Source organism: Oryza sativa, chromosome 10 (genome assembly GCF_034140825.1).
Source record: "Oryza sativa Japonica Group chromosome 10, ASM3414082v1".
In the NCBI taxonomy this organism is placed as follows: Eukaryota; Viridiplantae; Streptophyta; class Magnoliopsida; order Poales; family Poaceae; genus Oryza; species Oryza sativa.
In genome coordinates, this window is record NC_089044.1 from 12,576,673 (window position 1) to 12,637,620 (window position 60,948).

Sequence of the window (60,948 nt, forward strand, 5' to 3'; positions counted from 1 at the left end):
TAGACCAAGGTTGTACTGTAAAAATAATATTACCAATTCTTGCGTGTTCATCGATGAGCCCAGCGGCCGTCTGAGGGTGGCCGAGCAGTGAATCAATCTGCCACTGGATGACAGGATTGAATTTTATTTAGTCCGCAGTTTCCTTTGCTTCTAGATAACAAAAGGGATAATGAAAGATTCTCTTAAAAGAAGATAATAGAAGATGAATTTCCAGCCTCTGCATCTTAGACAGTTTTGTTTGCTAAGCTCGTCAAGAACCTACACTGTAGATGCCTTTGCAAGTTGAAGAATTTGTTCCAAGCCACCACCAAAGCTCATCGTAGAAATTTGACCACCCCATGCTCAACAATGACCAGGCACTACATACCTGATGAAAACTCCAGTTCAAGATGGTATTATTCTTGAATTGACAACCTAATTAAGCTAAGCTATTCTATGGCTTAATTTCCAAGCTATTAAACTATTCCAATTACCTAATTTACCTAAGACCACAGATGTGTGGTTCAGGACTAAGAACGGGGGCCCACCCACATGAGATGTTGAGTTGGCATCTCATTCCCCATGTTAGTGGGAGAAGATTGAAGAACCAAAACTCCTGAAGTACAATCTGTGGCTATATGCATGCCATATTGCTAATTGCCAACCCCCCAATCAGCTGGCAATGGCACTTGATTCCTTCTCTCTTTTGGCTTGTGCCTCCAGATATTGATATGAGCTTTAGGCAGTGAATCTTAATAAAGGGCAGCTTTTTTTTGGGACAATGAACCCTATTTTATTTCTCTACACGTGTTGCATATCTGGAACAAATGTTAGGTTTAATGGAGGCATAGTACAGTTTTATTAATTAATTATCTGTTGATTTATTTTTGCATATATATATATAATATATATATATATATTGTACCTCCTTTTTACACATGGTAGATCCAACAATTAATGTATGTGTTTAGTTATATACAAGTGGTACCATTAGAATTGCATTTCACTGTACTTTCATATTCTTATGGTTTTGTTTACATTGACAACTTGTTGCAGAAAAAACTAACTATAAAAGTCTAATACTGGTGATCACCAAGCCAAGTCAACTACAATTTATAAAACTGGGAAAGGGAGTAGTTAATTGCTATAGGGAAGCTTCAATTCACCCTATATGTCAAAAAAAACATGTGTGGAAATGGTTAAATTACTCTTATAATCATTCAAGCAACTAAAGAAAATCATTAGAATCGAACCTAATTGATCATGGAGGCATATATGATTCAAATTAAATCCTATTACAATTTAATTTGGGGTGTGTATTCGGTGGACTTTTTTAGCATGCATGAGCTTGCAATGTCATGTAATAAGGTTCGTGTGGTTTAGACTTTATAACATGCATGATTATAATACTACGACATATATAGCTCTAGCAGATACCATTTTATAAATTATTGTCGGAGATATATGATTTACACATGCATGTGACATTAGGTATTGTTAGGAGCTAATTAAGAAAACAAATGGCATTGCATTGTGTATCGGCATGCTTTTATTTTAATTTGCAATGGTTTTTTAGTTCGGGCATCATGCTTATGTGTGGAGGTATGTACCATGTTGCTCTATAGTACTTCTAGTGATTGTACGAATTGATCAAAGAGTTCTTCCATTCCTGCATGCATGCAAAGAATTGTTTCAAAATACAATATACAAGTCGTATTTTTTTTATTCAACGGGCCAATGAGTAGCAGCGGTCACAAAATCGATCACGAAAACCGACCGGTATTAGCCGGTTTTTGTACAGTCTTTACTGAAAATCATCGGTTTTTAGTAAATCTGTGGGGAGCGGTTTTCACTTCAAAAACGAAAAAGTGAACCCCGGTGAGTAGTACATATAATCCTCTCACATTCTACGTGTAGACCTCTCGTGCCCGTAACTCTAGTCTTAGATATCTCTCATCCTACGATTACATAGTGCCAACCAATTTCTTTTAATCAAGAGATCAAGATCTGGTTTATATGCTACTCTGTCAACCCCATTTCACCATCATCACACCGTGCTTTCGTTTTTGTCGAAACCAAGTTTGTTTTTCAGGAGGCTGCACATGTAGATCATCAATTCATCAATGACTTAAACCACTGACGGTAAAATGTCCCATCTTCATTATCTACTACCATATTCTCAATTAAAATAACTTTAAGCTGTAAATAAGTTATTATATTATAAGACGAAGAGTACTCGATAAAGGTTCTTATTTCTAGATATGACATACATCTAGACACCAAGTTTTGAATCCAAACCAAGCCCCTATACTCGTCTTCATTCGGTTCCACCATATCCCCAACACATCTCCCTAAATGTTCCTAGTACATTTTTATCAGCGACAATCTCATTAGAGCAATTCGTGTCACCTTATCGTCAAAAATAGATTGGCAACAATTTTTTAAGCGGTTTACAAATATTATGATATCTTACTACTCCAGTATATATTAATAGCTACTAAAAATACTTGAAGTAAAAAATTAATTAACCTCTACTAGCTACAAGTAAAAAAAAAAGCTATCCAGCATAAAAACCACTGAAATAGTCCAGATCGATCCACACAAACTAGCCAAATCTAGAGCCGTTATGTGCATTCATAAAGAACATATTAAACTTTAGGGGAAGAAACGAAGGAAAAATGAAATGTATGTAAAATAAACGCTAATATGTCACACTCCGATTGAATCGTGATATTGTTTACAACTCTCAACTAACTAAACCAAACGGTTAAGGCCTTTGGGCCTGTTCGGTTGGCGGATGTTGCGGCTACGTGTGCGCGCGGCACTATTGGTGCCAGCGGCGGCGCAGCCGTAGACTTAGCAGCCGAACGTATCAAGTTTGTAAAAGTATTTTTTTTAGAAAAAATACATATAGCAAAACGAAACCCAAAATTCTCAAACAGATGAAAATAATATATTAGAAGTGGAAAAAAAAACAAGATGACATAAAGGCGGCAGTATTCTACTAGTCTTGTGCATCGCTCGCTAGTGGTAGTAGTGGGAGGAGTGACGTCCGAATAATCCTCCCTCCTACCGTGTGCCCACCGCGTGCCTTTGCTTTCCCTCCAGCATCCTTCCTTCCTTCCTCTATTTCTACCTCTCCTCTTCTCCTTCTCCTTCTCCATCTCCTCCTCAGGACACTCCTCTCCTCTGCTTCTCTTCATCCCATTCGCATCAGTGCTCAGCGACCTAATCAAGATCTTTACTCGAACAGAAGAGTATAAGTCCAGCACCGGAGAAGCATCTGATTCTGAATTCGGTTTGCTGCTGCCTGGGGAGAGGAAGGTTAGGTTCCTGGCTCCTCCTGACTGACTTAATTTCCTTTCGCTGTCTTTCTCCACCAGGTGTGGTGCTTGTCTTTTGTGTTCATGTGTGATTCAAGTGATTCTTGTTTGGTCGGTCTCTGCCTTTTTGTTCTAGAGAGATCTCCTGGTGCTCTTGGGGCACTCTCTGCTCCTGTTATACTGGTGATGGCCTTCTCTGTTCTTGTGCTGAAATCCTGCTTGAATCAACAGAGTTTCTTTAGGTTTTTTTTTTTTGATTCTTGATTCATGTGTTGTTCTTGAGGAAGAGGTCAGGAGAGTTCAGTTGGGTTGGAGCCATTGGTTGTTGCCATGCATCTTTCTCTTCTTGATTTTTATGTGTGTGTGTGCAGTCTCTTTCTGGATGATTCTGTACTGGCAGTTTGTGGTACAAACAGGGGAAGAAACCAAGATCGGCTTCTTAATGTGTAGTAAACAAATTTCCAGTCTTGCTGGAAGTTGACATGGTTAATTAGAGAAAGGAAACAAATTAGAGTTAGTTTTAGTAAATCCCAATGATTCCTTCAGGGCTTGTACTGCATGAAGCCAAGAATCTGATAGCTTTCACCACATTAGATTTAACCCAGATATCCAATAAGGAGAAAGAGCATGCAAAATCACTGTTCTTTACTTCTTGTTTTCTACAGCAGCAATAATTTTGCCATGAAATCGCATAGCTGTCATGGCGATTCTCTTCTCACCAACCAAATTTAGAACAGAAACCCAGCTGTGTTTTCCCCCCTTTTAATTTTAACTCTTCTGTGAATTCACCGCATGATACACGCCAAGAAAGTGTTTTAAATCGCTAGCTAAAAAACATTTAGCGATCGGTCTTCTCAAACAGCTAATAGCCGATTGAATGGGGCTGTAGCGGCTAAATTCTACATGAGGCGAGAAATAGCTAGAGACACCCTCCTCGAACAGCTATATCTGAAGATAGCGGTAGCTATAGCCGGAGATTTAAGACCTCGCAAGAAACAGGGATGGTGTCACATGGCATAGGCAAGAAGAGTCTTTCTTCTTCCTCCTACTCGCCGCCGTCTTCGTCGTCGTCGCCGCCTCGGTCTTCATAGCTCGGCTGCAATGTCTGATCGTCGTGCGTGTGCGTAGGATTCAGCTGAGTTTGGTTCTTAGTGGATTCGTTTGAAATTGGTGCAGGGTAAGGTTTGCCAAGACGGCTCCGCGGCGGCGTCTCCGGCTAATCTCCGGTCACTCTGGCCTTCCCCGTGGCGCCGCCGCCGCCTCGCGCCGTGAGTGAGGTGTGTGGTGCTGTGGGGCATGCGATCTCCTCCGCCGTCTTCCTCCTCGTCTCGCCGTCGCTGCTCCGGAGAGTCTCTCCCGTAGACAACGGCTAAAAGGTCTCAGAAACTTACTGAAATTTGGAACGAATTCGTCTGAACAGAAGAAAATTCGAAGGGATTTGCGAGTTTTGAGTAGGTCAAGATGACCAGGATGAGGTGCATCCCGGGTCTGCTCGCCGGCAGGAGGAAGAAACGAGTGGTAAATGTTTGATCGAATTTTGCCTTTCTGTTTTTGTGAGATTTTGGTTTTGAGTTTGTAATGGTTGGTGAGTGTTCGACAGGTTGCTGATGCCAAGAAGGCTAGTGGGGATTGTCCCAAGGTGAAGCCGGTGGAGTTCATCGACTCGCCGGCCGCCGAATGCGGCGACAGAAAGGTCGCGCCGTGCGATGTCAAGGTCGTCGTCGACGACACGGTTGTCACCGCCTTGGCGGCGACCAAAGGAGGCGGCGGCGGCGACGATCATGGCGGCGACATGGCGTTGGCGAAGAGGGGCAGCATGTCGTCTGACTTCGAGTTCGAGTTCCACGCACACGAGAAGCCCGACGGACATGGCGTCCCCGCCGGCGCCTCGCCGGACGCGGTGATCGCGAGCGGGAAGGAGGTGGTGGTGGCCGACGCGTCGCCGAAGCTGAAGCGGTCGTGCTCCAACATCGAGACGAAGCGGCCGGGCACGCACGACGCGGCGGCGGAGGCGGCGCCGGCGCGGTCAAGATCCTACGGCGACCTCGGGAACCTGCCCGGCGGCGGAGGCGGCGGCATCTCCCTGGAGACAACCCCGCGCGGCGCGGCGCCGCAGGCGGAGGCGAGCCCGGCGTCGGTGAGGACGTCGCGCACCGCCGACCGCGTGATGCTGAAGAAGCGTTCGTCGAGCCAGGTGCTCCCGTCGCGGAGCCGCAAGCTGTGGTGGCGGCTCTTCCTCTGGAGCCACCGCAACCTGCACCGCCCGTCGCCGGCGGCGCGCCCCGCGGCCGCCGCGTGCACACCCGCGGGCCACCACGGCGGCGGCGGCGGCTACACCTCCGACACGCTGGAGGAAGGCCCGGCCACCGCCGCCGCCGACCGCAAGAACAAGAAGGTGATGGTCGACGACTCGCCGCCGATCCCCAACCAGTGGGTCGCCTTCTCCGCCGACAACTCCCTCCACGACCGCATCAGCGCGTGGGTGAACAGCATCGACAACGACACGTTCCGCATCGCCGAGGAAGACGACGACGACCACCACCACCACCACCATTACCACGGCGACGCCGACGACGACGACGGCGAGCACGCCATGGAGCACGGTGACTGCGTGGCGCGGGCGCCGCGCGCCCTGGAGATCGGCGAGTCGTCCGGGAAGGGGCACGGCAAGTCGAAGCGTTCCACGGCCGCCGACGAGGTCGCCCAGGCCAACACCATCATCCAGTCGCTCAACGCATTCTCGTCGGTGGCGCACATCTCCGGCATGGGCCTCAAGGTGGTGCCGATGATCGCGCCGTTCTCCAGCCTCCGCGCCATCAACCTCTCTGGCAACTTCATCGGTGAGCACAACTGACAACAGTAGTAACATTTTTTGTCGCTGTAGCATTTCAAGCAAAGTAACTAGATACTGCACAGTAGTTACTTACTACTACCTTCAGTTACCGAAAAATTTGACTGAATTTGGGTTCTACCACAGTTCATATCTCGCCGGGATCGCTGCCCAAGGGCCTTCACTCGCTCGATCTGTCGCGGAACAAGATCGCCAACATCGAGGGGCTCCGGGAGCTGACCAAGCTGCGCGTTCTCAACCTCAGCTACAACCGGATCTCGCGCATCGGCCACGGTAACCGCACATCTTGCCTCACCAATGTCACAATCTTCAGAGTATCCTGCATGTCCAAACCCTCCAAATTTTACCCTCTCACTAGTAGAATTACAATTTTCAGACTATACCAAGTACTGAGTAGAGTTCCTTTTTCCCTGTGGAGTGATGAGTGATAGGGACAAAGATTAGAGTTTTTAATCTGTAGCATCTAGTAGCTGACAAAGCCAGTCTGGACCAGAACAAAATGAGCATTCCAGGACATGTCACGTTGGTTCTAGCATGAATCTGCTTCATGTATTGGCTGTCACTGCCTCGTCTGTCCACAGTTTCCGTGATCCAGGAACATTATTAATACAGTTGGAAATGGGGCCTTATCATCATCATCATGATCAAATCCCTGTCCCTGACTTCTGTCCATCCATACCCTGGATGTAAAAGTGCACTCCTCCATAATTCCAACCTGGTCCATGCATCCACTGAATCCACTGCTCCCTAATGATCTCAACTTAATTCTCTGAAAAAAAAATCAATTCAGAGCATGACTCTGTTTTCACTTGAGAAGAATCTTGCTGAAAACCTGCCACTTTGGAAATGAAAAATAAAAAAAAAAGAAAATCTCTGCACTGCAAGTCTGCAACTGCATCTACATGACTCTGCATTTCTTCAGATTTTGCAATCTTGAGAAGAATCAAGTTCTAACCATGCAACTTCGGAAAGAAAAAGAAAAAGAAGAAAAAATCTCTACACTTCAACTACTTCATCTACATATGACTCTTGAGAAGAATCAAGCTCAAACCCTGCAACTTCGGAAATGAAAAGAAAAAGAAAAAGAAAGAAAATATTTACACTGCAACTACTTCATCTACATGACTCTGAATTTCTTTAGATTTTGCAATCTTGCCCAGAATTGTTCAAAACCTGCAACTTTGGAAACCATAAAAAAAAATAATCTCTGCACTGAAAGTCTGCAATTGCATCTAGATGACTCTGAATTTCATCAGGTTTTGCGAAATCTTTCAGAGATGAGATGATCATTCATGGCGGCTGACTTTGTGAATCTGAACCTGGCAGGGCTGTCGGGGTGCACGGCGCTGAGGGAGCTGTACCTGGCGGGGAACAAGATCAGCGACGTGGAGGGGCTGCACCGGCTGCTGAAGCTGGCGGTGCTGGACCTGGGGTTCAACAAGGTCACCACGGCGAGGGCGCTGGGCCAGCTGGTGGCCAACTACCACTCCCTCCGCGCCCTCAACCTCGTCGGCAACCCCGTCCAGGCCAACGTCGGTGACGACGCCCTCCGCAGGGCCGTCACGGGCCTCCTCCCCCACCTCGCCTACCTCAACAAGCAGCCCGTCAAGCCCCGCGGCGCCGCCCCCGCCGACGGCGCCGTGTCGCGCGCCGCGCTCGAGGCCGGCGGCGCCGGGGGAGGCTCCCGTAGCGCGCGGAAGCGGTCGTCCGCTGCGGCGGCGTCGCGGAGGCTGGGGCAGCGCGGCGAGGGGAGCGGGAGCGGGAGGAGCAGGTCCAAGGGGAGGCAGCCGTCGAGCAGCTTGCCGGCGAGGAGGTGAAGACGGCGGCGGCGGCGGCGAGTGCGAGGTCCATTTTGTGTTGTTGCGATACATTCGAATTTAGAATTTGAAGATCTTTTGAATTTGGAATTTGGATTGGAGAGAGAGAGCGTATGTATTGCTGCGGGTGTGAAGTTTGACTGAATATTGTTGTTCAGTTTGCAAATTATTACAGTGCATCATTGCAGCTAATAGTAGGTGTGTGTGATGATGAGTGGAAAATGATGCCAAAATCCTGTTCTTGGTCGATCTTATAAATCCAGTCTTCGTTTAAACTCAACCTTTTTTGTTTCCTGTTGAGATGAGAAAATCTTAGTTGAAACATTTCGCAGACTTACGAATGAAAATTACTTCAAGGTTTCATATCTACTACTACTTTAAAAATAAAACTCGTTTCCGTCGTCCGTTTGGAAAAAAAAAAGCGAGAAAAACAAAAAGAGGAAAAAAACATCAATCGGCAAAAAAAAAGTCCGACTCCTCTGTTAGAAAAAAAAAAGAGAGAAAAAACGAAGAGAAAAAAAAAGGACGTCCGACTCCCCGGTGGAGAAAAAAAGTGAGAAAAAAAAAGAATTTTTCCGGTCGTTATCTCATAGGTGCGGTGTTTTTTTCATCCCCCTCGCCTCCCCCCAAATCCCAGTCGGAATTGCATCACCCCCACCCAAAAAAATTCCCAATCGGAATTCAATCAATCTTCACAATGGGAATTCAATGAAACCCCCCGAATCCCAATTGCACTAAGAATCAGATAAGGGAAATATCTTCCAAAATCGGCACAACCAAATCGGATGAACACACCGCAAGAAAAATTCAACCAATCTTTGTCCCCAAAAAATCATCCCACATACATACATCACAAAACTACACACCCTCGGCCGTCGCCGCCGCCGGCGGATCCATCCGCGGCCACCGCCACCGCCACCGCCACCGCCGACGGATCCATCGTCGCCGGATCTAGGGCGGGAGGGAGGTGACAGGGGAGGAGGGAGCCGCCGCCGCCACCGCCGACGGACCCACGCGCCGACGCCGCCGACACCACCATTGCCGCCGGATCTGGGGCAGGAGGGAGGCGAGAGGGGAGAAGGGAGCCGCCGCCGCCGCCGTATCCGCCCGCAGCCGCCGCCACCATCGCCGGATCCACCCGCGGCTACCGCCGCCACCGCCACCACCGGCGGATCTGCCGCGGGAGGGAGGCTAGAGGGGGTGGAGGGAGCCGCCGCCGACACCGCCCCCACCCTCGGATCCACTGCGGCCGCCACCAACCCGCGGCCGCCGACCCGAGAGGGAGAGGAGGAGGGGGGGCGCCGCTCGCCAGTCGCTGCTCCACGCCGCCGCAGCCGCTCGGGGGAAGAATGGGGGGCGGCGGCTCTGCCATCGTCGCTCGGCGAGAGGGGGGAGGGGCGGGGGAGGGGGGAAAATGAATCCTAGGGTTAGGGTTTGGGTATGTTTATTTAGGTTAGGATTAATCTGGACCGTCCATTCGATCGGACGGCTCCAGCTGCTCCCACGTCGGGCCGCCGGCCTATTGGGCCACCGAATGGAGGATGCAAAATAGACATCAATGGAGAAAGGAAAAAGGCCAAACACATAGAATAGACAAAAGGGAGGGAATATAAACTTTGCTATATTCAGCCCAAACATAGAAAGGAGGATTTTGATTTTTTTTTTCCAATTAAATAATTATTAAATTATTTTTGTATTATTCAAAATTAGCAATTAAGCTCTGATAATTCCAATAAAATTCTAAAAAGCGTAACTAATCATGGATAATTTAATAAAATTAAATTTAACCATGTAATTTTATTTTTCACACTTGCTTTACTTGTAAATTGATTTAATTATACACCTACGTACTTAAAAATACCAAATATTTTAATTAATTACATAATGTAAATTTTTCTTTAACTTTTTCTCAATTTTTTGTTCCGTACACTTCCCGTTGCAACGCACGGGCACATTTGCTAGTGGTACGAAAAATTCCAAAAAAAAAGAATAATAAAATACTTCAAGGTTTCATAGTACGAAAAATACAAAAAAAAACTAAGAATAAAAATTACTTCGAGGTTTCATAGTACGAAAAATCAAAAAAAACAAAAAGGTCAGATCCGACCTGCCGGATTCGAACCAGCGACCTAAGGATTGATCTGCAACGACTACAGTCCTCCGCTCTACCAACTGAGCTAAGGTCGGACACTGCTTCGTACTACGAGATAAATTTTAATACTTTAATTTTCAAATTTATACAGAAATTAGCTAGTTCCTTCTGTCGCTAAATGGTGACTGTTATTTTGTTTGCTTACTATATAATAACCACGATAATTCTGTGTCCCAGAAAAAAATATCTCTTCTCAAAATTTTTTTTATCTAAGTTCTGATTCTAATTAATTGCTGCATGGTATCACGTCAAGTATGGCCCATCATTGGCCCTTGGGCTACACATGATAGAAATTTTCCGTTTGGACCCAAATTATGATTGTTGTCTGCAGCAGTGTCAGTGGAAAACTGCCGTATGTACGGTGTCGGTAGCAAAACTGAGGATATGTAATATATATCCTACGAATCTCTCTAGGGGAACAAGCTCCCTACGGTTTAATGTCCTTTCCCTAGTATAATTCTCCCTAGGGAACCTGGGGATTTCCAGTAGATTGTTAGGTCTCCTTTGATTCAAAGGTAATTCATAGGAATTTTATAGAATACCATTTATATAGGAATTTTTTCTATATAGCCCTTTGAATCAAAGGAATGAATCCTACAAAATCCTATGAAATTCCTATGGAATGCCTAAAGACATGTAAGTTTTAGAGGAAATTTAGCATGAGGTTCTACCTCATGGAAACTTTCCTATGAGTCTTCATCTCTCATCTAATTCCTGCATTTTTCCTGTGGTCCAATCAAACGGCCATCCCTGTGTTTTTCCTATGCTTTGCAATCATTTGTTTTACACTTGCACTCGTATCAAAATTCTACGTTTTTCCTATTCCTACGTTTTCTCAATCATGTGATTCAAAGTGGCCCTAATGTGATATGGTCTACATTTTGTTGTTTGTGAACATCAATTCACCGATATTTGCGACTAATTGACCATTCTTCGTTTAATCGTCCGCATGATGTAGTTGATGATGATCTAAAGTAGTTTTTTAAGACATTGTTTAGTATTTGTTTGTGTTTCTTACATACATTTTATGTTTTATTACTTATTCAATATAACCAAACTTGTCAATGAGGTGTATAAATACGGCGTTAGAAGCCACATAGTTAATGGTAAGTTATGGATGTCTATTGAAAAACCAATAACATATTCAAGTTTTATAGGCGTACACATTTAAATCCCCAAAGGAGTATGTAATATTATAAAACATGTTTGTATATTTACGAACATTAAATTAATTTTCATCTTCGAGAATCAAAGGAACACCAAAAGCTAACCCAACGCATACGCACCACGCGAAGCAAAGAACCGATGCAGCTTTCTGCGCTAACTTAGCTGAATTCATCTGCAGGTTTATCTCATAAAAAACAAGCAAAATCTGCAGGTAATTAACAAGATTCAAGCAAACTAACCCCCAACCGAAACGCCACGTACTCACGTGCATCCATTCCCATGTGCAGCCATGGCACGCAAGAACACACAAGCCCGCATTTCGTCGAACACCCACGCCACGTAACGCACATATGCCTCCCTACTTAACCCGCGTCGCGCTCTCCGTGCATCGATCGTGTAAGCTAGCTAAGCTTGGCGAATTAAACGGAGGCGATGCCGCGATCTCATCATCTCCTCGCGGCGGCGGTGGCGGCGGTGGTTGTGGTGGTGATGGGATGGTCGGCGCGGCCGTGCGAGGCGTCGCTGTACCAGCCGCCGCCGCCGGCGATGGCGTACCACGACGGCGCGGTGCTGGAGGGCGCCGTGCCGGTGTCGGTGCTCTACTACGGCGCGTTCCCGCCGCACCACAGGGCCGTCGTCGCCGACTTCCTCATGTCGCTGTCGCCGCGGGGGCGGGACCACCAGCCGCACACGTTCGGCGCGCCGGGGCCGGCGCCGCCGCCGACGGTGGCGCGGTGGTGGGGCACCGTGGAGAGGTACGTCCGTAAGGCCGGCCGCGGCGGCGGCGCCGGGGTGGCGCGCGTGGTGCTCGCCAGCCAGGTGGACGACGAGGGGTGCTCCCTCGGGAGGCGCCTGTCGCGCGCCCAGGTCGAGCGGCTGGCGGCGCGGCTCGGCGTCGCGCCGGGCGGCGTGGCCGTCGTGCTGACCGCCGCCGACGTCGCCGTCGAGGGGTTCTGCTCCAGCGCCTGCGGCGCGCACGGCTCGTCGGCGCCCGGCGGCGGCGCTGTGCACGTGTGGGTGGGCGACGCGTCGGCGCAGTGCCCCGGCCGGTGCGCGTGGCCGTTCCACGCCGCGGACTACGGCGACGCCGACGCCGGCCGCCACCGCCGCGCGCACGGCCACGACGTGGCGCTCCGCGCGCCGAACGGCGACGCCGGGGTGGACGGCGTGGTGATCAACCTGGCGGCGCTGATGGCCGGCGCGGTGACGAACCCGTACGGGCGCGGCTACTTCCAGGGCGACGCGGCGGCGCCGGTGGAGGTGGCCGGAGCGTGCCCGGGGGTGTACGGCCGCGGCGCGTACCCGGGATACCCGGGCGCCGTGAGGGTGGACGCGGCCACCGGCGCCGGGTACAACGTCGTCGGCCGGAACGGCCGGCGATACCTCGTGCCGGCGCTCGTCGACCCGGACAACTACTCCTGCCTCATCATGACCTAATCGAAATGGGTTTTGATTAATTACTTTGCTTCGTCTTCAGATGCTAATTTCTTGTAATTAAGCATCGATCCATGGCGCATGTAGCACCTGCTGATCTGTTGTACACAGAGTATATATATACATATCCGTACAAAGATACCTTGTAAGATACATGTATAAATGTATGAATGCATGCTTACACCAAATTACTGTATCTTGAATGGGGCAACTGACCAAAGTTTACTCAGATTTCATTAGCACAAATTTTCATCATTTGTGAAAGTTGGCCATTTTTGTTTATCCAACCGCAAGAATCATGTGGCCTAGGAAAGTTAAGTGAATGTGATGGAGCTATTTGGACGTGAATGTGTAAGGCCTTGTTTACATGGGCCTAAAATCATGGACCATCCACGCGTTGAAGTACAATCCGGCCCACACTGCACATCCAAGAAGAAGAGCACACAATGTGTATACTGGCACATGCTTTGCACCATCCTAAATCAACCAATTCTGTGGTTTACCCTAGCCTAAGCATGTTTAAACATAACTGAAATATCTATTGAGAAGAAAGAGGAGAAAACAGACCAATGATGTGGTTTACCCTAGCATAAAGTAAGGTTCTAAGAACAACAATTAAACCGTAATACGATGATTCAATTTCTTTTACTAAGCAAGCAAGAAAATGGATTTTCTTTTTTGGTCCCTAAAGCACACATTCGCATTATCATCGCAAGCTACAATTTGCAGTTTAGGGTAACAACGAATTCCCTTTGGAGATAATTTCCCAGATTTAATAAAGGTTTATTTATTTCGTGATTTCATATTATTTTCCACCGAATTATCTTGTTTTATACTGTCAAAACTCAAAGAGATTCTTTTCTACACGAATCTCCCCTCTTATCTCGATTGGCAAATTTGCGGCCCCAAAAGGCATATTTACAAACGAAAAGTAATTTATAAATAAAACTTTTATATACGTTTTCTTAGCGATCTAAAAGCAAAAACTGAAAAGTAAACTTCGACGAAAAAAAATGTTTCATCTATTTTAGGAGATGAATAAAATTTTAGGAGAAGATGATTGTGTTCATACATGTTTCATCATTCTAGCATGTGCTAATTTTTTTAGTTCCACAATGATGGTATGTTGTTCACCTTGAGCTCCATTTTTCCTTTAGTGATGAAAACAGAATATGATATAATATAGGACTAGATGAGTTTCAGGTGTTCAGTTTGTAAATTCTTCCCTTGAAAAATGTACACATGTACTGTCTATTGTCTTATGTAGATTTTCAGAACTAATCTTGACATTTCTCCGGCTACCACTATTGCATTATTTCCTATATTAGTCCTTGTGGTTGCAGTTGAACCCAATGCAGGCAAGTTTTTGTGATATCAGGATTGAGCACCAGATGATGATGACAAGAATATGACTATCTGCCTTTTAAGGTAAGTAATTGTAATTCTTGATGCCTGTTGCATATCCAGAATAGACTTCTGAAATATAGTGATACATACAAATGAAATGGCATTAGAGAGGTTTGGCCTGCCAAAGAGTTATATTTGAATCACTCTCTGTGTCTAAGACACTGAACAAATCTGTTTTTGAGCCAATTGTGGAACACTATTACTATGTCTATGCCATTTCCCCAGCTGTGCTCCACTGATTTTTATGACCTATTTTCATGCATGGTTTCTGCCAATTTGAAGCAATAAAATTCGTTGCATGTGTTTTTTTTTCCAACAGGTTATATAGACTTGTGATTGAATTTCACAGACACTTCTTGACTGTGCGTATATATTGTAGTTGTTGCCTACTCTCTCTATCCCATAAAAATTAACTTCTGGCTACGAAACTAGATGTAGCCAGAAGTTGGTGTTTTATGGGATGGAGAGGGTACTTTCTTGATAAGAGTGCGCAGTGAACAGATAGTCCTATAAATTGTTTGGCACATTAATAGCAGTGTCCTGGTGGTGGTTTGTGATTCATCTTATATCATATTAATGAAACAAAACATGGATGGGAGTAGTCATTTTCTTTCTTAGTTTGCTCTTTCTATGCATAACTGATAACATCAACGTTGTGGAAATATTGTACATAACAAGTTTGTTATGGAAGTGCATTAGTGCAATATAATTTAAGGACCTAAAAGAGGTTTTGCACACAATTGTTTTCTCTATATACACAAAATACAAGTAAGCTCTTGCCATGTACATTCAGCTTGATGTCCTAGTGTTACTTCAAGAGTGTTAGCAATGCATTGCAGCGACATGAGTTACTTGAGTTGTGCTGTTCGTACTCTGTAGCTTGTGATGTTTGTTCTGCAGAACGGGGGATTATGAATTTAGCAATACGCATGCTTTCTTTTCACGAGGATGTGATATAACATTTAGTTTCTTTTGGTTCAGAATGTGCATGGTTTTTAATGGCCTTACGCTCTCCTCATATCAATTTTGGAAGTCTTTCAGGAGAAAAAATAGGGTGCAATTTAGTTTGTGCACAACCACTGGAATTGATTTTCTGATATCTTGAAGATAAGTTCTTCAGATGGACATAAGCTGACTTTAGCATGAGCTTGATTTTGATAGTAGTCAACAGTGAGGATGCTAGAAGAGATACAATTATGCAACATCATAAACTTGAAAAGCATTTAGACAAGATGATATTGGTTGGCTCCAAAATCGATAAGATAGTACTCCTATCTCCATATAGGAATCCCAGTGTGCCACATAATATCACAGTCAACACCCATGTACACACACATAAACATACTTCCCCAAACATATCACAGAATATATAGACAAATGTATAGCCCCAAGGAATTGCACAGTCAAGAAGCTGACTTTAGACATGATTATGATGGTTAAAGGTTAAAAAAGAGGTGGATCTACAAGAATCCTCAAAACACAATTGTGTTAATCTGTTCCACTACCTCAATCTGAGGTTGTAGATTTCATTCTTCACAGCCATCTTAGATCAGTATTATCAAGATTAACTTGTTTATGCTTCCATCTGTACACTTATACTCTCCGCTCTCATTTTTACCATGAATTTTTCATCTGAGTTCAGTTTCAGTTCGATACCTAAGCAATGTTAGTACACCAATAATTGTGTATCTTTGACTAAATGATTGCTCAAATCCTAGTGATTTAGATATGCATCTCATAGTTCCCTCCATGAACAGTATTATTGCTTTCTTGTACATAAACCTTATTTGCTCTCGTGCAAGGTAAAACAAGTGGTTTAAATTAAGTTCGCATCATCTGTTCATTTCAGTTATCTCCACGGTGCAACTGGATGGTTCTGCTGCTTCCTGCGAGAAACTGTGTAAGTCTGCCTTGCCTTCACATGCCCTTGCCTTTTGTCAGATTGGTAAGCATTGGGGCATGTCTTCCTTTGATTTTCTGTATCATCATCTTGCTCAATCTTAGTTATGTTGATATTGCATTGCCCATCCAAGTTTATCCTGATATTTATCTCAGAAAGAACTTCAGTTGTTGTATGGTACAAAGGCATCTGGTAACTAGTAGCTGAGCCAGTAAGTTGTCTCAAATCCCTTTGTTGATATAGCCTCTGCAGATGCCGAGTGAGACGGCACATGTCGTCGATGATCTCCCGTTCTAAATCCTCCTCGATGTCGGCCTCCAACTCATCTTGAATCTGTAGCTCTTCGGGAGAATTTGTGTTGTTCTCTGATGCATCACCCTGTTTTACAGTAACAGTTTCTGAGAAAGTTCATGTTATGACTGATCCTAATTTTGTTATTTGTCACTTAATTGTGGGTAAATAAAGTCAAATTCATGTTGCAGTGGTTGGAATTATACTAGGAAAATGAACTGTGCATCACATATTAGGCTACCTACCCTACACCTAAACAATACTTAATTTTTTTTGAAGGAGTAAGCAATACTTAATTAGTGTAAATAACATGGCACATTAGATTATATAGGCAAATTGGACACTGCATAAACAACCAGGAAGGAAAGGAAAACAGTTAAACTACTGAGTAAGCAGTACAGAAGAAATTACTAGATGGTAACCTGACTGTGGCTGCCCATGAGAAAAATATTGAAGGTTCTTCAGATTCTCATGTCTTGCCTGATGTTCTTCTTGTGACAAATGTTTCCTCTTTTTTGGTATGTGAAGTTCTCCATCGGTCTTCAGAGCATTTATACATTGCACATTGTGCCCTTTGTTGTTGTTACAGTTGAAGCCCTGAACTGAAATATTAGTAAGTCAAAAGATTCAGACAAAATTCCATGCTCTGCCTCTGATGCATGTTCTTGTTTGGTCATGAAAGCTTTTTATCACTGCATTTTTGCTGGTAATTACAGCATCAATCAGTATTCTGCAAGCTGGGTCTGCATTTGAGTTGGCTGTGAGTTCTTTTACTGGAAGGTGCCAGCCACTCTCTGTCTGCACTTGGAAGCAAAGAAGCTCTTGTACACATCCGCAAGCAAATTCCTACAACCCTGCATCGGATTGAAGGAAACAACACAGCACAGGATTTCAGCAATGTTTAGCAAGGCATTCTGGGTTTTTTCAGAGAGAGATTAAAGATAAAGATGAAATGACATATGTACCCCTGAAAGGATGACAGATAAAGGCAGGTTTCCCAAAATATGAGATGAGTTAAGGTGTGGAGTTCACTCAGAATCCATTATATTATGGATAAATTTTGAATCCTTGAACCATTATATTTGTGGACAAAGGAACAGACTTATATTTTTGCTTTTATCACCCAAAATTTGAATTTTTCAACCTTAAATTTGGAGTTGATTTGGGTTTTTTTTATCGAAGTTTATTTTTCAGTATTTGCTTTTAGATCACCAAGAACACCAATATAAAAAATTTAATTCACAAATTATTTTTCGTTTGTAAATATGCCGTTTATCTTATTCGCTGAATAAACCAAATGGTGGGCCTAGAAGTATATATCTTGAACACAAATGTCTTCTTTGGTGATGGACTGATGGTGAAACAAGATTTTTTTTTATTATTTTTGGTATTGAGCAGACTGATTCACAAGCCATATGCACCAGGGGGGAAGAGAATATATGTGTTGTACTTTTCTGTGAACCGGCAGAATGATCGACATGGATGTATCCATGGACGACGACTGCTGAAAGCGTCCATTCTATATGTGCAGTGTACGAGCAGGTTTTAGTAGGTGCAGAGCATCAGGTAAAGTAATAGGTCCATGGCCGGCAGCCGCCTGCAAAGACAAAAGTCACTTTTATTTTTATTTTCTTTTCTTCCAGACCTGGAGGGAGAGGCTCATGCCGACACAAGTGCACACACGTACTATTTTCAGGAATTCATGGCCCGGTATTCACATTTACAAATAGATAATCATTTCGCATATAACGTAAATTAAAAACAATGCGTGTTAAATTGTAACTGTACTATAAAACCACTAGAAATAGTTCATAAACAGTTCATAGTGCAGAATTCTCAAGAATCTTGGCACATTACAAAATAAGTAAAGAAAATAATCCGTTTGGCCATGCTTTGGAAGCGACAGATAATGTCATATTATCCATTCCCCAAAAAAGGTCACGTTCAAGAAATGTAACCATCCAAGTAATCATTCAGGTACTGCTCTTTCATCCTATTTCTTAGCATATTCTTCAAATAATTCATTGATGAAAAAGACTCTCAACTGTAGTAGTTGTGACAGGAATAATTAGCACCGATTTGAGAACTCCATAAACAAGCCTATATGTGTATAGGGATGTGCTAAAGCACACCCTTGTTACGCGATAACTAAAACGCACTCCTCACATACACCCACTCACCCACCCACAGATGATTGGGTGTTGAGTTTGCACTCATCACAGATGAGATACCTCACCTCAAATGTGTGTTCGATTCTTATACCCATAAGTGATAACATATAAAAGAAAAGAAAAATCCTCCCAAGCCGGCCCATCCCTTCTCCTCCCCTCCTCTGCCCTGACTCCCTCCCCATCTCCTCCCCTCCTCCACTCTCTCTTCACCCATCCTCCCTCTCTTCCCCTTTGACCGCCTGCCGCCAACCGCCACCCATCCCCTCGACTGCCATCCGCCATCCCCCTTCCTAACCGTTGGTCTCCATGGCCTCCTTCCCATAGCTGCCAGCCACCGAATCCAGCCTCCACGAGTGTCGCTGTCTTCTTCACTTGCCACCACTCGTCTGCTCGTTTCGTCTATCCCCGAGCTTCAGCCACCGCCCAAGGTCACCACGCGGCCGCACCGAGCCCTTTGGCGCCAGATCCGGTCTCTAGGTGGTTGGGAACCATCGGATCTGGACGCCCCATGCTCCGGCTGCCGCCTCCTTTGCTCTCCACCCCAAGGTCACTGCTTGTCGCCTCTCCGCTGCCCCGAACTCCTGGGCACTATATCCGGTCTTTAGGTGGCTGGGGACCACCGGATCTAGACACCCCCATGCTCCGCCCACCGCCTCCTTCGCCCTCTGTCCTAAGGTCGCCATCTGTCGCCTCCTCCAGATCCGCTCGAGCTTCACTTGTGCCGCGACTCCACTTCCTCTACCGCAGACTACCAAGCGCCAACGACTGCCTCAGCACCATCGGCGTTGACTCCCTCCTCCGGCGTCGAGTTTGGCGATGGCGACAAACCTCTACTTCGACAAGTTCTTTTATTGTGGCTTTAGGATTTCATCGTCAACATCAAGTCTCTGTCCTTTGCCATGTGTGCTATTCTCGTTGATTTCGTGATGCCCAGATGTGTGATTGTGATTATTTTTGTGTTTTGTAAATTTGTGAGATGAATGCAACTGCAATGAGCAACATAATGGACTATAATTTTTTAACTGGTAATCTGCACCATTGACAGAATGACGGGCCGCATTGTGTTTCCCGTCACAGGTGCTTCACCTGTGATAGGTTGCGATGCCACCGGTAAAAGGGGTTAACATAACCTCTGATGGGTAACCATTTGCAGCCAGCTAAAGGGGTTAACACTACCTCTGATGGGTAACCATTTGCAGCCCGTTAGAGGTGTCCAACCTTCACCCATTAGAGATGAGTTTGGTCATCACTGACCAGCGCCCTACCCGTTAGAGGTGATGGTCTGAGCCCATCACTGATGACCTAAACCAGCATAGTGTATGACCATGGTATAGACATGAGTATATACCTATATAAAAAATCCAAAAAAAAATTGGGTGTTCCTAGGAATACCCAGGAGGTCCTAGGTGGTCCGCCCATGACCTCCATGCTATGTTGATGTATTTAAGTAGTTTAGCATGGGGGAGCAATAAACTTGTTACTAGTAATGGATAAATATAGAGTCCAATTAATTGTAGCTTCATTTTTTAGCATGAAATTACTTGCAAACCTTTGTGACGGTTCTTGGAATTGGAAAGCTTTACTGCCTTTAGGGCACCCGCAATGGTTATCTATAGGCTATCTATAAGAGATCTATATCAACATATTTTCCTACTTGTAAGAGATTAAATGAAAAGAGAGAGCAAAACTATCTACTAACCTAGAGATAGTTTATAGAGAAAAACGAGGCAATAGATTAGAGAGCTATAGATACCCATGTAGACATACTATTGAAGTGGTTTACTATTAATCTAGTCTATTGCTGAGATGTACATGTTTTATAGAGATCACCTTACTTTACCATTGTGGGTGCCCTTAGGATCTACTTCCCTGTGTTGGTTGCTGTAGTTTTCAAAGTATCCTGGAAGGACGAGCTGCAGCCAATGGAGAGCTGGCATATCCTGGCAATCCCAAGCATGTTGACCTATTTTCTCACTACTAGTTTTTAACTTTTTTCTGGTGTTTTTTAAAGTTTTTAGGACCTCTGCTCTTGTTGGCTTTCTCTCTCTCAAAAAAAAAGGGTAATGAAATTTGTCGCCCTTCCCTCCCTCTCTCTCAAAAAATAAGGAGTATGGGTATAATTTTTCACCATAAAATTTAATATTGCAATGAACTCCAATATGGGTATCTTTTTCACCATAAGATTAAAAAAGAAATGTTATTTTCCATCCGAAACTTACAAATAAGATAGATACCTAATGCATAGATCCTATTCAATACACAGTGGTATTTATTGTTGCAGGTTTGCTATTTGGTGCAACCTATATTCCCAGTACACACCATTTCATACGAAAGTTAATTTTTTTATAAAAGTTCTTCGATGAAAGTTTTAAGATAAAAGAGCTTTGGACAAAAAGGTTTCGGATGAAAGTTTTAAGAAAAAAGTGTGCGCTGGAAACATTCATGCGCCAAATAGCAGCTCCCTTATTGATGTGCCAGTATATTTTGCTCATGCAAGCTTTTTACAATAGTACATGTTTATTATTGATATATACACGTCACTTTGCTATGGATCCATGCATGAAAAAAAATCTAATACTTTCTCCACCCACAAATATAAGCATTAATACTAGCAGTTCAAATTTCTACATTTCTAAAGCACCACTTTGCCAATCTAGCCAAACCCCATAATTTCCTATTGTTATTGTTGTATATCATTTGACGTGATTTTTCGCCATAGTCAAATTCCAACGGGTATGAAAACAATTTTTACCCCAACCTTAACATCTGCTAAACCACCTACCCCAACCTTAACAAAACTCCTAAAAGAATACTTTATATTTCTAAATGGATAAAGTAGTATCTTATCGGTCAGGAAAACTCTACATATTGAGATCCACTCCCTCTGTTCTAAAAGAAAGCAATCTGGAAATGTCCCCTCGATACAGATTCGTTGTTGTACTAATAAGTTAGAGAATATTCCTTGTGTACACCTCAAAACTCTCTCAATCCCTTCTATGCACCTGAAAAATACCGAATCCCTTGTGTGCCCTTGAAAATTTGTTTGGAACCCTTGCGTACCCCTCCCGTCAAGTCTTTGTCAGTTTAGATGTTAATTTTCTTAGAAATGTCCATTATGCCCTTTGAGAATGGAGGGCATGCATGAAATTTGATTATAGTTGGCTGATTAGAGAGCTTGCTATATATAAAATATTTTTTTATGATGTGTGCTTTATGATAGTAAATAATTAGTGGATATAAAATTTAAAATATTTTTTTTAAAAAAATTAGTACATTGCAATTTTAAAAATAAATATGTAGTTATAATTAGCTGAAAATATTGAGATTAGTATTACAGATAATACTAATCTTAGTATTTTCAGCTAGCTATATCCACTTATTTATTTTCAAAATTGCGGTGTAATAACTTTTCTCAAAATTTATTTTAAATTTGCTATCAACTGATTATTTAGTATCATAAAGCACACATCATAAAAAAATATTTAACATATAGCCAGCTCTCTAATCAACCAACTACGATCAAATTTCATATTTTATTTTTAAAATTGCAATGTACTAATTTTTTAAAAAAATATTTGAAATTTTCTATCCACTAATTATTTACTATCATAAAGCACACATCATAAAATAATATTTAATTTATAGCAAGCTCTCTAATCAGCCAACTATAATCAAATTTCATGCATGCCCTCTATTCTCAAAGGGCATAATGGACATTTCTAAGCAAATTAACATCTAAACTGACATAGACTTGATGGGAGGGGTACGCAAGGGTTCCAAACAAATTTTCGAGGGCACACAAGGGATTCGGTATTTTTCAGGTGCATAGAAGGGATTGAGAGAGTTTTGAGGTGTACACAAGGAATTTTCTCAATAAGTTATATCAAAGCAATCTGGAAATGCCCCCTCGATATAGATTCGTTGTTGTACTAATAAGTTATGTCAATCCTATCCTAGGTTATTTTATTTTGGGGCGGAGGGAATAATGCTTGGGTTATTTTGATAAAAATGATATGATATAATAAAATTGCACATATATGTTATTGTTTCACACTGCACACACCAAAGGAATATACGAACAAATAGCGTTGAAATCTGAAGTCACGATAAACCATGTTTCTATTTCGTAAATATGCATGCATGTATGACAATTACAGCCAAGCGACATGACAATTGTCCCTTTGTCGTTGGCCAAACTTGCTAAAGATTTTCCTAGAACACACACATGTCTACAGTAATCTGTGTTCCTTAGCTGCATGCATGCATCCACATTCAATCTTTCCCCTCCATGAAATTAAACCATTACTTTGAACTAATATTTTTCAATGCAAGTTTGCATCAAGAAAATAACGATCCATTATATTTCATTGTTTGATAAAAAGAATTAAAGATCGATCAAGTTCAGTAACAATGCACCAATTATATATACACATTGTGGTAATCCGAATTACCCCGAACTATTGTAGTTAGCCGAATTACCCCCTAACTTTATACAATACATTTAATACCCTTAACTTTTTAATCCGGATGAATTACCCCCTAAAATCGAACTAGAGTGGTGTCCTAACAAAAATTAAAATAATTAATGGTCCCAAATGTCTTATCTCACCCTTCTCTCTCTATCTATCTCAGGAAAAAAAATAAGAGAAAAGGATGTGACAGCATATATGGTGGAGGCGGCGAATCCGCCCTCGTCCAGGTCGTTGGCATTGTGGCCATCCAAGAGATTGAGATGAAGACCAGTGGCGGTGGTACAGAGGTGGTCTTTCAAGCTAGAGCTCGTTGCGGTAACCAAGACCTTGAAGCTTGGAGGCCTTGCCACGATGATGGGGATCGTGAAGTTAGAGGACTGTGGTGCCGGTGAGGAATATGCCCATCTCCCTCCATTGTGACCAGATCCACCACTACCAGCCGCGAGTTCCACATGACCGCTGGTTGCACCATCCCGATCGAGCTCCGGGTCCATCGGTCACATGTCTCGAGTCTTCACCACCTGCCCGAAGAGAGCTCGAGATCTACCTCTACTTCCCTTCATGAGTGAGCTCGAGCTCGGTCACTGGCCGCAACCTCCACCAGCCTCCATGAGGGGAGCTCGAGCTCGGCTTCTTCCTCCACCTCCAACCGCCACCTTCATGGACGAGTGGGCAGGCCACCATGCCGCGCCACATCTGTCCCATCACCTCTTCCTCCGAGAGTCTCCCTGCCATCGTCCCCTCCTTTCGAGCTGCTTGCCATGCCACTCCATCACCTCCGATCAGTGTCATCGTTGTCACCTCCTTCGCTTTGGCCACTGGCACCATCGTTACCTTGGCCCCTTCCCCATAATTTCTCTTGCTATTGGGGGCACGATGGGCTCCTCCATTGCAACTATCTGCTCCACGGGTCGCCGCCTGCCCAGGTCGAGCCTAGGAAGAGGTGTGGCAGTGGCTAAGGCCACGCCTCATCAGAGTCCATGTCCATGTCACCTCGCCGTCGTTGTCTACTGGGGTCAAGTCGGGGAGGAGAGGAACATGGAGGATGCATTGACATGTGGAGCCTATAGAATTTTTTAATATTTTTTTTACTGACTGGATTGCCACATGTACATCACGTCAGAAAAAAATCTCTCTAGATTAAGTTATGGGCTAATTCATCCGGTTAAAAAGGTGGGATGCTAAATATATGGTAGTTGTGTTCAAGGGTAATTCTGACAACCATAATTGTATCAGGGGGTAATTCAGACTTTTCCCCATAATGAAACCACCTTGAATTACTTTAGGACAACATCAATTAATCTTTGTAAAATGTTTCTTTCTTAAGCTAGCAGCTTTGTTTGTATAAATTGTTTAATTAAGCAGATAGGGTAGTGCTGATAGGTTGCTGACCAATACACAGACGGCAGAGATATGAACAGCATGCCTCCAAACTTTGTAATCTCACGCCGCAATAAACCATGCATGCATATGCATGAGAGATATAATGAAATCTTTCTATTACACCCCACACACCATCACCCCAAGATTCGCATAGATTAATTAACAATCTTGTTTTCACACATAGCACTAGTTAAGAATTAATTGGTACTAATTAATATTATTTCATATACCCATGTAATTCTTTTTAGGGTTATACCCCATGTAAATTAATGAAGGATGTATAACATTGAAGGCTGGATACACACATTTAAACAGCTTTATTTTTTATAGGAAAGTGCTAAGCTTTATTTACCTGAATTATTTCGCTGAAAATTTAAACAGTTAAAAGATTTTTTATTTGCCTCACTTTCCTGAACTATCATAGATTGGTACAGTGAAGGCATGTTTAAATCCTCAAGATATGAAAATGCATGAAAGTGGTCTTGCATAACTTCTAAAGTATTTTGTTTTGTACCCTATATTTTCCTCTATTGCTCCACAAAACTACAACATAAAAAAAGACTTGGCATGCATAGACTTGCACAAATAGAAAAAAGAAAAAAAAAACAGATACCATTAGGGAGCGAAGCGACAGGAAAGTGGGATGAAAATTTTTGAGAGAAGTTCCTTAGTTAGAGATTTTCTTTAGCAGAATAAACATATACTTTTTCCTTAAATACTTAAAGAGCACATTCTGTTCTTGTCATTGTATGTACTAACTACTGGAATAAAACGAAATTAAAGACTAAAATCTTGGGAGGGCCTGACACAGCGAAATCTCGTGAAATGTCAAAATCTTGATGAAAATCTCGCTGAGAGAAATTGTTTTTTATCATATTTTATTTGAATTAGAAGTGGTTTGAATAATTTAATCAATAAATAAAAAGAAATTGACTGAACTCAAATTTTTTTACCAGGGTAATAATATCTCTAGAGGCACCGAGATAGCGAAATATCACGAGAAATCAGCGAGATTTCATAGTGAAAGTATGTCATGTATATTAATTGAAGACATCATGAAACAAACAAAACAAAATACATTAAATGACCAAATTGAAGCTAATAATACATCTACACAAAACAGCAAGATTTCCTTTTCTGTTAGTACCAAATTTTGTTACAATGTCACCGGCCCTAGTCCCTACAACTTTTTTTGATGACTAGCTAGCTGTTCGCAACATATATATTGACCACCTTATGTATTATGGAAAGCAAATGTATTTATTATTATATCATAGGCTGATCAAAACAATTGGTCCACATAATTAATTGTCCTTGAAGAAACAAAATGTTCTTAGAAAACATAAGAATAGTATATATATATATATATAGTACTATACCAACAACATACCTTAAATTTTCCTTTTTGGAAGGTTTCTTATCCTACAAAAAACAAGGAGAATATAATACCTATAACATGTACTACATACTTTAGTTTATACCGCTTTAATTCTGTGTGATTGTTCTTATGGTACTGTTTTCATGTAGTACGTCCAAATTAAATTGTTCAGGAAAGAATTAGAACAATATAGTGAGCTTGATACATATAAAGGGCAGCTTGCAAGGTTGAAAGCGCCTTAAATCTTTGATGAGAACAAATATAACATCGTATGTCAGTTAGTAATCGATCTGAGGCAAACAAAAAAAATCAAATAGAGCTTTTATAAGTAGAGAACATCATGATAGTAGCAGTCTTAGTTGAGCAAGTACTTACAAATGCTGTAGTTTCACAAAAAGAAACAACCTTTTGGATTTGGATTATGTCCATCTATATGTTGAAATAGAGCTAGCACATCCAAAATCTCAACGAACCCCTTAAACCATGTAAATAGGAAACAATTTCAACTTGAGCTACAATTTCATATATATAATTTAATTTGTCATCATTTGATCTCATAGCAAAGAGTTGCGATTTTTTTTCCTTGAAATAATATTTCTTTATTTCCAGGGCACTTTCCATAAGAGAATTGTCCACAAAAACCAACTTTTACAGACCTTCTTTTCTTATGAGAACCGCGAATCAATTTTTTTTATTGGAACCGCGAATCAATTTTTTTTATTGGAACCGCGAATCAATTTTTTTTATTGGAACCGCGAATCATTTTAAGAGTGGTTTTTAAGAAATCGGCCTATGAAAAACCTCTTCTCCTTATTCTTTGAAAATGACCATTTAAAAAATATAAAATTTATTTTGAATCTAATTGAGGTGGACCAAATTAATCTCGTTATGATCCTTACAATATTTATTTAATATGGAAAGGTCCGTACATTAGAACATTTCTATTAATATGATTATTTTCTCATGTCAAGTAGTGTACCATGTATACAGTTGATATATACTATGTAATTTGACATTAATTTGTACTCGTCTTCTGCCTCTGCATTTCTTTTTATATAATTGGTCGTACACAGCACTTCTTGATCCCCTGAACATATACTCCCAAAGAAAAACCAAAAAAAAAAGAGGGAAAACTTGTATCTTCTAGCCAACTTAATTTTTTATACTGAATAAAAACAACCCCATGTTATATGAGCAAGAAATGATCAGTACTATATACTACTCCCTCTATCCCACAATATAAGGGATTTTGAGTTTTTGATTGCAATGTTTGACCACTCGTCTTATTCGAATTTTTTTTGCAAATATAAAAAACGAAAAGTTGTGCTTAAAGTACCATAGATAATAAAGTAAGTCACAAATAAAATAAATAATAATTTCAAAAAAAATTAAATAAGACGAGTAGTCAAACGTTGCAAGTAAAAACTTAAAATCCCTTATATTATGGGACGGAAGGGAGTATCTCTTTGTGCTGTGTGCATCAGAAAGTGATGCCATCGGAAAAGAAGGATTTAATCAATCCACATTAGATTCCAGGCGTGTGAGAGCAGCAAAAAAAGAGAGGAAAAAAAAAGAGAGAGACAGAGACAGAGACAGGGAAGAGAGAATCATTTTGGGATTTATTTTGTCCAGATCCAATACCATGGCCATCAAAAAACTATCAGCCGCAAGCCAATCCGGTGTTCTGCCGCCCCTAGTTAAGGGCACATAACCAGTCACTGGTTTCAGTGACCTGTCCAAGTGAAGTGTACTCCTGATAATTTTGTTTTCTAGAAAATTAATTAATTGGCGTTAATTAGTTATTTGTTTGTTTGTAAATGATATAAACAAATACTCCTAGCTAGCACCAGGGGACATTAAATTTGTTATTATTCTTCAACTTACAGATGCAGACGCATATCGATTGGCACTGTGGTTAGAGAATCGCGTGTTGTCAGACGTGTAATTCCTGTCTCCAGCCTTATCTTGTGGTGTTTTTTCAAATGCAACAAATGACCGACTATTTATGCAATCTATGCATGAAAAACAAAATGCACATCTCTTCGTATTTAATGGGCATACGTATATATGCACAAATATATGCTACTCTCCCTCCCAAAATAAATTAACTTTTATACGCAAGTATTGATATAAGCGCTCTACGTCTATATTTATGTTAAATATATATATTTATTTTAAGGTGGAGGGTACCTACCAAGTTATTATGTATAACAAAGGGTTAATCCATAGCATTCCAAAAATATAGTGATTCAGATAAATAACATTACAATTCGTCTATTTGTATCCATACCATCCGAAATCGCGCAAAATTAGAACCACGTTATCACCGTCACGTTTTTCGTCATCATATAGACCAAAATACCCTTAGATATGGGACCCACATGTCAGTTCCATCTTCTTCCTCCATCATCCCCTCTTATTTTCTTCCCCATCTCTCTCCACCTCATTTCAAATGCAGCAGTTGGCGAGGAGGGTGCGTCTCTAGGACATTGTTGGCGAAGCCATTGGTCACGGCGGTGGCGGCGGTCGTCCTTCCAATCCCCACGCCCTCCCCTTTCCTTGGTGAGCCTCCCGAGGCTCCTCAGGATCGTGTTGTTGAGGTTGCAGGACGCGAGCTCGAACACGGTGAGGTTTGCGAGCCTGCTAAGCACGACAAGGCTAGGGCTCGACATTACCGAGGTGTCGCTGATGTGGAGCATCCGGAGAGCAGCCAGCCCGCCCAGCGATGGCGGGAGCGAGCCAACGAGCCGATTGGAGTAGAGCAACAGTGTCGTGTGCCTCTCGAGCGCCCCGAGTACCGCGCTAGCACTAGGGTGGTGAGCCTGTTCTACGAATACACCACCGTTCGTGCCGCCCTCGAAGCCCTGGTCATTCGGGAAGCGGAAGGCCACCTTAGATCTAACGTGGTGATGGTGCGGTAGTAGTGGAAGCGCGGGTCCTCCCGAGCGCGGGGCCGGCAGCGACACCACGGTCGGCTGCGTGGGCGGGAGCGGGTAGGGAAGGTTGAGGTTGGGGCTCCACCCTAGGGAGGGCTGCGGTGGCTGATCACCGAACTTGGTCGGCCGCCATTGCTGCTGCGGGAGGGGTTTGTCTCCAGCTGTGCAGCTGTATGGTACAACACTGGTTGAAGAGGAGGAGAGTACACCGCCATGAGCACTCGCCGGCGGCCGGCTTCGACCCTCGATGGGACGGAGAGGAGAGAAAAAAAAGAGGAAGGAGGATGAGAGAAAAGGATGTGATGAAAAACAGGATGGTAGTAGTGGCACGGTTGAAATTTTGTGTGAATTTGAATATAATGGCATTGATACAGATAGATGAAATATAGTAGTATTTATGTAAATCGGTTTATTTGTAATGGCATGGATTCAATTGACCCCTTGAAAAAATGGCTTGTATAATGAAATGCAAATCGATCTAGATGACAAATTAAGGTTCGGAAAGTAGATCAGTTCAGGTGAAAAAAAATGGGTGTGTGCATGCATCTTTCGCTTTCCGGCCCCTAGCTTCTTTGTTTGATGCTGACGACACGGCTATTTTTTTGCTGAAGCTACAAACAACAATGTAAATCATGCCTGTAACATCAAGCAAGATCTTGTTATATATTTGATCCCCAATAAACCAAATGAACTTCTCCGCGATATTGTGATATATATCTTTATTAATTTTATGCTATTCATTTCATTCCAAATTGCAACAGGGGCCTCTTGGCTCATAGCTGAAGCCGGCAAACGTGAAGCATCATGTATATGTATGAATTTATCATTGCATAGTAATGTTTATGCACGCACGCCAAGTTTTCAGTACATATAGGTGATCATTGAAGTATAATTTCTACTAGTTTTTAGTTTTTGTTCCGCAACTTGTTAATTTAGATTGCAAAATAATGCACCGGCCGTACGTGTTCTTCAAAACTTGTATTGTAGTATCAACCAATAGGTTCAACCTATAGAGGTTATTAATTACTTAAGTTGACCAGTCAAACGATGGCTCAACCTCTAGAAAGTTTCCAAAAATTTGGAAAGCTAAAAACATTTTTGCTGAAACAGATAAAACTGTTAAATTGGCAGAAGAAACATCATCACATCAAGCAAGCTATAGTTAGGGCACCCATATATACTAGGGGCCTGTGAAAGGCACACAACCTGCCTGCAGTGAAACATCACATGAGCTCCAGTGTAGTCTTTACATATAGAGAGATGATGCATTGCATTGCTGCTGCAGCGGCGCCGGATGCAACAAGAACGTACATACATGGACATAATAGTAGCTGGGCCAGGGTAAAATCACTGTACAAAGTGTACAAGATATTCACATGCATGACCTAAGCTTGCTAAGCTATAGTTGCCTGCCCACTGTCACATGGAGGGTGTGGTAGAGTTGGAAGTGTAGTCATCCTCCTGATTATGTATAATATAAGACAACACTGGATTCTACTACTACCTCTGTGTCAAACTGCCTGCATATAGCCATATATTAATTAATAAAGTCTTCTTTTTTTTTTAACGGAGGATGTAGCAATTACTCCTCCATTCCATTTTCAGTGCAGTTGTGGGATTCTGTGTCCAACATTTGATCGTTCGTCTTATTTGATTTTTTATGATTAGTATTTTTATTTTTATTACAATATAAAACATGAATATAGTACTTATGAGTGACTTATTTTTTAAAAAAATATATTTTTCATAAATTTTTCAAATAAGACGAACGGTCAAACGTTGGACACGGAAAACCCACAACTGCACTTAAAATGAGACGGAGGGAGTAATAAATTCATTTATTAAAATTTGTACTATTATCTCCACGATCATATTATTTCCTGTGGGCATTTGCCTCAATGCCGATGTAGGAGAAGGGAAGGAAGCGCTGCACAAGCCCCTCCTCGTTGTTGAGAAAGCCAAGGAATAGGTAGTACACAAAAAAATGTTTTTCCAGACGGGCTAAACAAGTTTTCGCAGGCGGGCAACTGGTCCGCTTGCAACTCAACCGCCTGTAAAAATAGTTGATTTTCGCAGGCGGGTAACTGGTCCACCTGCGAAAAGAGTTTCCTACGTTAAAAAAAAAATGGGCAGCCACCGTCGTTTCGGTGGGCTACAGCTTCTCGTTCCCAATCTAGTTCCCATTTCCTATCCCAGTTAATCCAAATTCACAGAAACATCACAAATTAACATAGAAGCAACATCGTTCACAATCAAAACAAATGCATCACAGTCATCGCCGAAGGGAGGACCACCGCCGCCAACCAGATCTGGAGGGGAGGTCGCTCGTCGCCAGCCAGATCCGGAGGGGATGCCGTGCCAGATTCGGTAGAGAGGGCCGCCGCCACCCACTGTGCTGCCTCCACTGGGTCTGGGAGGAGGGAGGGGAGACACCTCCGCCCATGCACCCTCTGCCTCCCGCTGGTAGCCGCCACCTCTGCACCGCCGCCGCCTTCCGCCGTCGCCTCCACCGGATCTGGGAGGATTGAGGGGAGACGTCGCCCACCCATGTACCCTCCGCCTCCCGCTGGTAGCCGCCACCTTCGCGCCGTCAGCCACCACCGCCACCAGTAGCCGCCGCCGCCATATCTCCCGGGAGAGGAGAGGTGGGAGAGAGGGGAAGACAGGAGCGAGGGAGAGAGAGAGAGAGGCGGAGAGGGAGAGGTGTTTGGTGTGGGACTTAGTGATTTTGGTGGTGGGCAGCGGCATTTTTAATATCGTCCACCTTTTTTGTAGGCAGACCTCTTAAAAGCTCCGACTGCAAAAATATATTTTCACAGACGGAGCTCTTAAGAGGTCCACCTGCAAAAATAAAGGTATTTTCGCAGGCGGACTTCTTGAGGTCCGCCTGCGAAAATCTATTTTCGCAGGCGGGCAATAATCTCACCCCCACAGATGTCATTTTCGTAGGCGGCCATTTATCTTCTAGGGCGATACCCGCCTAAGAAAAAAAACCAACGTCTGCAAAAAATGGTTTTTTTAGTTGAGGTAGTCCCCGATGCCTCCAGCCAACCTCCCTAACTCTTCTGGAGTACTTGGCATTTGGATCTAACATCTCTGATGACCTTGACCGTGCCGGCTGCTGAATCCACCACCTCCAAGGCTCCAACCCCTCTCTATCGTCAAGCTTACAAGTCGCAATAGTGTGGTCAGCTCACTGGCATATGAGTTCATTTTTCTCTTTCGTGATTAATTATCTACTTCCAGCGTACGTAACTCGATCACATATTACTGGTTTATATAGTATGTAGGACTCTATTATAGACGGTCCTGTAAGTTCTAATCTAGAACTACTTGAAGCTGTGTACGTGGTGGAGTCATGATATAGTGATCCACAACACATTCAGATGCTCGTAAATATTGAGGCTAATAATATTGTCATTCGAGTTGTCATTTTTCCAAAACTAAAGATGATATAGGACATGCAACAATGACACATGCCAGCCTGCACAGCCCATTTCTTGTGCAGAAAATGATCACCAGAACCGAGGGATTTGATCGATCTCCCGAGTCCAATTTCATGCAGCTACAGTGCAGAATCTATATACGTACTGATCACCACGCATCTAGCACACGCTCGATAGACCCCACTCCTCGCATATATGTGTCAGCTTTTTATTTGTCCTGAAAAGATGCGCTTGTCTGCAATCTTCGATAGTGTATGTGTTCCTGTGTTTTGTGCCTACCATATTTTCTTGTAAATACATAAATAGTAGATGTGTCACGCGGAAAAGAATTAGAACAGTAGTATAAATTCCTCATGAAAAACATTTTCCAGAACGGCACTTTAAAAACTATTTATAACTGTACAACATCAAGTAATGGTCATATATAATTATAATTATATATATATATATATATACACATATATGCACGTATACATACATATACACACATACACATATATACATATATATATATATATATATATAAACTATTCTACACCCGGGTATAGAATAGTTATTCTATACCCCCTCCCTCCAACCCACCTACCCTCCCTCCAAGGGGAAAAACCCACCCCACACCTCGGTCAAAGCTCCCCCATCTCAGTCAAACCCGCCCTTCACTTTCCCCACCACCTCCACTCTTCTCAGCTCTCGTCTCAGAACGACGTAGTAACACGATGTTCATCGTGCAGTAACACCATGTCTTACTTGCAGTAACAATATTGAAATGTAGTCATAATATAATCATGACGGATCTACTTTTGATAAGCACTTTTTTTCTAACATCATGGTGCAAATGGTTTTTAAAAGTAATACATGATGTGAAAGATATTACCCTTCAAAGATTGGTTTTTTTAAAAATTTGGCTCTCCACAAGCAGTAATACTATATCATAAGTATTACTGCTGATCTGCTATGCGTTACTGCAATCATATAATATCGTACTACAAGATGTAGTATCGATTACAAGTTTCATAGTAACATAGTGTGTTACTGCGATTACTTGATAATGTTACTGCAAGAATATGTATAGTAAGAAAAAAATGTGCAGTAACATGGAGAGAGAGATGAATTGGCTCGGTTTACTTATGGGGCAAGGGTAGAGAGAACCTTCAAAGATTGGTCTTTTAAAATTTAACTCTCCACAAGTGTTATTACTATCTATTGTACGTTACTACAATCCCATCATAACATTATTATGAAAGTGTGGTAAATATTATAAGTTTTGCAGTAACAAAGCGTCTTACTGCAGTAACACTTACACTTTTGTGCAGTAACAAATATATGGTTAGCATGTAGACTTTTAACTCATATATTTTTGTTTCGATTCCTAGTTTACTACAATTTCACCATGATGTTACTATCAAAAGTGCAGTAACATCCTATATGTTTTGTAGTAACGTGACGTGTTACTATACTTATACGATAATGTTACTACTAAAACATAGTAACTTGTTATGAATTTTGTAATAACATATATATTTCTCTTCTACTTAGCTTCTTACAACTATGGAACTTTGTGTCCTGTAGAGTTTTAACAGTTTATGTGCTTTTACAGTAATCGAGTGTGTTACTACTATTTCTTCTCGAAGATCGGTCTTTTGAAATTTATCTCTCCATAAGTAGTAATACTAAATCATTATTGTTACTACTTTTTATTGTGTGTTACTACCATTCCATTATGACGTTACTGTATGTGTGCAGTAACAACTATAATTTTTACAGTAACAGTGTATGTTACTGCAATTTCTTAATAGCGTTACTGCAATAACAGGAGGTAACAACCAAACACAGGTACAGGACCTACCACCCACTTTGAACTAGTAAAATGTAAGTGCAAGTGATATCTTTTGAATTCACATCTTTAAACAATAATATCTCTCACACCACATATTATATTTTTGAACTGTTTGCACCGTAATGCTTTAAAAAAAAGAGCTCTACAAAATTAGATCCGTCACGACTATATTTTAACTATATTTTATTAGTGTTACTGCAAGTAAGGTACAACGTTACTGCATGATAGTCATCATGTTACTGCACCGTTCGTACGAGACAAGGATAACAAATAGGTGGACGTGGGAGGAAGTTAGCACATGGGTTTGACCGATGTGGCAGCGATTTGACCGTCCTTTGACCATACTTTGACTAGGGTGGGAGGTGGGTTTTGAGCCCAATAAAAGAAGGGGGAGGTGGGTTGGGCTATTGAGGGGGAGGTATTTTATATCCCGGGTGTAGAATATATATATCTGTGTGTGTGTGTGATTATCGAAGACAATGTATCGACGATGTCCAGTAAAAATAAATAGGAAATATTTTAAAACGGAAAAGGGGTTCAAAATTAAATTGAGAGAGACTAGCCCAAATCTTATCGACTATATATCACAAGTTGATGGACTAGCGTAGCCCGGGTTCGAATCTCACTCTCATCATCTCTTAATAAACATTAATATGGAGTACCTTCTCATATACTCCCTCCGTTTCAAAATGTTTGACACCGTTGACTTTTTAGCATATATTTGACCGTAAAAAATTTGTAAAATATGTAAAACTATATGTATACATGAAAGTATATTTAACAATGAATCAAATGATACGAAAAGAATAAATAATTACTTAAATTTTTTTGAATAAGACGAATGGTCAAACACGTACTAAAAAGTCAACGGTGTCAAACATTTTGAAACGGGGGGAGTATATTTTTTTAGGAGTTGAAAATTAAGGAAGCAGCAGCTTCTCTTCGATCGGGAATCAGGCGTATTTCACTGCCAGTACTGACAGAAAAAAAAGTTACCCACTTGTAGTATCTAATAAAAGAAAAACTCACTTTGTAATAAGTCATACAGTAGTATATATATATTGTCCCCAAGATTTTGTATGCAACTTTTTGTGCAGGTGTGACCTATGCGTCGTCGTCTCCTGGGTTGGTGTAGTGGACAGGATCTATTGTCACTGTAGATAATTTTTGGCATTGCATGCTCGATGCACAGGACCTGCGAGGGGGTGATCACATCATTGGTGAAAACAGGAAAGTGAACCATATTTATTGTTTAAGAAACATAAATTAACACATGAACACTACTATAGAAAAGTGGATAGGTACCCGTTTGGAACTGACCATAGGCGTCGGATTTTTCAACTGGCACCTAGTAGGCAGCACATTTGAGGAGAATTGAAAGGTGTCGGTTTAGGAACCGGCACCTTTGAGGTTCCAGAAATGCAAAAAGAAAAAAGCCGGCTTGAGCAGCTCCCCCTTCACCTCGACCAAAGTCCATCAATATTAATCCGTATCCAAGAACACATAAACACATCAAGAACATCCAAAAACACTACGGTATTGAACACATCAAGAACATCCACTACCACCACCGTCACTGAATGGATAGGAGGAGGGGCCAGCCTCCTTCTCCACCACCGCCGTCATCGCCACTGCCATGGGAAGTCGCTGACACCCGAGGATCCGCAACGGAAAGCTGCTAACGCCTCCGCCACTGCCGGATCCACCGCGGAAAGCCGCCGACGCCGCTGTCGCCGCGGGAAACAGTCCACGCCCATCTTTGGTCACCGCCCATCCGTGGTTTCTACCAGACCCGCCCAGGCACCGGCACTGCTCCACCGATCGTCCCAGCTACCGATTCCTCTTCCGCGGGTGCCACCCGCAGCAGCACCTTGCACGCCATGGCCTTGGTGGCTCGCACCGCCTCCGAGCAGATCGATGCCGACTGCAGCGCCCTCGTGGCTGGGAGGTGAGTGGAGTGGATAAGGACGCCCACTCGGCCCTTCCCTCTCCATATCCACTCGTGAGTGGCCGGCTCGGCTCAGCTCAGCTTGGTTATTACGTGTGTTGGTTTCTTTAAAAAAACCAAAACCTATAATATATTATAGGTATCGGTTTTTTATTAACTAACACCTATAATATATTATAGGTGTCAGTTTTTTAAAAAAACTAGCACATATAGTATTGGTGCTAGTTTTTCTCTAGAACCGGCCCCTATTTCTTCCCAAAGGTGTCGATTCTAACCGATGGTGCTCTGTGGGTATGCGTTTGTGGTGGGAAAAGCACTATAGGTGCCGGTTTTAACTGTTTCAGGACCTATAGTGTCGTATCCTTTGTGTGTTTCTGTAGTGGTTCAAAAATCAAAATATTGTAGTATATATAATTACCTGGTATCTAGTTGTATTGTAGTAGTATTGCGCCAAAATTTACTTTTTGTGCATATGAAAAATGCTCACTACAAGATCAAACCATTTGAGGTTGGTTGGTTAGGTTGGTGTGTGTATCCACAATGCATTATTGCCCCGAAAAAATGGTAGCAAAAGTGTAGCAGGTTATCAAAAAACCAAATATTTTGGTATCAAAAATATTTTATTTTATCTTATTTTCTAACTAAATTTATTAGTTTCCTCTTTATTTGTAAAATATCTCTACTTAGGCGAGGTGGAAATTTTCTATTCTCGTTTAATCTTTTGGATATTTTCCAAATAAATAGAATGGTTGGAATTTTACAAATAACTTTTGTTATATATTAACTAAATTAAGCTTATTTATTTCTCTTAATTTCTATCACAATAAGATGGAATTGGTTTGCCAGCAATTTTTACTACTATTCTAGTCACGGACCAAGAAACAATTAATAATATTGACACTAGGCAGGTGTCTGATCAGCTTAATAACCGGTGCGCGGCAAATGGGCGTTGGGTATGTCACGCTACAATGTCGTAGTACGTTGGATGCCAGCCACATATGATGGGTTTCGTCACTCAAGAAAACTTCTTTTGGTCATCACTTAGGTTTGTGCAGTAGACATGATCTATTGTCACTGTTCAGATTTTTGGCATTTCGTGATCGAGATGTGCACAACCTATAAGGGATATGATCATGTTAAAAAGTGGACCATTTTTGTTAGCGTAAAACACTAGAAAAGAATATATTAGACGGTAGTCTAGTATCATAGTGTTACACACACACACACACACACACACACACACACACACACACACATATATATATATATATATATATATATAAATATATATAGATATATATATATATATACATATATATATATATATATATATATATACACACACACACACACACACACACACACACACACACACACACACACACACACACACACACACACACACACACACACTTCTCATATGTACGCAGAAAATATACTGAAAACATCATATAAGATCGGTTGGTTGGTTGGTTCCACCGTACCCACATGCGTGTACTACACCAAAAAGTGATGGCAAAATGTGGTTTAGTTACCAACTTTTTTACTATAACCCGGTGGTGGAATCAGCTGCGTCAATATATAGTTGCTCGAGCTGCCACACCAAAGTATGTGGGATGCTAGTGTTATCTAGTCAGGCTCTACAAAATTTCTACATGCTAGTTCTATCGTTGGTTATCCTTATCTGGAGAAAAACTCACCATTATTTGATCCTAGGTTCCTAACACAAGCATAGCAAATCAAGTTCAACAAGCTAGCAAGCTTACACATCCTCCTAAACCACAAAAATACAACCACTAGACACTAGTCCACAATCATCAATAAACAATTAAGGAGAAAAAGCCACATAAACATTCAAGGCAAGAAGGAATGTTTTCCTCCCACAAACCTCTCTATCAAATCTCTCTACATGCACCCCTCTTGCCCTGCCCAATTGCATAGAAAACCAAAGATTAATTGAACACTACAACCCCCTAATTAGCTACTTGCAAATACTTAATCATTGGGTCTCATTCCCCCAAGCACAAAATCCAGCCACCCCCAATCTTTCTCCTTTGTGGGACCTTCATGTCGTCCTTCATTTCAATTTCTTGGCTATAGCTACCCTAACCTTGGCTCTTTGCTTGCTCCAATTTCCACTCTATAAAACCCCTCCCTAGCTTAGCTTAGCTTCCTCCATCTCCATTGGCCACCCACCACCATTGTCTTCTCCTCCCATATTCTTCACCTCGCTCGTCGTCGTCTTCCTCCCCCGCCGCCGGCCGGTGCGGGCTGGTGTTCGTTCACACTTACCGGCCAGCCACCGCACGCCATTGCTGGCATTGGAAGGTGATGGCGCTGGAGGCGGTGGTTTACTCCCACGGCGGCCATTTCGGCGGGTACGGCGGCGGGCTGATGGGCGGCGCCCCGGCGGCGCCGTGGGATGTCTTCGCAGCCGCCGGTGGCGGCGGGAGCTGGGACGATCCCGGCCTGTTCGCGGCAGAGGCGTCTCTTGATGTGATCCAGGGCGTGGATGAGTGGGAGGTGGATCAGGATCAGCATGCTTCTTCTTCTTCTAAGGTGGCGGCGCGGCCGCCTGTGAAGGCGGCGGCGGCGGCGGGGAAGAGAAAGAGGCGGCGGGCGAAGGCGGCGAAGAACCGGGAGGAGATCGAGAGCCAGCGGATGACCCACATTGCCGTCGAGCGAAACCGCCGCCGCCAGATGAACGAGTACCTCGCCGTGCTCCGCTCCCTCATGCCACCTTCCTACGCCCAAAGGGTAATCTTTTTATTTGTTTTCATATCAATTCTAAATTTATCGAATTTCAAAATCAATGCACCATCAGAAGATAAATCAGATCAAACCCACATTTCAAAATTTACATCTGTTCAACATCGTTTTACTTTTACACCTTCATGGAAAACGAATTGATAGATTTTGTTTTCTTTTTCTTTTCTAGGGTGACCAAGCATCCATAGTTGGGGGAGCAATCAACTACGTGAGGGAACTAGAGCAGCTGCTCCAAACACTGGAGGCGAGAAGGACCATCAAGGACCACATCGACGGCGGCGCCGGCGAGTCTCCCTCCCCCTTCGCCGGCTTCTTCGCCTTCCCACAGTACTCCACCGCCACCTCCGGCCATGGCGGCGGCGGCGATGCACACAGCAGGATCGTCGTCAAGCCTGCAGAGACGACGACTACGGCCGCCGGTGGCGGCGCCGGCGCGGCGATCGCCGACATCGAGGCGAGCATGGTGGAGGGCCACGCCAGCGTCAAGGTGCAGGCGCGGCGGCGGCCGAGGCAGCTGCTCAAGCTCGTCGCCGGGCTCCACCAGCTAGGGCTCACCACCTTGCATCTCAACGTCACCACCGTCGCCGCCATGGCCATGTACTCCTTCAGCCTCAAGGTCAGTCTCAACCACCAATGGTGTTCGATTTTTCTTTTTCTTATATTTTATATTGATCTGTTTCATGATCCAACCAACCCACCCGACTTCAAATCCTAGCATCTACCTTGTTTATTTGACAAATGTTAAAAGTAATTTAGAGGTGGCAAATTTGTTTTTTTTGTTCTTAAGGAAAATGTATTAATATATATTTTATGTGAACAAAATAGATATTTATGATTTATGATGCGAAGAATAATGATTTGTGATTTGGATGTATAACTGTAGGTGGAGGATGGATGTAAGCTTGGGTCTGTGGAGGAGATTGCAACTGCAGTGCATGAGATTCTGGAGAGGATGCAGGAGGAGCAGGCTTTTGCTGATGCCAAAACTAGCTTGTGAATTGTACTGCCTGCAGCTGCCTACTTTCCCAGATGTGCTCCAGCTGGGGATTCTCTTGTATGTAATGGCACTTGGCAGTGCAGGCATCAAATGTTTATTGCGAACTAGTATTAGCTAGCTAGAAAATATAATATTTGAGATATGGTGGTTTTGGCATATATTAAGAAGCAGGGAGAGGTTTAATTAACTATATGTTTGGATCAATTACTTGGTACTGAAAGGAAACTAAAAAATGAGAGACGTCATGATATACAATGCACTTTACACGTTGTTTGGTTTGAAGATGGAATGAATTTAATTATCTATCATCCTATCATTCCTAAAAACACGTAGTTGATTAAAAAAAAGAAGAGAAAGATTGAGCTATTTAACCAAATTCGTAGGATCATCATATAAATGGATTAGCCATGCCTTAAGGCGTAATTTCGGCGTGAGGTTGGGTTTGAGCTTATTACAGCACGGGAAACGTGATGTGTCATTGGCATATGATTAATTAAATACTACTAATTTTACTATAAAATTGAAAAATAAAATTATTTGATTTTCAAGAAACTTCTATATAAAATGCTTTTGCTCGTTTAGAACTTCGGAAAACGAGTTCATGAAAAATGAGAAAGTAGCCTGTCCGATAAGCTGATAAGAACGTACGGTGCCTGATGGCTTGATTCATGATCAACAGCCTGCGTCATTTGATATAATTAAGCTCATTCATCAATAGCTTAATTTAACTCAATTGTTTAATCCTTCACCAGGATCTGTTCCTAATTACTAACCACAACGATGAATTTTCATACTCCCTCCGTCCCTAAATATTTCACGCCGTTAACTATTTAAAATATGTTTGACCGTTCGTCTTATTTAAAAAATTTAAGTAATTTTTAATTATTTTCCATCATTTGATTCATTGTTAAATATACTACTACTACTCAAGTTTTTAAATAATATTCACAAAAGTTTTTAATAAGAGGAACGGTCAAATATGTTTTAAAAAGTCAACGGCGTCGAATATTTAGGACGGAGCGAGTACAAAATATTTCCTCTGTTGTAAAATATAAGTACTTTTATAGGTTAGCTAGCAAGGAAAAAAATATTTTCATTAGTTCCCACCATTAGTTAAAATTTGAATTCTTGAATCGTTAAATGCCATTCCCAAGCTTCTGGATGGTTAAGGGGTTGTTCACTTTGATGCCAAAATAAATCTTATCAAGATTGACAGTATTGCCAAATTTTAGCAAGATAGCTAGCTATTTTGGATGCGTTCACTTTGTTGGAACCATACATGCTACCCAATTTTAGTCATTATTGTGCAGTTGCCATATTTTTGGTATATTTACCAAAGTTTGGTAAGAAACCAAACATATGCACATTTTTGTCAACTTTAAAAAAAATATATGGTAATATGGTTTGAAATGGTATCAAAGTGAACAGCCCTTAAAAATATTTAGATTTATGTGCATTCTAATTATTATCCAAGAAATGTGTATATTCATGTACAAATTTTAAATTCCAGGAATGAGCGGAGGGAATTTTGGTTTGAATGTTTCGTGTACTTATACATATTCAATGGCTTTGGCCATGTTTAATTTCTTTTAGATTTGACTACTTCCCCTCCCACCCCACCCCAAATTTCATACGTGGAAAATGCCCTGTTTCCTTTTTTCTTAAGAACAAAAATGCCCCGTTTCCGTGGTAAATTTTAAAACCTACAGAAAGTCCAGATCACAAAGCATGTTACAATTCTGAATGTGGTGCGCATTCTTGTGCAAAGTAGCCAATCGAGAGTGCAGACAAAACACGTGCAATATATGTGGCTTTTGTAAAAAGAAAAAGAAAAGAAAAGTAAAAAAGGAGCACTTGGAATATGTGATGGGAGGAATCAGGGCCGTACACGTAAGCTTTGCTGGCACATGAAGCTAGCATGTTGTGTGTCTCTGACGTGGAAGCAAATCCCCAGAGGTGAGCAGTGCAGCCATGGCCCCCACGTGTCCCAAAAGGCACTGCTAGCTACAGTGCTACACCTAATTCCATCTCGTGAATGGCATTGCACCGAGCAGATTTGATGGAAATGCTAGAGAAATTAAACGGTGTATTCCTCTGTAATTATAGCTAGTATCTCATTTCAAGAGAAGCTAATAATACAACCAGCTACTTACTCACTATAAATATATGGCCCATCTATCTGTCTCACAGATTTTCTTGGTTCCTGTGCTTAAGCTGGCTGCAAGCTTATAGCCCGTTTCTCATCTCTCTCATCTCCTCTCTTATCCACATCAGTATTTGATCTTCTTACAGCCCTCTATTATATTTGCTCTAAGTGCAGTTGTGGGTTCATATGTCTAACGTTTCAACATCTGTTTTATTTAAAAAAATTATAAAAAAATAAGTCACGCATGAAGTACTATTCACATTTTATCATCTAATAACAATAAAAAATACTAATTATAAACAAATTAAATAAGACGGTGAAACGTTGGACATTGAAACCCACAACTACACTTAAAATGATACGGGGAAATAAATTGAGTAAATTGCAATTTGGACCATCTTTTATTATTCAAGTTTTAGTTTGGACACTCTGTATTTCATCTTTTCACTTTGAACTCACCAGCTGATCAGAGTTGCGCTTAGCCATCGTTGTAGTTTTTTTTTCTCCTTTTCCTTGCTGCAGCTTTTGTTTTGCTTTTTCTCTCTTCCCCTGGTTTGGTTTGGACCGGTCTGCGGGTGAAGTAAAAAGATGACCGGTCTAATTAAACCAGGGAAAGGGAGAAAAAGAGTTTTTGTTACAAAACGCAATCCAAGGAAAAAAAAAGTTTAGACCGGTCTGGCTGATTGCGTTGTGTAAAAAAATTCTTTTTTTCTAATATATTGGCGTGCAATTTTTCTGTGCGTTCGCGAGAAAACGTTGAACTCACCCTACCTCTATTGAGCTGCATCTAGCCTCTCCTCTAGCACAATTGTTAAGATTAAAAACAATTTACAGCCGGTCACAATGGAAGTGGCAACTCGAAGAGATTTCACAGAGCTGTAGCGACCGGAGTTTGATTTTTTTTTTCCGGTGCAAAAGTTTTGGTACCAATGGAAAAGGTCCCATGTTGAACCAGATTATTGTAGAAGATTATCCATACGATTATATATACAAATTAAATATATTGATAAATAAACTTAATGAATGAATAACTTAGAATGAGTGGATCTAAATGTATAAGGAAGTTTCTTTGTAGAAAATATAGTTTTAGAGAGGTAGGGAACGACTAATTCGTGACAACAATCCAATTAAGTTGCTGGAAATAACCATGCCTAAATTCTCCCACTAAATATAACTTATGGGCTTCATAGGTTGATAATATCGAATAGACCATTATGGGCTGGGCCGTACCCAATCATCATGGACCAGCTCTTTTTCGTTTTCGAGATTCTTTGTCCCTGTAATCAGTCCATCGTGGTGAGATTAGATTCCATGATTGGACAAAAGTGTGTTAATCTGTACGCTTATGAGCTTTTGTGGTACGTTTAAGACCATATTTCAAGCGTTCGATATATTGTGAGTTCATGACCTGTGAGCAGAGTACATTTTACGGATGCGTAATCCTAAGTAAGCACATACGGAGTATATTGTAGGGGAGAAAAAGAAACGGTGGAAAAGCATGGAACTAATAGCGTCTTCGGGAAAATGGTGCCATGTGTCACTTCGTTATAGCTGATACCAATAGAAAAAATGGTTTGATCATTACAAATGGAAAGCGCACTCCAGAAAAAGAGGCTTCTCATGTGGATTTGGGTGTATTACTCATCTTCACATCTACTCCCTCTGTTTCAAAAAAAACAACAAATATAAAACTGGATGTGGTACATTCTATTCAAATTTGTTGTAATAGGATGTGTTGCATGGTTTGTTATAGAACGAGGGAGTATCGTTGTGTGCCAACACAGAACAGAACAAAAAAAAAAGAAGAAAAGAAAACTCAAGTGGATGAATTAGCCCCTGCCTGTTGCTTGCAAGCCTAGCTCAATTTGTTTTTTTTTTTGGTTGATTTTCCATCTCTACAAAAATGTGTATCTTTTTGTCGCACATAGCACCACGCTGCTTGCAAGCAATGTTGTGTGTAGTGGCTTTGCATTGACGTGTAATGCAGTGCACACTGCCCACAGGTCCATTCACCCAGCTCAGCACAGCATCCTATCACATATATTCAGATATCCTTATCAGATCAGTTCAGAATTTACTCCACTTCAGATGCCTTGCAAGCCAGCCTCTCATCCTCGCGTCACCTGAACTATATATATATGTGGACGTGTATATATAGGCCGGTGATCAAATAGACATTTACTCCGATATATCGCGGTCGATCGTTGTGAAAAATGTCGGCCCTTGTCAGGTCCGTGGCGTCGCTCTACTGCCAGGGGCTCCGGCGAACCGTCCGCCTCGGCGGCGGCGCCACCGCGGGGACACCGGCGGCGCGAGCACCGGCGCTGGATCAACGGAGGCCGTTCTTGTCCAGGGTGGATCGCATGTACGTTACTCTGCTCCACCTGCTGTCTCTGTCGCCGTGTGGTCTCTCTGTCGTCAGGTTGCCGGCCGCTGAGTTTGCCGTCGTGGTGTCATGTGCAGAGAGGCCACCACCGGCGGCGGCGGCGGCGGCGCGGCGGACACGGGAGGATCACCGCGCCGGCATGGCAAAGAAGGAACAGCCCCTCTCTTCACCTGGTACACAGCTAGCCAGCCCGTCGCGCGCTGTAATATTGATCGATCTTGCACGCATTTTGCCACGAATTTTTTTTCTTCGATTAAACGGCAGAGGAGCACAACGCCACTGCACACGGAACACCGCACTCGCATCTTCACGAATATATGTGCATAATATTTCTGGGCATAATATTCGTTATGAAAACTAAACTCATTATGAAAACTTATTTGTATGTGCATAATATTCGTGGACACCTAGATTTAAACCACCCAATCAGTTGCGCTTTCCAATTTTACCACGAAATTTTATTCCGTCTTGTCCTAATTCTGTTGCCAGGGCAAGATTGGTCGTCGTCCTCGCCGCCATGGCGCCGTTCTTGCAGTCCAAGTGGGCGACGCTTCTCCGAATCCAAAGTAAAAAAACAACACAGACACACATAAAACACACACGAATTGGTTCTTGCGATTAATTCATATCGGACAGGAACACGATCTGAGATTCGTTGGATGGCCGTTAATTGCAGGCGAGGTGGAGATGGTGAAGGACGCGGCGGAGACGGCGGCGGAGGTGGTGGAGGAGGTGGCCGCGGCGGTGGAGAAGGCGTCGGCGGAGGTGGCGGAGGCGGAGCAGCTGCCGGAGCACGGGGCGCTGCGGCGGGCGGCGGCGCTGGTGGAGCGCGCGTCCAGGGAGGTCGCCGAGGAGGCTCATCTCGCCCACGACATCATCCACAAGGTTAGTACTAACCATTAATTAATCCTTATCTGATCACAGTTTTGCAGCTTCCATAACAGAGGAGTAAGAAATCTGCTATTTTGCCCAACACTGGATTACTGAAAACGATGGTACTCCATGGCTTTAAGCAACACTGAAACCCTGACCTTTATGTTGCTTCTACTCTATTCTACTAATGTCTCCGTCCCAAAATACATACTACTACAATGATATAGATAATTTAACATACATTAAGACTTTTTATGGAAAAAAAAGGCTATATTGGCACTTATTAAATGATGTGGATAGTGGAGTGATATTCGAGAGTATATCATAGGAAGAAATTTAAATGAAAGATGATGCATGAGATAACTAATACTTTAGGCATGTGTTTGGTTGAAGAGATGTCCTGGGATGGGATCATTCTATTTTTAGGGGTTGTGACATGAGCTAAAAAGTTTTAGCCCCATCTAAACATCCCCTTATGTGTTTGGTTCAGAGATTAGATAAGATACGATGGTTCCAAAAGAGAATATTGCTTCAATATTTGGAACTATCTCATCTGCCGAAAGTATTTTTGGACTACTATAAAGACTACTACAATAAGATAAGTATTTTAGAATAATTTTGAATCATATAAAGACTACTACAATGAAGATAGCGTCTTCTGGTACCAAAAACAGCGTAGGCTATGGATTCAAATTTCAATTTGAATTTTTCTGGCGGGTAGGCAGATAGCTATGATTTCAATTTTTGAATTTGAACTTGTCGGTAAAATGAGACAAATGGTGGGGGCATGGTTTCCGGAAAAACCGGATTTTTTTTTTTAATATGCGAGTCCCACCAGAAATTATCAATCGAATTGACTGTTTCTACAGGTTGACGAAATCGAAGAGGACGTGAAGACGATGATCGAGCCGATTATAGATAATCACAAGCATGGCACAAGAGGCACCATTAAGAAGCACTAAATTTTCAGAGAACTCAACTTCAGCTCTGTACAAATGTTCAGATTGTTTGTGCAAAACCTCTTAGGTCTTTAGCCAATATTCGTCGAATCGGTTAATTCAATTGTTAATATTCCCCTGTTAAGCAGAGCAACAAATGGGAGAAGAATTTATCAAACTTTTTCAGATAATGTTCTACGAAATTACTTCACTTATCTTCTATGAAGCATGTAATGATAATCATTTCCGCTTGAAAAAAAACCCGAATAATATCTCATTTTCAATCAATCTCCCTCTCGGTCTCGAATTAATCAAACAAATAAAGAATGGGGAAAAAAACGAGAACAGAGTGGCGGTAGAGTACAAGTATCAACAGCAGCGGCGGCGAAGCCGCGGCTATCTAAAAATTCTAAATCTAGAACACGACGGCGGCGGCGGCCAACGCACCGGCGACAGCGACGAGGCGGAAGGAGGCGGAGACGGCGCCGGCGGCGCTCTTCCCGGCCGCGGCGGGCGCGAGTGCGGGCGCGGACACGCCGCTGGACGGGGCCGTCGCGGCGCCGGCGTCGGCGGGGCCCGGCGCCGCAGCCGCCGCGTCGGAGGGCGACGAGGCCGGGGACATCGGCGGGGCCGGCGGCGAGGCCGCCGTCACCGGCGACGGCGCCGAGGCGGTGGGGGCCTTGGCCGCCGGGGGAGGCGGCAGGGGCGCCATCTTCGGCGGCGGCGGCAGCGGGGCCATCTTCGGGGCAGCGCTCGGGCTCTGCGCTGTCACCGCCACGGCGGAGAGGATGGCGACGAGCGCGGCGGCGGCGGCGGCGACGGCGAGGCGGGCCATTGATGCGGTGGTCGTGGTGGTCTCTTCGCCGGACAAGACGAGGCAGAAGTGCTTTGAGATTCGCGCTAGTGGGAGAGATGGACGCTGGATGTGTGGTGGTTGGCGAGGCGGGTAGGAGACGTGGTATTTATAGGCGGCGGCGGAGAAAACTAGCCGTTAGATCAGATTCCCTTCCACCAACGTGGGGCACACCACCTGGGGACACGCCACCACGACGCTGACACGCGGGCCCGGCTAGGTGGGACCCACCTGGCAGCGAACGTGTGTGCGTCTCACGGCGGGGACCAGGCGGGGACGAAAGGACGTAACGGCTAGTTCAGGGCACGTGGACACGTGGCAGGATCAGGATGAGCCCGATCCGGGATGGACGGTGGGGATGGATGGGTAACGGGCTGGTCGGAAAGTCTCTCTCTCCTCCGCCTGTTACGGGACTAGCCGTTAAGCTGGTCGGCTTCTTTTTTTTTATATATATATATATACTTTATCTTTCGGTGAATAAACTGATCGTACTCTATTGAAAAAGCCGTTAGTACAGCTGTAAACACCAAGCTGTGGGTTTGTGTAAGCAAGCAAGCAAACGAAGCAGAATGATGGGTGGCACGACATACTGATCTGGTCTTCATTGAATACCAGTAATCCCAGTCCAGCTTAGAGAGTGGTAAACATCATGCCTAGCACATTTAAAAAAAAATGTGCGACAAGTAATGGCGTAGCTAGTAAGTTTTCGTTGGATAGTCCTACTTCACAGGTTTATATCACATAATAAAATTTTCGAACACAGATAAAACATGTGTACAAGTATAAAATTAGTTAAAATTTGATACAAATGCAAAACAAGTACTCCCTCCGTCCCAAAATAAATGCAGTTTTGTACTATTCATGTTCAACGTTTGACCATTCATCTTATTAGAAATTTTTTTATGATTAGTATTTTTATTGCTATTAGATGATAAAACATGAATAGTACTTTATGTGTTACTAATTTTTTTTAATTTTTTCATAAATTTTTTAAATAAGACGGATGGTCAAAGGTTGGATACGGATATCCACGGCTGCACTTATTTTGAGACGGAGGTAGTAGAAGTCACGACTCAACTCAAAGTCTGTTATGTTATAGCGGCTGTTTTGTCAATCTTTATGACATGCTTCAATACAAGAAGCATCTAGCACCGTCCTGTTCTTTTCTCTAATAAAGGTTGGATAAATTTTTGGAAACTCGTGGCACGCTTTTTAAACTGCTAAACGGTGTGTTTGGTGCGAAAATTTTCTATATGAAAGTTGTTCTAAAATATAAGATTAATTCATTTTTCAAGTTTGTAATAATTAAAACTCAATTAATTACATGCTATTACCACATCGTTTTACGTGAAAAACTTAATCTTTATCTTTATCTTCATCTTCAGAACAAACACCACCAAGTCGGGAGTAGCTCGTCATCGCGTTTGGAGAGAGATTCAACCGACTCTCACCCATTGGATAGACTTCATTGCCAATAAAATCACAAATTGGCAGTGGAATATTTATGGATTCACTAATCACAAATGAGCTAGATCAGCATAGATACATACCGGAAGCCAAGAAAAGGCCGCCGGTTGTGTCCTACGACCATGCCATGATGGGCGACGGGCGGGCAGGAGCTAGAGCTCAGGGGTCCCAGACTCCCAGCTAGTAGCCTGTCACGTCCAAAAATTCGCTGATCCGAATTTTAAGCAGAATGTGTATTGAAATCTCTGTCCAGACTAGCCAAGATACACAAACGACAATATTAATACACAGATCCATGTCTTACAAAAATATAAATAAGTCTTACATATGCAGCGGAAATAAATAATCGAATTAGCTAATCATCCATCTCTTGGGAAAACATAGCGTCTCCAAATCCACAGGCATCCTTGACGTCCGCAAGACCGCAACAAGCCTACTCTTCCCAATAATCTTCATCCGAATAATACTTTGCTTCTAAGTGTTGGGGGAAAAATAAAATAAGACCGAGTACTACCCACTGTATTTAACAAGCCATAACAACAACCAATAGAAGGCACGATGCAGAATAATACCAAAGGAGAGCTATGGGTTATTTGCATAAGCAACATTTTCATATCACAATTTGAATATAGTAAAATAGTAGATATAAATTAATCAATATTAAACATCACTGCTCAACGCTAAATCACATTGAAACATGCCCAACACTAAACCAGTTCAATATATCAAATTATTAAGGTGAGACTAATCACAGTGAATCTGGTTGACCGCCCATAGCCACGGGCACGACTATTCGAATAGCTTTACTCTGATCAGAGGTATACAACTTTACCCACAAGACAGCCCACGACATGGTACCATGCGCCTCAATACCACCATGCTACCTTGGAAAGAGGTTCTGACAGGACCCTTCATATAACCCTTCCTAACAAATCGCACCCACATCAGGTTTTGCCCCCACCCATAAACCAGCAGTGGACAACCCCCACTCGTGCCTAGGTGGATTTGGAAGTAGCAGAGGTCGTCGCAGGACCCATCCTACTTCATCACGCCCACCCTATCGTTGGTACTCGGTTAGAAAGAAGCTACACTCCAAATCCAATCATTGCCCACGTTGACTTGTGGTAAGTACGGGTAATTCCTCCAGTGTTTCCCAAGAACAGGTCCTTAATTGCCATGGGGTGCTACTATCAAAACCATGGACCCACAACCAACCATTTGTCATGTTTTAGTTTAATTAATATCATGGTGGTATTCCATCATTAAATTAAGGACTAAGAATTCGTGTGGAACCCATAGTGTACTAATTGATCTAAGCATGGCTAAGCATCACCTAAACCAATCATCTAATCATTTTATATCCCAAGCTATCAATGATATAGAATAACAAAGGCTGAGTTACATTACGTATCCATCCCTCGTGACATTATAAAACAATGCGATTTTAAGAAAAAAGCGAGGAATTTACAAAATAGGTACAATATGATCAATGCGTATGTATGACTTGCCTTGCTCCTGAGCTGGAGGAACTTTAGTGACCACTTCATAATAAACGGGAGCTTCGGAACTGCGGAATTCTATACGACAAACAAAGCACGCACTCAAAACATGCTATAAATATACTAAACAAGAAACAAAACTATTTTAATGGATTCTAGACATTTTTATGAATTTATTGAGACTTGAATGAATTAAAATGGAGCTTGAATGATTTAGAAAGGAATTTTGGAAGCTTTACTGTGTTTTTACTATAAACAAAAAGTACTTATTCAATTATTACGCATTAACGCTCGAGGGTGAACAACAACAAGGAGGGATGGCGCCGGCAGGCGGACCCCAATGGGTCAGCAGCTCAAGGAGCTGACCTACCATGGTCTGGGACCACGCGGGCGGTCCACCGTCGGTTCACGAAATCGGCAGCCCAGGTCAGTCACGAAACCGACTGAGCGATGCTAGGGTTTGCCCGCTCGGCACGGCCGACAGGCGGCACGGCCAGCGGCAGCATGCACACGGCAAGCCGACAGCGGCGGCACAGCAAGGCAGCATGGCGGCAACATGGCACGGTGTGGCCGCGGCGACAGCGTGCAGCATGGTGCGACGGTAGCGGCAAGCTCACAGCAAAGGCGGCAGCGGCGCGGCAAGACGTCGGTGGCGGCAGGCGCACACTGAGTAGGGAAGGAGCGGAAGGGGGCCTCATCGGGGAATGACAGCAACCGGTGGAGGAGCGGCTGCGGCGGTGATCCGCGGACGACGACGACGACGAATAGGGCAAAACACATGATAGATTAGTTAGATGGAGGGGATGATCTTGATAGCAAAACATGCTGGCGAGAGATGAGGGTGAGGGGAGGGCTCACCGGCGACGGCAGTGGCATGCATGGCAGCGGTAGAGGTGGCAAGGGCGCGGCAGAGGGAGGGCGGCGGCTAGGGCAGGCACGCACGGGAGAGGAAGGGGGTGACGGCTAGGGCGGCACACGGCGAGAAAAAAGGAAACATAAATAGGGGATGTGTGGGGTGGCTTTTATAGGCGGTGGTGGTTTAGTGGGCCCGATGGCGGCTAGGGCAGTGTGCGCGGCAGAGGAAGGGTGGCGGCTAGTTAGGGTGGCGGCGCTGTCTTTTGGAGAGGATAAAAACAACGGTAGGTAGAATTGGATAGGGATACGACCAGCGTGAACAGTGTGAGGCCGGGTATGATAAGAAAATGGGGGACGCGGTGGCCGATGCAGCGGCGGCGCGAGTTCGAAGATGGGTATAGGAAAGGTGTGAACCGGAAACGGCTCACGGGTAAAGGAGGGAGAGGAAGGAATTTTGTTTAATTGACTCCTGATGATTTCTTTGGTTTATAAATGTTACCACCTCTGCTCTAAAAATTCCTCTAAAAATCTTGTTAATGCATTTAAACATAAGGAATTTCGAAGAAAATTCTACCATGCTGATTCAGCTAATTCACAATCCAGATTAACATAAATGTTTTCTCTAGGTAATTTATTAATGAATTAGGGACCAAGGAAAAATGGGAAACTTTCGGGTGTGACAAACCTACCCCTAAACAGAATCTCGACCCTGAGATTCGGAAGAGCTGTCGAAGAGTTGCGGATGGGCGGCTTTTAACTCATCTTCTGTTTCCCAAGTTGCTTCGTCCTCCAAGTGATGACTCCAATAAACTCGGCAGAATCTGATTACCTTGTTTCTAGTTCTTCTCTCACTGGTTTTGGGGCGAGTTGGCTTCTCCACATACGTCAAGTCCTCTTGGATTTCGATATTATCGGGACTCGCCCCCTCAGGTACTTTTAAACACTTCTTCAGTTATGACATGTGAAAAACATCATGGATGCTAGTCATGTTGGGTGGAAGCTCCTGGTAAGCAACTTCTCTTCTTCGTTCCAAGATTCTGTGTGGTCTTACAAAGCGTGGTGCCAATTTGCCTTTGGTCTGAAAATGATGAACTCCCCTGAGTGGAGTGCCACGAAGATAGACATAATCTCCTGCCTCAAAACTAAGCGCTGGGGCCTGGGTGGGTGCTGCAGCCGCAGCCACTGGTGGTGGCATTGAGCCTCGACCTCGGTGGCCCCGTTGGCGTCTCTAGCGTCGCAGTAGGAAAAGAGGGCCGGAGGTGGGGCGTGGTGCCGTCGGTGGCCATGCGGCGGACGATGGAGAAGGCCATGCCGGGGTAGCGGCGGTGGCCATCCATCCTCCTCACCTTCTCGTCTGAAAACTGGCTTCTGAAACACAGGATCAGGCCAAATTTTCTTCTTCTTCTTCTTCTTTTTAAATTTATAACCATGCAGATGATTTTCAGCAATCACAAATTTAATCACCCAATTCTGTAGTGCAATGAGACATTGATCAGCGATGCGGTTTGTTGTTGTAATCACATACAAGAACATTTTGTTCGTTTTTGCTCCATGTGTAGTGGTTCAAACTGCGATGGGTATCGAGGTTGCTCTTCTGAATCTCAAGGTACTGTACTGCAATGTTCAGAGGTGTCGAAATATTGCGTCGCCATGATCGTCTGAATATATGCACGATGTGGTCAGATCAACAGTTAAACTGTGTCTAAATCATATTCCTTGTTCGGCTCTTTGGTTCCTCGAGGGGACCGACGAGAACGGCATCGAGCGCAAGCCACGTCTGAGCGATTGCGGAAGTGAAATGAGTGAGGAAGAAAATGTATGACACTTACAGATGGGTCCCATATATTTTTTAATTTTTTTTACTGAATAGGATGTCACTTCAGCGAAACCGTTCATCCAAACTGCCATAGAACCTAACTTGAATGGTTTTATGAAGATGGAGGGTGCAGATTTCTATTATTGCGGTTTAGGGATGTCATTTAAACTCTATGTAAAGATGAGGGATAGTAAGTGGACTTATATTCTGTAGAAGTTTATTGGGAAAAGTACACCGAAGGTCCCTCAACTTGTCATCGAGTTACAAAATCGTCCTCCAACCGCAAAACCAGATACCGGAGGTCCCTCAACTAACAAAACCGTTCGCTTGAGATCCTCTGGCGGTTTTGAGCCCGGTTTTGTCTGACGTGGCGGGATGAGTCAGCGTGGGCCCCACGTGGACCCCACCTGTCAGTACGCTAGCTCATCTCTCTCCCCTTCTTCTCTCCTTCCTCATCTCTCTCTCGCTTCTCTCCAATTCGATGGAGACGCGGGCGACGCAACTGTGGTGACAGCGACGACAGGCAACGCGGCGGCGGTGGGGGGAGGAGCTGCGGGCGGGCAGCGGGGGAGGGGCGACGGGGGGAGGAGCGGCGTGCGGACTCCCCCGCTGGCCGCCACCCAAAAGGCCCACGAGGCGGCGGCGGGGGGAGGAGCTGCGGGCAGGCGGCGGCGCGCGGCCGGCGGCGGGCGGAGCGGCGGCAGATGCACCTGCTGCACAGGCCTGCCGGAGGACCGGGCGACAGCGCGGGGAGCGGCCAGCCGACAGAGCAGACGGGCAGTGGGCAGGCACGTTGTGGGAGAGGAAGATGGCGCCGACGGGGAGAGCGAGGACACTGCCGCCGTCGTCGTCCATGGCCGCAGATCTCGCGCCAGCGCCCTCAACTGTGTGGCCAGTGGGAGTGTGTGAGCGTTTCTCCTCTTATCCCTTTCTCTCTCTCTATCTGTTTTCTCACGACGGCGACGGGCGACGCTGTGGGGAGGAGGGCCAGCAGGCTGGTGCGCGCGGCCGCGGGCGGCGTCGTCACCGAGCTCGACCGGCCATCCCCATTTTCTCGCCAAGGAATGTGCAAGAGGGGCGGTCGCCGTTGTTGGTGAACTCCCAGGAGCTTGGGGAGTCTGGCGGTGGTGGCGGCTTGCCTCGACCTCCCTACGAGCTAGCGCCATCGCGGAGGCACGACTCGCGGCTCTTTCGCTAGTTGGAATCGAAGCTGAAGTAGGTGCAATCGCCGGAGGGGACCGCTTCCACATTGGTGTCGGTGTCCAGCTGCCGTGGTGATGACGGCGGCGGGCAACGTCAGCGTCCACACATGAGGAGCTAGCGGCTCTGGTGGCAGAGAGTGCGAGGAACCGCCCGCGCAGCTCCTCCCACCGCCGCTTATGCCCACCGCTCGCGCCCAGCTAGCCAGCTGCTTCCCCGCCATCCGCCGCCCGCACCGACCCCGCTTTGCCGCCAGCCGCCTCTCCCTTCTCAAGTCGCAGTCGCAGCCGCTGCCGCCTCCTTCTCCTGTGTCGTCCTCACTGGACCTCCTCCCCACCCGCTAGCTGCCTTGCAGAGAGGGGGGAAGCGGAGAGAGATGAGGAAGGAGAGAAGAGGGGGAGAGAGATGAGCTGGCGTACTGACAGGCGGGGCCCACGTGGGGTCCACGCTGACTCACCCGTCACGTCAGACAAAACTGTTAGTTGAGAGACCTCCGGTATCTGGTTTTGTGGTTGGGAGACAATTTTGTATCTCGATGACAAGTTGAGGAACCTTCGGTGTACTTTTCCCAAGTTTATTCATGTCGTCCATCAACCAAAAGGCCCATGTTTTCGTAGGCCCAACTTGGCCGCTGTATGGGCCCAACTATAAACTTCCTTTGGCAGCCCATGGTCTTATCTTGGCCATTTTCATCTTTTGATTTTATTTTTGCGACTGTGTTGTGAATCCAGCTAACAAAAAAATCGTTGCCAGTATGTAACTGTACGAATATAATATGATGGATATATAAGATGAAGATCAAATAATATATTTATCATTTGTTTTATTTGTCATTGGCACGCGTACATTTATTAATTTCAAGTGGCTATCGCCATCCGAGACACGCATGGCTCATTTAGTCATTTTGTATTTGTATTAATTATACATTATATCCATTCTTATATGCTCCATCCATTTCATATTATAATTCGTTTGAATTTTTTTCTTAGTCAAAATTCTTTAGATTTGATCAAATTTATAGAAAAAAAAAGCACACCCACCCAGCTAATTCCTAATCATACTAAAATGCTAAATGTTAAATGCATATCTTTATAGCTTGCAGTTAGATATAAATATACACACCAAAAAGAACACTGTATATACAAGTTTTTGAACAATATTAAGCACCTCAATGCCGAGCTGAGGTCAAAATATCAAAATAAGCACCTGTGCAGTGCTGCGCTGTTGGTGTCTAGCTATCCACATTCAGTTCAATCTTACCTACAGCAAGCTCATCCATCTGCCTCTCCATATCCAAAAAACTTTGTCTGCACAGTTTGCAAGTCTGCAACTTGCAAAAAGTGAGACAGTGCATGCAATTGCAATTGCAAATCTCTCTCTCAGCCACTTGGTGTGTTTCTTGTGAGAGATAGATATATATGTAGTACAAGCATACCTATCAGCTGTGTCATCATGTTTGCATCTCTGTTTGGTGCCATGCGTCATATATATCGTCATTTAGATTTGAGTGCCCATTACAGCAGGCAGGCATGGACATATATAGAGCTATCTCTCTATCTCTCTATCTCTCTCTCTCTCTCGATCTCGATCTCTTTCACCGTTCATCATATCATCATCGTCCATCAGATGCTGACATTAATTCTTGAGACGATCGAGAGAGATCGAACAAATTTGCTGACAAACCCAGGAGTATATAGTTTGCAAACGTCGTAGAGCACACGTATGGACAGTTAATTAATTAATTGCTGACATTTGTGACGTACTCGTACGTGCGTTTCCTGATGGATTAATTGGCTATAGCTGTGTGAATGGGGCAGACTCTTGCAAGTGGGTTTTTGTTTTTTTTTCGATTATATTATATGCATAGAAAGGCTTGCAACTGGTAATTAATTAGTTACGGGAGAGTATTTAATGTATACTGTTAGGGTGTTCCCTTTTATAGAAAATTAATGTATATATAAGTACATATCCTATGCGCATAAATTTCACATGCACACTCCGTACACACTAACTAGCAAATATCATGAAAAATTCTAGAAACAATTAAACATCTACTCCTAATTGTACTATACATATCTGTAAAGTCTTGTTTTTAAATTCATTATATTTTAACCGTAGAAAAAAGTTGAAAAATATGACAGATTAAAGGGTAAAAATCTGTCAGAATTTTGTCTTTTTTATGGCTAAAATATAATGAATTTGAAGATAAGATTTCACACGTACGTGTAATACTATTGGAAGTATGTGTGTAATTTTTTTTAGAATTTTCTGTGACATTTGCTAGTTTATATGAAAGGAGTGTGCACAGGATATATTCCCATATATATAAGAGCAGTTGATGCTATGGGTTTTGGCTATATATACATGGCTCCAGGCACTCGTTGAGGCTATTGAATTGAACTACATCGTCGTCCACAAGGAGGGTGCACTGTAGATATACTTTTGGTCGAAAAGGGTTCAATTTATCGAACTTAGCAGAATTTGGACTTAAATTTTCACGAAGTATTCCAGCTCCCCCTCCCCGGGAGGAACTTTTTTTTTCTTTTACAGCAATATTGAACTCTTTTCTAACTCTGGCACCGTCACTAAAGCATGGCGCATAATAATATTTATATTTTCTCGGTCAAAAATATTTGATGTTTAGAATCGGATTTAGTAAAATTTTGAAACTTTAACAGTCTATTTTGTATGAAAATAAATTTATAAAGTACTATATAAGTTTATGATATTGTTATTTTAAACTAAGCATTTGATAAGTTTAACCAAATCTTATCATAAAAGTTAAATATATTACTTTTATGAGCGAACGGAAAAATATATTAATTTTGATTATCAGTATGGTGATCATTCATCTCTTCTCTTCCATGTATACATGATTCTCTCCCTCTCTCTAGCCAACACGCACTCAACCAAATGATAATGAGTTAAACAATCAAGATCCTCAAATCGTCCTATAAATACACTCTTAGCTACCATAGCTTAAATTAGCTGCACTACTTGATGACATTATCCTCCCCTTTTGGTTATTTCTATCCATGTTCTCTTTGTGGGAACAAAAGTTATTTATGTGTGGATCATGCATGGCCAGCTTTTAGGTGCACACAAAGGATCAAAAGAGATGACCAAAAGGGGCATCCTTTATTTTCTTTTCCTTCTCCTTCTTCTCAAGCCATATATATAAATATAAATATACATACACACAAACATATATGATTAATTGTCTTTTTTTTTATCCCAAGTCGCTTTCTTTCACTTCCAATATATCTCCATCCAAGGATAGCTTTATTAAACAGCTTTACTTGGTAGCCAGCCGCAGCTGGATCGGCCAAATTGCCTTTTAAGTTTTTCTTTTTCTGGGTGGTGTGGATGGGTGGCACTGCTTAGCTAGGGATGGATTCCATCGCGGCCAATGGTCAGGTCGGTCTCATGGGCCATGTTTATGGACGTTGAGAGAAAGAAAAGAAAAGATCAGAAGCACCAATCCATCGCTGTCCTACGCTACACAAGTACTGATCCATTATCAACCCTAGCTAGGAACTACACTACTGCTCCTAGTTGATATACATGTGCTTATATATATATATATATATATATATATATATATATATATATATATATATATTGGGTCCGGTTTAATTAATTTATTGGGAGATCTAAAATTTTCTAGAGTCCGGACGAAACCCACTATATCGGTTAATTAATAAGAGGTGTGATGCAATTTAGTGTGCGTAGTTGAAGGCTTTTCGTGTCATGTATATGACTTCAGTATAGTGCTTGTGACTTCGATTCGTTGGGGGTACCCTCGTCTCTTGCAATTTTTCAAAGGGAATTTAACTTTCTTTTTTTTGCATACAAAGATATATATCAGATCGACCAGGTGATCGGATTGTATTAAAACGACTTACTTCAATTATATAGGAGTATGATCCTAGATGTTTGATCAACATTTAGAGTGAAAGTAAGCTATAGTTTTGGACTTACTTCAATTGCTTGTGACTTATGAATGTAAGCTATAGTTTTGGAATAACTCAAAGCATGGATATCGATTTATTTATTTTTATTGCACAATGGAAGTACGTATAACTCTCTCACCAACTAAAAATACACACAACCATAGTCATGGACACCAGGATTTAAACCATGTACCTACGACTCAACACCACTATAGCAATCGTGAGATTGATATATGACAATTATATTTGGAGTTCTTGTGAAAAGTGTTTCCATAATACTGTAGTATCATTTGAGTTCAAACAATATTACAATAGACCGAGATATTACCTAAAGTTTATCCAAAACGACTTGTTTTGATGACCAGCTGAAACTTGTAGTGACATAGGGTTTACAAAATTGGAAGTTGGGTATTAATGACAGAACACTCAATATTGACCTTGATCTCAGTTCTCTATCAAGCCAAAGAAAAAATGGATCAAGTGACATGTTCAGACAAAAATTTAATCAATATATTCCCGGAATGACACTCGCTAATAGTCAATTATGGTCTTAAAGATAATTCACTCCTGAATTTTCTCCTTGGACAAACCTTAACAAGCATATATTATACTAACTGAATAAAGCCCAAATGAAACTGGAAAAAACCTTTGATGTAATAGTGGAATTTGCGGTGAAATGACTGCCTCGACCCAAACATTTTAATCCCTATATATAAACCTACAATTATAAACACCCTGGTTACAACTTATTTAAATAAATTCCACACGATTTATGAATTAATCTTTAGCCTATGTCTGAGTGTGTGTAAATAACATAGAGCTGCTTCTTGTTATAATAGGAGTATAGCGCTATGTCTGAGTGTGTGTTAAGGAGTAACTCCTGGCTAGCTTCTTGTTATAACAAAAAGAAATCCCCAATTAAGCAAATTAAGCTCTATAGTGTAGACACAGCAGCAACTAGCTAATAACTAGCTAGCTGATCTATCAAAACATGGAGAGGGTAGTAGCTGCTACTCCTGCCAGTCGATCGATTGATCGAACGAACTGCTGCTTGTTTATATGTTTGCCTGCATATGCTGCTGTCGATAGACCCAGATCAAATAAATCACAAACAGTGAAATATCTGCTGCATTTTGTCGTCACCCTAATTCGCCTCCATGCATGCAGGTACGACCGATCACATCAGTTGGCCCTGTCTGTCTCTTAATTTCTTGGCTAAGAACCCAATTAATTATATAACTCGCTGAGATCACCGTACTATATATACCTAATTATAGCTAGCTTAGCTATAGCTCTTGATTAATTATAGTCTGAGATCTATGGGCGTCGCAGCTTCAGCCAATAATCTGATTAATGGATATTGATGATCATTCATGTCTTAAATCTGGGAGGGTAGCAGGCATATATATATATATATATATATATATATATATATATATATATATATATATATATATATATATATATATATATATATATATATATATATATATATATATATATATATATATATATATATATATATATATATATATATATATATATATATATATATATATATATATATATATATATATATATATATATATATATATATATATATATGTCTCTCTCTCTCTCTCTCTCTTCAATTCTCTCCTTCTCTCATATGCATATGAACAATCACTTTCAGTGGCTGATGATAATAGGCATGGTACAACTTACTAATTGGATCGATCATCAGCTGAAAAAAAAAAGATGATTTGTCCTTATCTAGGTGAAGAATTAATTTGATAGTATTTTGGCAATTTCAAATCCAGATAGTTACATGGACATGCCGCAAAAATCCATCCATTGTACATATATATACTTCCAAATTTTCATGCGCAATTTTGTATGGAGCTATTTTTTTAGATCTTTTTTATTTTAGAAATGCAGACCTTTTTTTTTGCGGGGCTATATTTTAAAAGAATTGGATTTGTCGTATTGTACAACTACTCTTAACGTGCTTTGTGTTCACCAATTTTAAGAGTTTTTTTAAGAATTGGATAGATATATAATTCTTGACTTATGTTTTCATAAATACAATTATATTTGTGTACAACTATATTGATCAATTTACATGAACTGGCCCACCCTGATCAAACAATATAAATTAATCTTTATGTTTTTGTCTAACTTATGTGGTAATTTATAGGTCTCCCGAACTAATATGCTAGTTTCTTTTTTGCTTATCTTAGTAATATACTCCCTCCATTTCAAAATGTTTGACACCGTTGACTTTTTAGCACATGTTTGACCGTTCGTCTTATTCAAAAAAAAATTTGTGAAATATATAAAACTATATGTGTACATGAAAGTATATTTAACAATGAATCAAATGATATGAAAAGAATAAATAATTACTTAAATTTTTTGAATAAGACGAATGGTCAAACACGTACTAAAAAGTCAACGGTGTCAAACATTTTGAAATAGAGGGAGTAATTTATAGTACTCTCTAGTTGCAATTATAAGTCATTTTCAAATTATTGAAAAAGGAAAATAGCTCAAATGATTCTGTTACTCTTGATTTATAGTATTATACATTGAGAAGGAATAGTTATTTATTTCTGAGAGTGATAGCATTTATTTGGCAAGTGAAATTATGAAAGAAAAGATAAAAACATTAATATGTAGAAGTTTCTAAGCAAACTACACTATTTAGAGAACAGATAATTTTTATTAAAAATAAAAAAACAACCATCTTCCATCAGGATGCACACAACCAAAAGAGCGAGAGAAAAAAAAAACTAAGGCAGATAAGAACATATTCCCTTTGTCCTAAAATAAATTAACCTAGTATAGGATGTGACCTATCCTAGAACAACTAATACTTTCTCCTCCCAAAATAACTACCTAGGATGGCTCACACAACGAATCTAGATAAATCGGTTACATCCCATTTTAAGTTGAGTTATTTTAGGATGTAGGGAGTATTAGATTGTCTTGCAGCAACTCGATCACTCCCTTATAATCGAAAGAACACACAATTAATCTTATATACCTACTCGAAAATATATAGCGCCTACAAGAAGAAAACGCTGTGCTTGCTCGCCGCTATCATCCAAGTTTAAGCCAAAACTAAATTTAGCAAAGAATTGGAATGAAAAGCTAAAACAACTACTTGCATTTGGAATTGAAGGGAAAAAAAAAAGGTACGTAGTTCTTTTTTTTTTCTCTCTTGAGCATACACAAATATATACATAGTTGATACACATGAGTGGAAAATTAAGAAGAGAAGCTAAGCTATAGGTAATCAGAGCATACGCTGCATCAATCTAGC

General features: G+C 42.5%; 5 protein-coding genes and 1 non-coding gene across 8 annotated transcripts; 4 read left to right on the plus strand and 2 right to left on the minus strand.

Annotated features, from left to right (window-relative positions):
* Positions 1-3,141: 3,141 nt before the first annotated feature.
* On the plus strand, positions 3,142-8,250 carry LOC4348488 (uncharacterized). 3 transcript variants are annotated; one of them, XM_015758922.3, is made up of 5 exons: positions 3,142-3,303; positions 4,479-4,820; positions 4,903-6,142; positions 6,280-6,426; positions 7,480-8,250. In XM_015758922.3, the coding sequence occupies exons 2-5, from the start codon at positions 4,764-4,766 to the stop codon at positions 7,968-7,970; spliced, it is 1,935 nt and encodes a 644-aa protein (XP_015614408.1). In that variant the 5' UTR covers positions 3,142-3,303; positions 4,479-4,763; the 3' UTR covers positions 7,971-8,250. The 3 variants fall into 3 exon arrangements, with proteins under 3 accessions (XP_015614408.1, XP_066160769.1, XP_015614409.1); XM_066304672.1 differs by lacking the exon at positions 3,142-3,303 and adding an exon at positions 4,157-4,322; XM_015758923.2 differs by lacking the exon at positions 3,142-3,303 and adding an exon at positions 4,212-4,405.
* A 1,821-nt stretch (positions 8,251-10,071) lies between these two features.
* TRNAY-GUA (transfer RNA tyrosine (anticodon GUA)) lies at positions 10,072-10,157 on the minus strand. The gene is given in 2 exon segments: positions 10,072-10,107; positions 10,121-10,157. It is a non-coding gene; the product is annotated as a tRNA-Tyr (tRNA).
* Positions 10,158-11,642: 1,485 nt separating this feature from the next.
* LOC107276538 (protein PHOSPHATE-INDUCED 1 homolog) lies at positions 11,643-12,919 on the plus strand. Its single transcript, XM_015758347.3, has one exon. It carries the CDS (start codon positions 11,722-11,724, stop codon positions 12,724-12,726), a length of 1,005 nt encoding a protein of 334 aa, XP_015613833.1. The 5' UTR covers positions 11,643-11,721; the 3' UTR covers positions 12,727-12,919.
* Positions 12,920-38,037: 25,118 nt separating this feature from the next.
* Positions 38,038-39,848, plus strand: LOC4348490 (transcription factor bHLH96). Its single transcript, XM_015757815.3, has 3 exons — positions 38,038-38,649; positions 38,831-39,277; positions 39,545-39,848. Exons 1-3 carry the CDS (start codon positions 38,224-38,226, stop codon positions 39,656-39,658), a joined length of 987 nt encoding a protein of 328 aa, XP_015613301.1. The 5' UTR covers positions 38,038-38,223; the 3' UTR covers positions 39,659-39,848.
* Positions 39,849-43,968: 4,120 nt separating this feature from the next.
* On the plus strand, positions 43,969-46,429 carry LOC9270624 (uncharacterized). Its single transcript, XM_015757790.3, has 5 exons — positions 43,969-44,169; positions 44,268-44,363; positions 44,680-44,756; positions 44,867-45,075; positions 45,933-46,429. The coding sequence occupies exons 1-5, from the start codon at positions 44,018-44,020 to the stop codon at positions 46,023-46,025; spliced, it is 627 nt and encodes a 208-aa protein (XP_015613276.1). The 5' UTR covers positions 43,969-44,017; the 3' UTR covers positions 46,026-46,429.
* On the minus strand, positions 46,417-46,836 carry LOC107277913 (arabinogalactan protein 1). Its single transcript, XM_015758142.2, has one exon. The coding sequence runs from the start codon at positions 46,834-46,836 to the stop codon at positions 46,417-46,419; it is 420 nt and encodes a 139-aa protein (XP_015613628.2).
* Between the last annotated feature and the right edge of the window lie 14,112 nt (positions 46,837-60,948).

Excerpts from the sequence above, each read along its gene's own strand:
- LOC4348488 (XM_015758922.3), top strand. The coding sequence starts at position 4,764 with ATGACCAGGATGAGGTGCATCCCGGGTCTGCTCGCCGGCAGGAGGAAG. Across the intron at positions 4,821-4,902 it reads GCAGGAGGAAGAAACGAGTG|GTTGCTGATGCCAAGAAGGC; the intron begins GTAAATGTTTGA and ends AGTGTTCGACAG. Across the intron at positions 6,143-6,279 it reads CCTCTCTGGCAACTTCATCG|TTCATATCTCGCCGGGATCG; the intron begins GTGAGCACAACT and ends GTTCTACCACAG.
- LOC9270624 (XM_015757790.3), top strand. The coding sequence starts at position 44,018 with ATGTCGGCCCTTGTCAGGTCCGTGGCGTCGCTCTACTGCCAGGGGCTC. Across the intron at positions 44,170-44,267 it reads TTGTCCAGGGTGGATCGCAT|AGAGGCCACCACCGGCGGCG; the intron begins GTACGTTACTCT and ends TGTCATGTGCAG. Across the intron at positions 44,757-44,866 it reads GACGCTTCTCCGAATCCAAA|GCGAGGTGGAGATGGTGAAG; the intron begins GTAAAAAAACAA and ends CGTTAATTGCAG.
- LOC107277913 (XM_015758142.2), bottom strand. The coding sequence starts at position 46,836 with ATGGCCCGCCTCGCCGTCGCCGCCGCCGCCGCCGCGCTCGTCGCCATC.
- LOC4348490 (XM_015757815.3), top strand. The coding sequence starts at position 38,224 with ATGGCGCTGGAGGCGGTGGTTTACTCCCACGGCGGCCATTTCGGCGGG. Across the intron at positions 38,650-38,830 it reads CACCTTCCTACGCCCAAAGG|GGTGACCAAGCATCCATAGT; the intron begins GTAATCTTTTTA and ends TTTCTTTTCTAG. Across the intron at positions 39,278-39,544 it reads TGTACTCCTTCAGCCTCAAG|GTGGAGGATGGATGTAAGCT; the intron begins GTCAGTCTCAAC and ends GTATAACTGTAG.
- LOC107276538 (XM_015758347.3), top strand. The coding sequence starts at position 11,722 with ATGCCGCGATCTCATCATCTCCTCGCGGCGGCGGTGGCGGCGGTGGTT.